Genomic DNA, 63,102 nt, shown 5'->3' with positions numbered 1-63,102 from the left:
AACCCCCTATGAACTTGGCTACTCCAGCTCCAGGCGCTCCACAGGAGAGAACCATGCAGTATTTGTCCTTCTGTGATGGGTTCGTTCGCTATAACGTCCTCAAGGTTCATGCACCTTGTAGCAGGAGTCAGAATTTCCTTGTTTTTGTTTTTTGTGTTTTTTTTTTTTCCAAGTAAGCTCAATCCCCAACATGGGGCTCAAACCCACGACTCCGACTCCAAGATCAAGAGTTGCATGCTCTACTGACAGAGACAGTCGGGTGCCCCAGAATTTCCTTCCTTTTTAAAGGCTGAATAATACCCTATTGTATGTGCACACCACATTTTGCTGTTTCATTCATTCATTCATTCATTCATTCATCCATCCACAGACATCCGAGGCTGTTTTCACTTTTTTGCTACTGTGGATAATGCTGCTATACACGTTAGTTGATGAGTCTCTGTTCTAGCTGTTGTTCTAGCTTCTTTCAGGTGTGTACCCGGGCACGGAAATGCTGGACCACACTAATAGTATGTTTAACCTAGGACTTAATTCTAAGGTTATTATTCAAGTGCATCCTAAATAGGATTATGGCCAGTTTATTTTTAATTCACAGATTCAACACCCACTAAATTTTAAACCCTCATACTTTGCAAGATTATGTCCTGAAGCTCCAGGGACACACCCTATAGCTGCCCCAGTCAAGTGGGGTGAGCTCGAGTGGCTACAGAGCTCTGGAACCCCGCTGGCTGCATTTAGATGGTCTGTGTGCTGAAATACACGTGTATTTCTTTCTTTCTTTCTTTCTTTTCTTTTAAGTTTATTTATTTTGAGAAAGAGAGAGGGAGCATGTGAGCAGGGAAGGGGAGAGAGACGGGGGGAGAGAGAGAGAATCCAAGCAGGCTCTGCACTAACAGTGTGGAGCCCAATGTGGGGCGCAAATCATGAACCAAGATCATCACCTCAGCCAAGATCAAGAGTCGGATGCCTCACCTACTGAGCTACCCAGGCGCCCCAAAAGACACCGGTATTTCAAAGACTAACTATAGAGGAGAGATCTTGTTAGTAACATCTATGTTGATTACATGTTGAAATGATAATGTTTGGGCTCTCCTGGATTCAAGAAACTACAGCATTAAAACGACACTTGTTTTGTTTCACTTTTTAGAATGTGACTCCCTGGAGAATCTAAGGGGGCAGGTGTGGCTCGCATTGTCTTCCTGCTGGATGTTTAACCTAGCAGATTAATCCAGGTGCTTTCCCAGCCTAGAGGAGCCGCCTAGAGGTGGCTCTCTTATTTATTTTTAATTGAGGTGAAGTTCACATAACATACAATTAAGCATTTTATTATTTTTTAATGTTTATTTATTTTTGAGAGAGAGACACAGCGTGAGCGGGGGAGGGGCAGAGAGAGTGGGAGACACAGAATCCGAAGCAGGCTCCAGGCTCCGAGCCGTCAGCACAGAGCCTGATCCCGGGCTCGAACTCACGAACCACGAGATCGTGACCTGAGCCGAAGTTGGACACTCAACTGACTGAGCCACCCGGGCGCCCCAAACCTTTTTAAAGCGTACAGTTCCAAGCGGCACTGAGCGCGGTCACAGTGTTGGGCCACCCCCACCTCTGCCTAGATTTCAATTTCTCATCACCCCAGAAAAACGCGCCCATTAAGTAATCACTCGCCATTCTCCCCTCCCCCAGCCCCGGCAACCACCAGTCTGCTTCCTGTCTCTACGGATTTGCCTACTCTGGACATCTCATTTAATGGAATAATACAATATGTGACCTTTTAGGTCTGCCTTCTCTCACTGAGCAGAATGTCCCCCGGGCTCATCTGCGTCTTAGTGGGTGTCAGGACCCGTTCTCTTTATGGATGAATACCATCCTGTGTGTGGGTGTGCTGCCCGGTGTGTGTGCTATCATCTGCCCACGTCTGCTCGGCTGCTTGAGTAACGCTGCCGTGACATTTGTGTATACTTTCTGCGCGGCTGTATTGTTTTCATTTCCTGGAATTGGAATTGCTGAGTCACATGGTAGCGGCTGGTTCTTCTTTTTATTTATTTTTATTATTATTATTTTTTTTAATGGGAGATCAAGAAGATCCCTTTCCAGTTTTTTTTTTTTAGCATTTATTTACTTATTGTTGAGAGAGCGAAAGAGAGACAGAGCACGAGCAGGGGAGGCGCAGAGAGAGGGGGGAGACGCAGCATCGGAAGCAGGCTCCAGGCTCTGAGCTAGCTGTCAGCACAGAGCCCGATGCGGGGCTCGAACCCAAGAACCACGAGATCATGACCTGAGCCAAAGTCGGATGCTTAACTGACTGAGCCGCCCAGGCGCCCCTGGTTTTTCTTGTCTTAACATTGGCCTCACCGATTTCTCAGAATTCTAGACACACACTGTCAAAGGAGCACCTGGTCCCGCAGGCTGTGTTAGAATAGACACTGATGGGAGTTTGGGGAGCACTTACTGCCCCCCTCATGTCAGTATTTCTAGGAGTTTACTCTTGGGAGGCTCTGACTCTCCAGAGAGGACCCTTCAGCACTCTGCCTGGAGGGTAAAGGCCTGGCTGCCGCCAGGGGTAGGGCAGGGGACAGGGCAGGGGACAGGCACTCGGAAGTCCCCGGCACTTGGCTCCCTGTTTTCAGAATGATGCCCCGTCCCCAGGCCGGGGACACCTGGTTTACTGTCACCAGACAGAGCTCCCGGCCTCTGCTGGGGCTGGGGTGGGTGACCGCCTGGCACTCACCTTCCAGCAGGGGATCTGGGTGTCTGCCTCCTCCTTCTGTCTCCACCCAAGGCCCCCATGCAGGGCTGCACCCCTCCTGGCTGCGCGGGGCTCCTCACTTGCGGCTCAGCCCTCCCTTCGCCACCCCTGCCCCAGCTCACTGGGGGTGTGGCTCTTCTGAGCCCCTCTACGCTCACTTCCCAGCATCAGCCGTGACCGGCTGTGGTCTGTGTCCCGCTTGCTCAGTCCTGTGTCTAGACCTTAGGGGAAAAAAGGAAAAGGGAAGAGAGAGCCCTCTCTGGTCTTCCTCGGGTTTTAGGAGAAGGGACACTGGTGCTCGTGTTCCCTCTGCCATCTTTAGCCAAGCTGGGGACAAAACTAGCCTGGTGGTCCCAAGAAGCCCGCGTCCTTTAGAAATATTCCAGCCCCCGCTTTCAGAAGCTTCCCGGCACCTAGCCTCCAGGAGGGGCCTCCCTCAGCCTGGGTTTCAGGACTCACTCTGGCTGGAGCTGGGGACACCGTGAGCCCCTCCAGGGCAAGAGCCGTGGCATTTCTGATTGCCTGCTCCTCACCTCCTGCACACTTTGCCGCTAGTGAAGAAAGGGAAGGGCCCCCAGGGAAGGAGATGCAGCCTGGGGTGAAGGCCAGGAGGTGAGGAGCAGAGCGCGTGACGGGACACCCTCTGCTTTCATCCCGGGGTCTGCTTTACCCCTCTTGAGCCCCTCTCCCACCTTCTTCCTGCGTCTCAGCCCCCAGGGGTGCCGGGAAGCTCAGGAAGGCTGGGACTGGGACTCAGCTGGACGCCACCCCGCTGAGCCCGGCTGGTCCCACCACACTTTTAGGGGCTCGCGGAAATAGTTTACTTTCTTTTCAATCAGAAAAGAAAAATTAACTTTGGGCTCAAAAAATGTTTTGGGGTTTTTTTGTTTGGTTTGTTTTTCAGTTTATTCTGAAAGAGAGAGAGTGAGCAGGGGAGGGGCAGAGAGCGAGGGACAGGAAGGGACAGAGGATCTGAAGTGGGAGGCTGCTTTGAATCCACTGTCCCCCACTCCCGCCCCTCCCCCGCTTGCACTTTCCTAAAACAAAACAAAACAAACAAACAAAAAGCACCTCTATTTGAAGAAAAGACTGGGGTCAGAGAGTTTACGGTCCTCGTCCAAGGTCACCCAGGGGCACACAGGTGGGACTTCCAGAAGCACCAAATCACGAAAGGTCACATGGAGGCGGCAGGTCAGCAGAAGCCCGTCAGCCCGGCCTCAGGTCAAGAACACCCAGTCTTGGTGGGTCCCAAGCTCACGGGTCTCCCTCAGGAGGTCCTGATTTGGGAGGCGAGGGTGGGGCCGAGGAATCTGTACTTTGAACAAGCAGCACTCTTGCCGCCCGGCCCCGATACGCGGCCAGGCCGGAGTCTGCCGCTCCACCCTCCCCCGGCCCAAGGGGTGCCAGGCCGGTGCAACCTCTCCTCACACGCCCGTGAGGAGGGCACACCCCTCACCTCCTGCAGGCAGCTGATGCGACAACGTCCAACGTGGATGCCATCGGGAAGCTCTTTCTGAACCTGAGCAGACACCTGTCTCCCAGGATCTCTGCCCAAACCCCTTAACCTATCTGTACTTTATTTCCTCATCTGTACAATGGGCGCAAACGACAGGATCCAGTAAACCTTCAGACACAAAGGCGTCTTGGGGTGCGGGGGGCACGCGGGCCCCCCGGGGAATCAAGTCCTTGCAAACTTCCCACCGGGCACTCAGCAATCGGTGAGGTTTAGTAGGGCCACCTGAGCCCCTCAGTCTGGCCGCTGCTGGGGTCCCCAGGCTGTGCCACGGTCCACAAATGCATAGGACTGACGTGGTGCACTTCCTGAAGCATCAATTTACTTGATAAGTAATTATAAATGCTATTTTTGAAAAAAAGTGGGGTTCTTTGATATTACGAATTTGACTGCAGAATTTACCTAGAGATTCAAAATAAATTGAGACATCTAATTTCTTAGAAACCCCAAAACTCCGGGGGTACTGGGGTGGGAGAAGTTTTCTCTAAGATAACAGTGTTTCCTGTAGAAAAGTTCCAGAAGCTCTTCCCTGGGCAATTCATCGATCCTTCCACGTTCACCTGACACTTCTTAGACTCTGCCCGTGAGGTGACTGGAGGTGAGTCTAGGGTGGAGGGGGCCGGGAGGGGGTGTCTCAGGGCTGGGGGAGAGGAAGGAACAAAGCATACACTCCATACATTCCCAGCAGGTGCCGGGAAGCAGAAGGCGGGAGCTATGGAAGGTTCTTGAGCTCAGCCCTGTCTGGACCACAGGATGGCTTTGCTGAGGTGACAGGCACGGGAGCTTGATCACAGAAAGTGTGGAAACAGTCCGGGGCTCTGAGGCCCAGCCCGTCCCTGCCCTGGCCCACGGTGTGACCTAGGAGGAACAAAGGCAAGAAAGTAGCAGACTGAACAACCGTCCCACAGCCTGGTGTCCTCTGATCTGCCCGAGGGTCTCAAGAGCAGGGACGGAATCTGTGAACTGGTGTCACTATTTCTCAAAGCTGGCTGCCAGACTCAGCCTCTGTCCTGGAGGAGGCCGCCCAGGCTCCTGGAAATGTCAAGTGCCTGTCTTTGCTCTGGGCTGACATCACCGCTGCGTGGGAACAGAGCGCGTGCTCATGCCGAGCCCGTCCGGATTGGCAGCGATCTGGGTTCTTGTTTGGTTTCAAAATAGGGGGCCCAGAAGGCAAAGTCGTGAAAGATGCCCTTGTTGGAAGAAATGTCCAGGAGCCCAGCTGATAGCCTCCTTCTGGGCTTTGGCTGAGAAGAGGCAAGAGCCGCACACCCACTCCCCCAACGTCTGGGTTCCGAGGGGAAGCTGGGAGACCCCAGGTGGAGTCCTCATTATACGACTTTATAGTCTGTGTGTGTGTGTGGGGAAGGGGCGGGAATCTCAGCTAATGCTCTTGTAATGCACCNTGGAGCCTGCTTCAGATTCTGTGTCTCCTCTCTCTGCCCATCCCCTGCTCATGCTTTCTGTGTCAAAAATAAACAATAAAAAAAAAAGAAGAAAGAAGTTGGTTGGATCCTCATATTATAGATGAGGAAACACAGGCTCAGCAGAATCAAGCAACTTGTCCAAGGTCACACAGCTCATCCCTCATTCATTTAACATATATGCGAGGGGCTACTCTGTGGCTGGCACTGACCTTGGGGCTCGGACCCCATGGAATAAGGCAGACAAAGCCCCCCTCCCACAGAGCGGGCATGCTGGCGAGAGAGACAACACAGATGAACAAGCAAGAAACATCGGAGTTTCTGCGACGTGATAAAGCAGGGAGACGTGGCAGGATGTGGCTGGCGTGCGACCAGGGCAGGCCTCTCTCAGGAGGTAGCATTTGAGCTGAGGCCTAAACGACAGGAAGAAGCCAGGCGTGTAAAGAGCTCGATCAGGTGCTTATCCCTAGGGCGTTCCGGCAGCTGGAGGGGCCCCTAATGGGTCTCAGTGCCAACGTCAGCAGCGTGGGGATCCCCCCATCCCCCCAACAGGTGCATCATGGCACCGGCCCGAGCAGTTCAGCTGCGGGGACCAGAAGACGGCCGGAAACACAAGGGAACAAATCCTAGTGAAGATGGTCCAAGAGGGCCCACGGAGCTCCCGGTGCTGCCGATGTCCCCACTCCCCGCCCACCTGCCCAGGGCCCCGGGATGAAGAGCAGCTCACGAAGGCCTGGCTCTTCTGGTCCCATCCAGGCCAGAGCCTCAAACAAGCCTCAGTTCTGTCCCACGAGGGGACCAGAGGTCTTCAAGGGACAGGAGGACACAGGGTGGCCTTCTCTGGTTCTACTTGACCTAAGGCCTCAGGGAAACTGAGTGCTCTTCCCAGGGAGGTGGTGGGAGGATGGTCAAGGCTGGAGTTGGGGGGTCTCCTGCTGGCTCGGCCCAGCATGGGCCTTGGCCATCTGCCTGCCTTCTCCTCCTGGAAACGACCCCGGCCATTTCTGAAATCCTAAGACGGATTCCTCGACTACCCCTCTCTGCTTCGTGGCTGCATCCACCAAAGGGAACCAGGAGGCTGCACCAGGGCCCCCTTCGGCCCAGGAGGCAGGCTCAAGTGGCGCTGAATGACCCCAAAGGTGGGGGACAGGGGACACAAAGCCAGCAGGGCACTGCCCGGCCCGCACTCCTGGGACAGAGCAGGTGCTAGAGAGACCCAGGGGCCCGGGGGTTGGACAGGGCCATTTGGGGCAGGGATCATGGCCGCTGGTCTGTGCCTTGGCCACTCCCTCAGAAAAGGTACACCCACCAACTGCCTGTCAGGGTGCTGGCTGACACCGGACTCCAGAAGGACACAGGGGTCAGGGGTACCAAGGGCCCCCCCAGGGACAGCTGGAGACGCTGAGGAGGGGGACAGATCCCGAGAGGCGGTTCTGCAGGTGGAGCTCTGCCCGGAGCCCCTTCCTAGCGGAGGGGCGGGGGCCCCCGGGAGCTCAGATGCCACCATCCAAGCCGCTCTTGTTAGAGGAGGGCGTTCTGAATTCCTATAAAGCAGGAAGAGGCTGGTATTTAGGGAAAGTCCTCCACCCAAACAAAACCAAAACAAAGCAAAGGAACCCCCTGGAGATCCACTAACTGGTGATGGGGAGGGCTCTGTCCCGCTGACCTGAAGCTCGCAGGCCACATCACGCCTCGTCAGGAAGAGGGCTGCCCACGGGGCCTGGAGGAATGGCCCAGAGGAGGGAACTGTCACCCTCTTTGGATGTGCGGGGACAGGCAGGGATGCCAGACAACCGGGTGCTCTCCCCTTGGGCTAGAGGCTGGTGGCCCAGCTCTGCCAGAACCCAGCTGGCTGAGCTGGGCCTCCGGCTGCCGAGCGGGACCGGGGAGGCCCCACCACCCAAGGCTGCGGCGAGTCCCCATGAGATCTGAGTAACCACACTTTTTTTGTTTTTAATTTTTATTTTTAGAAAAAGAGCGAGCGGGAGCAGGGGAGGGGGCAGAGGGAGAGTGAGAAATCTCAAGCAGGCTCCATGCTCACCATGAAGTCTGACACGGGGCTTGATCCCACGACCCTGGGATCGTGACCTGAGCCAAAATCAAGAGTCAGATGCTCTACCGACTGAGCCGCCCAGGCACCCCCAAAGCACTGTTAACACACTTTGGGTAAGACCACCGGTACTTCTTCCTTTATTTCGGTAAAAGAGGGATTCTATTTCTAGAGACCAAACAGCATCACAGAGCCATTCCGAGAAGCCTGACAAGAAAAGAATGCCCTTTGTTCACAAGCCCTCGTGACAGACTTTAAACCCGCCCACCTGCGGGACAGAGACGGCTTCGGTCAGGGTCCCCGCAGAGAGGTGCTGGTCCTCTAGGGCACGGCCCCCACGGAAACTGCCCCCTGCCCCCGAGCGCAGCACACCGGGCCCGCAGGGGAGTGCCCCCCTGCCCCGCAGAGTGAGCAGGGCCTCGGCACTGGCCCCTGACCCCCCGGAGTGCCAGGGCAGGAGTCGTCCAGGGAAAAGGTCTCAGTGGTCACCGGCTGCGGGAGCCGGGGCGTGGCGAGCCTCCTGCCTCCTCTTCCGCCAGCGGGAGTGGCCTTCCAGGCCCAGGAGCTTGGCGGCGGCCTCTGCCCACCAAGAGCAGAGGATACGTGTGAAGTGGTTGCAGGGCCTGGGCCTGTCATTTAGCGTCTGTAAAAGCGGCGCGTGGCTCTGAAGCCCTGGGTCACCCACGGCAGCTGGTATCCAAACCTCTTCCCTTCTGGACGTGCTTCCCCGTTCTTTCAAATGAGCCCTCAGGCCTGACTCCCGAGCTGTTTTTTCCTTACAGCCGCTAGAGACTGGTCAGTGGTAAAGATGGCTAATTTTAGCGGCTCCCCAGCCTGGGGCCTTCCTCGGCGCCGGTAAGGGAAAGACAGAGCAGGGCCAGCTCACCCCGATTCAGGGCCTCCCTGTGCCTGGAGGGGCCTGACAAGAGCGGCCCCTGTCCTCCTCGGTCTGGGTGCATCCTGAAGCCCTGCCCAGCCTGCCCCTCCGGGGCTCCAGAATGTTCCCTTTCGTTCCTTTCCACTTGACCTGCCCTGTGCAGCCACCCCAGGCTCCTGACGCTTCCCATGTCTCCGTGAACATTTGCCCCTGAGAACTGCCCCCCACCCCCCGGGCAGGCCTGGGGATGCAGGCAGACTTGGAAGGTACGGATGCCAACCAGGGCCCTGCGCTGGATGCTGGAGAAGAGAAGGGGGGGAACTACCGCCCAGTGGTGAGGGGACATTCGCAGTGGTTACCGGCTCTCCCAGGGGGAGGTGGTGGCCTTGAGAAAGCCGAGGCTGCTGGGCTCATGGCGTGCACGGTCACGGAGAACTCCCCGCACTTCCCCCGAGTGGCAGGCTCGCCGGCCAGCGTGGCTCCTGCACCGAGCCGTGCTTCTGAGACCGTGAGGGTCCTGGCTGAGCCTGCCCGAGGGAGTGGCCTCCGGGCCCTGTGCGGTGACAAGTCTGCACTGGTGCTCCCTGAGAGAATGTTCTCCGCAGCACCAAGCACTGTGGGCCGAGAGTCCAGTGCGGGCTCAGGACTGGGCACTCATTGGCTCCCGTGGCACAGGCGAGTGGCAGGAAAGGGACCACCCCGCCCCAGAGCCGGACCCCCTCGTCCCCATGCAAGGTCCTGCTCAGGGCCCCATTCCCCAGTCAGGGCTACGGTGCCGTCATCACGCTCTGCTCGCCGTGGTCCACGCTCCAGAGGCGGTAAAACTCAGCAAAGTCCACGTAGGGCTCGACCCGGCCGTCCTCGCCGGGCGGGAGCGAGTGGGCAGGCCGGGAGCGGAAGAGGCCCCCGTCTGAGCTCGAGCTGCTGCTCTGGGTGTGCGTGCTGGTGGACTGCAGGGTCAGGGTCGGGCTCTGGCTGTGGGCAGGACGGGGGAGACTCAGTCAGGGACCCTGGCTTCTACCCTGGGGACCAAGAGGCCCCTGCCCTCAGCCGGCCCCTCTGGCCACAAGAGCCAGACCGACCAGACGTCCCTAGGAGCAGATGAAAACATGTATTTTCCAAGCTCTGGCCGTGGGCGGCTACTGAAGTGGGCTAGAATGTAATAAAATGAATCACTCAGTTCAAGGGCTTGATGACCACGCATCCTAGTGGCTACCGTGTGGGACACGGAACACTTCCGCCCTCAGAGCCACGCTCGGCTACAGGTAGTTCATTCCAGCATCTCTGAATCCCAATGATGCAGCCCGGAAGGGCTCTTCTCCCACAAAACCTTCCTCACTTGCCCCTTCGCTCCCTCACACTGGCTGCGTGGGGACCGGCCCTGTCGTCAGAGCTCCCTGGGCACCCCCCGTCACAGAACACCTGACGGCCAGGCAGGCACCTAGCTTCGCCAACCTCTCCCCACCCCAACACTCCCAGCACCGGCCCGCCCACAGCAGGCCCCGACTAGTGCTAGATGCAGGGGCCCGAGGAGTCAGAGGCGCGGGAGGCCGGCTGGCTCTCCGGCGGGCTGTGACCGCTGTTGTCACACCCTGCCTCTGTGGGCACTGCTCGCGGTTTCCTCTGGGCGGCCCTGCAGGGTGGGGGTGGGGCGCCCCACTGCACTCGGGGTACCTGCGGCAGGCAGGACCCCTGGGCGCCCAGGGGTGGCAGCAGGGGCATTTGGGCGGGGAGAAGGGAAGGCCCCCTGGGAGGCAGCGGCCCACAGTACCACTCCCCCGCAGAGGGCTTTTCTGATTGGCCGCAATCTCCGAGTGGGCTGGGTGTGGCATCCCTATTATCCGGGGCCGGCTGGAATGTGGAAACCAGAGCCGGTCCCCTAGTGAGGAGGGGACGGGGGTGGACATTCCACGGGAGTGAAGGGGGCAGAGGGACACTAGGCCTGTGGGGCAGGTCTGCGGTGAGGAGGGGCCAGCCGGCTCACCCCTGGGCTCCGGGCCTCCCGCTGCCTCCACCTCTCCCCTTGCTTTCAACCAGATGACTCACTTTAGAGCTAAAATGAGACACTTTAGTCAGAGCACCGGCTCCGGCAAGCGGCAAGCTGGGACAGGCCAGACCACGTCCCCCAAGCACGCCGCCACCAGGGAGGCAGACCTGCCTCACACGCTCCAAGACGGGCGAAGACGGGAAAAGAAAAAAGCAGGAGAACCCTCCCGTTCAGCGAAAGTGTATCCGTTGGGCCCGCAGGAAACCACAACCGGCAGGCTGTCCGCATCAGCGGCCCGTCTCCTCCCAGCCCGCCGCCCCTGCTCTGCCCTGGAACCCCCACCCCTCCTGGGGCCCGCCTTCGGGGAGCTGCGGGAACCCGCGGGGCGGCCTGCTCCGGCCTCCACGCCTGGGGGAAGCCCAGGGAAGGAGCCGCGGAATTTGAGGGGTGCGAGGCCCTCGTGCGCCCCACCCAACGGCACTGGCCCGGGACTCAGGGCCGCTCACGGTCAGGTCCGAGGGCCCTCCGGGGAGGCAGGCCTGAGGGCGGCTGGGGCGGGGGAAGGGCTTACTTGGTGAGGGTGGGGGTGGCCTCGTCCAGGGTGGAGGCGCTGTGGGCCCCGTTGACCAGCTGGCCCTGGGAGGGCATGACGAGGGAGAGGGTGACGCTGGTCTTGCTGGTGCTCTGGGCGCTGGAGTACGGCACGGACACGGGGTACACGCGTCCTCCTGCAGCGCGGGGCGGGGCGGGGAGAGAGCGGTGGNCGGGGGGGGGGGGGGGGGAGGGTCCAGAGACGCCCCAGGGCGCAAAGCTGGGAGAGTGAGCGCTGAGCTGCCTCAAGGAAAGGGTCGCGGCCTGGCCTCCCATGACGGGTTTCGGCCAAGGGGTAAGTTGAGGTCGGCCCAACGAAAATATGCTTGCAAGGACAAGTCAGTGACACTCCAGCGACCCCGGCATCCGTGGGAGAACAAATCCACGCATGTGGCCTGTGCGCTAAGGCTGGCGGCTTGTTTGAAAAAAGAAGAGGAAACGCAGCCGCTCGGAGCCGAGGGTCTTGACGCCCAGCAGCGCTGGGAGGGAACAAAGACCCACCACCAGCCCTCAGCCCCAGCGAGCCGCCTGCAGAATTACGAGGGCGGAAAACCAGCGTCTCGCCTCACGCCCGACGTGGCCCAGGGTCAGAGCCCGGCTTTGGGGTCCCTCTGACCACAGGCCTGACCTCGCCTCTGTCTCTTCCTTCCAGAACCTCAGTTCCTCAGTGGAAGGGGTGCCTTCTGTCTGTAGGGTTGTAAGGACCGAAGGAACTACAGGCACACAGCAGGCACCGAGTGGTGGCAGCCAGCACCTCTTACGTGGCCTCGAGGCTTGACAAAGCACTGTCCACACACTCGGGTCTTTGAGGTATTGGGAGGGGGGACCAGAACCGGGCCAGGCCTCGGGCTCCACATCCGCACGCGGCAGCAAGGCCCCCACCGCCCTCCCGGCTTCCTCCCAGGCCTCCCGTCCATGCCACACGCATACCTGTGGCCGGGGACGCCGCAGGCTGGCTCATCTCGCCCAGCGGGTAGCCGAAGTTCCTCACCAGCAAGGTCATGTCCTCGTGCCTGGGGCAGAACTTGGCCCGCTCACCGCCGCTGGCGAAGGTGTCGCTGTGGATGCGTTTCACCCGGTCCACCACGGCCTGGGCCACCGCATCCAGGGAGGTCTGCTTGGCGAACTCGGTGTCGATCATGGCGGCGATCTCCTGGAGGAGGGGGTGTGAACCTGGTGAGGAACAGGGTCGGCGGGGGGGCCCAGGACTGTGGGCCACACTCCAGAGCCCAATCAAGATGCTTATGGGGCATCGGCCAAGCAGGTGAAGGAAGTCCCCACCAGTCAAGCCTGTAATCCAAGCCTTTCAAGGTATTCAGAATAATTCTTCTGGAACTTTCTCACTAGTAGAGGTGTGACCTTGTGAGCTGAGTGTTGGCCTCCACACTAATAAAATGGGGGATAACGTCCATCTCACTAGGTTATCAGGATGATTTAAAAACACAATGGATGGGAGAATCTTCTGGAAACCACTAAAAAGGCCCAGTACAAACCGTCGTTATTCCTAAGCCTCCTTTCCTGGAACAAACTTACTGTGGCCTACAACAGGCCATTTTTATTAGAAAGTGTGGAATGCAGAGTGAAGGTGGACCCTGTCCTCAGAGAAATCTACTATCCAGTATTTTCTAGAACCCAGCAAGAGACACTAGATAAATTCTATGGCAAAGACCAAAAAAAAAAAAAAAAAAAAAAAAAAAAAAAAATCACACTGACAAAATCACGAACACAAACTCCTCTATGTGATGGCTGGCCAGAGGCTCTTAGAAGAAGGGGGGCTGGGACGGGTCACAGGACATGATCTGAACCCCATCCAGCATGGGCTCAGCTCTGCTGCTGACCAGCTGTCACCTCAGGCCAGACCCTGAACTCGGTGAGCCCCAAGTTCTTTACCTTAACGTGCCAGTGAGCCCCTGCCTCCTGTGTCACAGGGCAACTGCAGGAAGGCTAGGATAAAACAGGTGAACAATCTAGAACACAGGTTATCAGGAGACACGCATGTGTTTTCGTCATGATTTTCACTTAGGACAAAGTAGAAAAAGTTACTTTCCTACAGGAATTACAAATGGAAGGAGAAACACAACCTGAATGTATGATCCAAGGTCTGGTAAAGGCAGCTTCCCTTCAAAACCATCCTTGACGTGACTGTCACAAAGCCATGCGTCAGTGACAACTGTCTGACACCAAGCTCAGGAAAAATAAGCAGCTGCCACTGGCTGGGGACCTCACCTATCACGCCTGGCCCGCTACACAGTCCCAAAGAGGTAGATGTTCCAACCACATCTCAGAGATAAGAAGCAAACTGTAATCTGGGCAGAGTGCAGAGGGCAGGCAGGGAAGGAGGTGGCCCAGGGAGGCTAAGGCTCAGGCCACACCCCTCTGGGCCCTTGTCCTTGGCCAGGGCCCCTCCTAGACAGACTGAAGAACAATGTGCTCACGTACATTCATTTCCTTCTCTCCCTCTTCTCTTCCGGCTTCGCTCAGGGCCATGGGGACTGACCCTGCTGCAAGCCCAGAACAAGCACAGCTTTGGGTGGGATGGGTGTTCTCGGAGCTCTGGGTCCTTAAGCACTCTGGAGCCAGGCAGGAGGGCTGGCTGGGCCCCCCAGGGAGCACCCCCCTCCACAGGCCCCGCCCACGTCTGGCTCACCTGGTTGGCCTGCCCAGGCCCGTGGGCCGCCTCCAGGGCCTTGTATAGCCCCTCGGACATCAGCACCAGGAAGCCGGTCACCCCCTCCAGGGGCTGTGCGCCGTGGATCTCGGGCTCCGCGATGATAGGCTTGGACTTGGCAGCGCTGCAGGAAAAGTTGGGGGAGAGCTGTGCTCAGAAGGGCCCTGGAGCCAGGCAGTGTCACAAAGCTCCAAAGTGTGCGTGTGCACAGAGCCAAGCAGAAGAGGTTCCTGGCGACAGCATTCACAAGAGCCAGGTCTGGAAATGTCCTGGGAGCCCAGGTGAAGTGAGGTGAGGTGAGCACTAATGCAGCCACGCTCTGCTGTCAGGGTCAGAGCAGCGCTCTGGAGAGCGGATGCCAGCACTTGTGGGCGCCTTAAAAAGGATGCCTGCGGGGCGGCTGGGTGGCTCAGTTGGTTGAGCGTCCGACTTCGGCCCAGGTCATGATCCCCCGTTGGCGGGTTCGGGCCCTGCGTCGGGCTCTCTGCAGACAGCTTAGAGCCTGGAGCCTGCTTCAGATTCTGTGTCTCCCTCTCTCTCTGACTCTCCCCTGCTCACGCTACCTCTCTCTCTCAGAAATAAAAACATTAAAAAAAAATTTTTTTTAAAAAGGACACTTGCTCCTTCCACACAAACTCACACACACATACACACGCACACGTGCACGTGGACAGGGTACACAAGAAGCCGGCAGCTTCTGGGGAAGAAGTCCAGGCTTGCAGGGGGAGGAACACTTACTCCTTATTGTACGTCCTTGGCGCCATGTGGATTGTTTTACACCACATGTGTGCTACCCTCCAGTTACGCAGATACAACCCCGCAAATTAGAGACAAAAGTTTCCAAACTCAATTGCCTAAATCTTGTGAGCGTAAGTAACTCCTGCCTTCTGGGCCATGATGAGCCTGGCTCTGATGCTGGGCTATTTGCTAGGATTCCCCTATGGCTCTGCTTGTGACATTAAATACTGTCATGGGCAACACACACACAAGCACGCGCACACAGACACACACAGACACGCTCTGCTTGTGACATTAAATACTGTCATGGGCAACACACATGCATGCACGCACGCACACACGCATATTTTTCCAGCCAACGTTATGGATGCTGCTCCGGATTCCAGATGCCTGGGCTCAAGTCCTGCCCCCGCCACCTGCTAGCCCTGGGGCCAGGCAGGCTACCATTCCCTCACAAGAACACAGCTTTGGGACAACAAAGGGCCCGAATCAGGACTGGAGAAGAACGCACACAGAGACCCGGGCACAGGCCTGGTACGATAATGGCCGACAATCGTCAGCATGGCCCATCTGCTGCCACGAGCACTGAGTGGTACTCACAGGGGCAGTGTCCTCCGAGGGCTGTGTCCAATGTGTCTCGCATCTCTGCCCCGGCCCCAGCTACGGACAGCACTGACCGGCAAGCCCCTGGTCCGTCCCTAACCACACCAGGCAGCCTGTGCCGATGCTGGCCTCTCATGTCGGGCCCTATGCCCCTGGTTGGCTGCAACCCTTCGCTTTGACGCAGCTCCCCAACGTGACCCCTAGTCAGCCCAGCTCAACAGAACCCCAACTCCTGGTTCGTTGGGTCTAGGGCCACACACACCGACATCTCTGGGAGGAAGAAAAGTCGGCTTGGGCTCTGAACTACCTCAATAGCACCCTTCGTCCCTAGAGCCTACCGTCTGCTTCTGCCCAGGCCCTCTGGTCTTACAAGCCAACGGGGCAGCTGGCCAGGCCACCTACCTCAGTAGGTCGACGTCAGTGTAGCCATACTTGACCTTGTAATCCCCGATGCGCCTGGTGCTCTCCTGCCCGCAGATGACCCCCACTTGCTTGATCTTTCCTGCATCCAGACCTGCCAGAGGGAGGACAACAGGAACTCAGATCTTGTCCATCAGGAAGAACTGAAAGAAGGGATCCAGACACAGCCACAAAAACGAGGCAACGAGGGCTCGGTGAACAGAAAATGAAGTCACACCAGGACACCCTGGAGAGCAGCTGCCCGGAAGCGCCTCGGGGTCCTCAGAGCCCAGCCCCCTCACTCAGAGGCCTGGGCCGCAAAGCTCCCTGGGAAGTGGGGGGCAGCTATGCCGAGGTGGCTGCAATCCTGGGGCCTCTTTGGTCTTTTAGTCTCCACCAACCATAATACCTATCGCGCGCTCACTGCTCCTGCAAACCTTTTACACATATGGACTCTCGATCCTCACAACGCCCTTCACCCAGCCCATCTTGCTGTGGGCTCTGTAACCCTCTGTGGGAGGTGTTACTATGATCCTCATTACACAGATAGGGAAACTGAGGCACAGAACACTTCGGGAATTCTGAAAATCATCAGCGAGTAATGGGCAGAGCTGGCATCCACCCCCAAGGTCACAGCCCAAGCCCTTCAGGCCTCTCCCTACACGGCCGCTGGAAGAGGATGCAGGAGGGACCACAGCGGGGGCGGGGGTCCAGCCCTACCCTCGCTCACCCAGCTGAGAGAGGCGGAAGAGCTCGTCTTCGTTCTCCGTGGTGTGGTCCACGTTCAGCTGGGTCACCTGCAGCCCATCCACCGTGGATTTGCATAAGAGGGCACGGTTCGTACCTGCGGCAGAATTTGAGCAGCTGAGCCAGGTCTGGGTGCAGGGAGGGACAGGACAGAGAGAGAAAGACAGAGAGAGACAGAGAGAGAGAGAGAGAGAGAGAGAGAAGTCAGGCGTCTCACACAAGGAAATCCTTGAAACGAGCACAGAAAATAGGCTCAGACCACTGGGTGAGTCACCAGTCAGGACATGCTGACGATTAAGGAATTAGGTTAAACTTTTCCAGTGTCATCCTAGGGTGATTAGGATTTTAGTGAGAGACCTTTTCTCGAGGGAGACATACTGAAATATTTACAAAGAGATAACGCGACATGACGTCTGGGGTTTGTGGGGAAAAAGAGCTGCAGAGGAAATGAGACAGGCCCCGAGGGGGTGACTGCTGGCGCTGGGGGCTGGGGGGTTTGCCTCATGCTCATCTTTTCACATTTTTTAATTCTGTCCACATGAAATCTTAAGAAAAGGAGAAAGACGAGAGGGACAGCATCAGGGGCGCCCCCTACGCCGCTCCAACAGTACTGTGCACCCTGGGGTCTCAGTCCCAGATGGCCTCTTCTTTGCCCACCAGTCCAGTGTCCCTGTGGCCCCTCACCCAGCCCATCTCGCCACCCTCTGTGGGAGGCCGAGTGGGGCTTCCTGAAGAGAAAGCCCGAGGTGACCTGGAGAGGGGGCGCACCTCGCCCACAGCCTGTGGGGCAGAGCAGGGACTGAGGCCCGGACGCCTGCCTCCCCAGCTGGTATCTCCAGCTCCCCGGGCCCAGCCCGCGGAGCCACAGGGAACCACCTCCAATCGCCTCAGGAGACGCGGGCTGGGGGGGGTCTGCGTGTCTGGGAAGCTGACAGCACGCAGACCCCGAGGCCACCTCTTGCCCGGCACTCCCCGCCCTAGGACGGCAGGTGGCTCACCGACATTGGCGACGTAGAGCTTGTTGTTGAGAAGGACCGCCACGACGGCCATGGCTCCTCCCGAAATCTCCCGCTCCAGCACCTTGAGTCTTTCGAGGATCTTCTGGTACTGAGGAAGCAGCTGGTGCTGAGGGACACCCTATGGGCCGTCAGCAGGGGGTCAGCAGGCCGGGTCCTCAGAGACCAGCTCACCAGCCGTCCCCTCCCTTCAAAGGCAAGGGTCTGAGGGCCTGGCCAGGACTGAGCCGCGCCGTAGCCCCAGGGCGGGCTCTGTGCAGGAAAGCCAGACGTGACCTAACTTGTGCTGTCGGTTCTGAAAGTGCTGATGGCTGATGTGAGCGGGTGGCTGATGAGGCTATGGGCACATTCCGGTTGGGAATGAACTGGAAGGTCCTGCCTCGTATCCTTCACGGCCTGCCCCATGCTGGGCCAGAGTGGCGCTGCCTGCACGGGCCAGGGAGGGCTCTCGGAAGGGCACCTGCAAACTGCATGGCCACCCAGTCCCTCAGGCAAGAACCCGTCCATCACCCAGTCCCCTAAGTCCTCTGAGGCTCTGGCCCAGTGGTGTCAGTGGCCTGAGAGTGACCTGGAAGGTAGGTCCCTGCTCCCAGGAAGGCCAGGCCTCGACAGGCTTGTCAGGAGGGCAGGCTGGGGCATTACCTCTGGCAGCTGGGACTGGAGGCTCGCCTTCTCAGCCAATGCGTCATCGATGGACTCCAGGAAGCTCCTCTCCACCACATCGAAGGCCTGGAGGCAAAGGACAGGGAGGGGTGTCAGGGCAAAGGCCAGTTCAAAACAGCCTGTCACCAGACACCCAAGTGCCTCCTGTTAATAGTGACAAATTCTGTATTAACTACAGGCAGCGCGTGATGAGGGCTTCACCTGGGCCGCTGCACGGCTGTGGCTCCTCTAGAGCAACGGCCGACAGAGATGTCAGCCCCATGGGGTTGGTGCCTTCCAAGGTGGCACCACAGAGCCCGGGGAGGCAGGAGGCGGCAAGGATGTTACGAGCGAGGTGTGGCACCAGGTCACCAGGGATGAACCCCACCGCCGCCACCTGCCGCCCACCCGGCGGTCTCCACCTCCTCGTCCACGTGGGAGGCCAGTGCTATCGCGAAGGTGACGGAGATACTCCACCCTGGGCCCCCAGCACCCGGCTCAGGGTAGGCCTAGATCACTGCCACCTAGCATCGCTCCCACATCCTGCTGGTCCCTCGACGCCGGGCACACTGCCGCCCCTGAGGGGCAGGCGCAGCTGATGGTCCCTGGCGCGGGGCCCTGAGGCCGCGGAGGCGCTGATGCAGGGAAAGGGCCGGGAACACTGGTTTTCGAGGAACAGGACTCCCTTCTCTTCTTCGCGTAAGTGCTTCTGGACGCGCTTCCTCCAAGAGGGGCCAGAAGACGAGCTCCAGAACAGCCGGCAGGGAGCCGGGCCGGCCTGTGAGCCCCACAAACCCCATGGGAGGAGCAGGCCCAGCAGTGCGGGCAGCCACCCGAGCCCGCGCCCCCACGCCCCACCTGGGGGAACGGGGTCGTCCTCGGTTACCTGGTTTCCACCAGAGCTCAGCCCCGTTCCACTGCACCCCTCCGTGTGAGGCTGCGTCCCTAACGCCCCTCCCCCAGGAGCGGCTCCTCCACAGCCCACCCTGCAGGTCACGGGGAAGGGCTACAGCCCACGCACGGGCTGCCTGGTCTTGCGCTCTGGGGAAGTGGGGCGCCCTTTGTCTTTCTGAGCAGCTGCCTAGGCGTCTGAACGTGTGATAACCCTGCTCGTAACCAGAGTCTGGACACCAAGATGAGGGCCTGAGCTTAGGATGAGCCCCCCCCCCAATAAATTCAGGCTTCGCTGTTCCTGGCAGCACCTTTTAAAATCACTGAAAATGGGGGCGCCTGGGTGGCTTAGTCGGTTGAGCGTCCGACTTTCGCTTAGGTCATGATCTCGCGGTTCGTGGGTTCGAGCCCCGTGTTGGGCTCTGTGCTGACTGCCAGCTCAGAGCCTAGAGCCTATTTCATTCTGTGACTCCCTCTCTCTCTGACCCTCCCCTGCTCACGCTGTCTTTCTCTCTCTCTCTCCTAGAAATAAATAAAAATATAAAAATAAAATAAAATAAAATAAAATCACTGAAAATGAAGGCGACAAGTAGTGACCTCGGCCCCAAGCACCTTGAAAGTAATAGGTGCTTGCTACCATGCTCTTTATCTCCTGCTGGCTCTGGACTCCAGAGGGAGGACTGTCCTCCCCGCCCCCAGTTCAGCGGCGCCCCCTTTGCTTCTGGGATCTGTAAGTAATAATAAGTCTGTGATGCTACTTCCTTTCTGGGGCAGTACTGAGACTGCCTTCGATCAAAATAGCCCCATGGGTGTCATGTCCCCGGAGGGGACATGTGCGTGGATGCTAAGGGAGCTACCTGCTGACCCCGTGTCATCAGGTCGTAATCTATGTAATCTCAATTCAATATCCCAGCTCTGGCTTCTCAACACAATTGGTGATAAGGATAGGATCTCTCTCTCTCTCTCTTTTTTTTTTTTAATATTTTTTTATTTATTTCTAGGAGAGAGAGAGAGAGAGAGACAGCGTGAGCAGGGGAGGGTCAGAGAGAGAGGGAGTCACAGACTGAAACAGGCTCCAGGCTGTGAGCTGGCAGTCAGCACAGAGCCCGACGCGGGGCTCGAACCCACTACCGCGAGATCATGACCTAAGCGAAAGTCGGACGCTTAACCGACTAAGCCAACCAGGTGCCCCATCTCTCTTTTTTAATGAGAGAGAGAGAGAGAGAGAGAGAGAGAGAGAAAGAAAGGGAGAGAATCTTAAGCAGGCTCTATGCTCAGCACAGAGCCCGGTGCTGGGCTCAATCCCACAACCCTGGAATGGTGGCCTGAGCTACAATCAAGAGTGGGCCGCTCACCCGACTGAGCCTCCCGGGTGCCCTGTGGTCTGTACTCCTATGCGATGCCTCGGAGCTGTGAACGGCTCACTAGCTTCCTCTCCCAGGCAGGCCGGGCTCTCTGGGAAGGGACGGCTGCCTCCTGGCGTCTGCGGCGCTGCCCGGCCCTGCCAACAGGTGTTGCCAGAAATCCCCACCCGCCGTTGTTAGTGCTGTGAAAGATCAGACTCCCTGCAGGGGCCGACCAGCAGGTCCCAGTCTGAGGCGGCTGGGTTTCCCGTTAGTCTCTCAACAAGACCCCACTGGGTGTCCAGTCTGAAGGTAACTGGTTGTAATCACATGTGAAAGTTGAGCCACAGTGAGCTAAGTAGGACGGAAGGGCTCTGCTGCTTTCCCACCAGAGGCACAGGCTGTAAGGCCCTGGAAGCCTCAGGACAGTGCTGGAGGGGGAGGCTGGCCGCTGGGGCTGCTGTGCAGGGCGGGGCCGCTGTGTGGGGAGCCGGGGGCAGGGTGGTTGAGCTTGGGCAGGCGACCCTAACCCGTGACGGCACCTCCGGTGTTGCCGTGCTCCCCGCTGCTGCCGCAGATCGTCCCCCCAACCCCACGGGATACCGGAGTCCCACCCCTGGCGCGGTACAGCAACGAGTCCTCACCAACAGCAGGGCCCCCAAGCACATGGTACCAGCTCCTCCCAGGTCCCCAGCGGAGGCTGAAAATCTACTAGACTCTCGCAAGCCCCCTGCTTACATGGCTTGGGCCTCGCCGGGCACAGTGGCCCATGGCGCCAAACTGCCGCTGCTACATTCTCCGGGCTGGGCGGCTTTCTCAAATGCACTGGGGAGCCCTGCACTGGTCAGGGATCTAACTCCCCAGAGATACACTGGGACCCTCAGAGCAGGAGGCGGCCAGCGGCCCACGCGTTCCCTGCTACCATCCGCTGTACCAAACGTCCAATAACGACCAGTATGAACTAGAGATGGAGACAGGGGACTATACCATGCCAGCAGTGCAAGGTTTTCTAGAAAAATTTGCCCTAAGCGGGGAGGAGAATGGCGCTGACTGGCTCTTCCGGGACCTCGGAATAGCTCCCACCTGTTTGCAGCGGCTGAGATGCGCCCGTTTGCTGCGTGGCCAAAGGCTCTAAAGTTCGTACTTTATTAAAAACAAAACAAAAAAACCACCCAAGGTATTGAGGGCCCATTTTATTAGAGACACCCTAGAGGACCCCTGGACGTGTCACCACAGCAAGGGAGCCAAATGTGTCAAGCCACAAGGGCAGGACACAGACCAAATAAAAAAGGGGGCGGGCTCTGGGGAAGGGACACCCCCACCCCCAAGTTCCCAGAGCCCAGGAGATGAGAAGTGAGGTCTGCCTGTCCTGACTCTGGTTTTCACGGCCTGGCACTGGGGCCCCCCCTCCGTGGACAGCAGGGCTCAGGCCCAATGCAAGCCCACAAGCCCTAAGACCCCTCCTCTCAGCCAGGAACTGGGATGGCTCAGTGGGTAGGTCATCTTGCTAAGTGTAACCCTTCCGTACTCCCTGACCATGTCCAACCCAGAGGAGGTACTCAGGGGCCAGAATCTCAAGAGTCCCTCCTAAAGGGTAAGTCCCCCCCGCCCCCAAATATAAGGCCATGGCGTTACAGTTCATAGAAATGTCAGATACAGGACAGCAGGCTTTAGATGGTACCATTGTCATAGCTAGACATGAAAAAGAGAACTTTTCTGAAGCCCAAATCCTGTTTGCTAGTGAGCAGGCCCTACTCGCCCTACAGCCAGGAACCCAACGGAGGGGCCCTAGGGGATACAGGGACCTCTGGGCTCCTTCTGGGTCCCCACTGAGGGGTGGCCTGCACTGCAGCTCCCTGCCTTGTGAGATGACCCACAGGCCTCTCTGTACTGGCAGCTCTGGAGATTAGGGACCCTAACGACTTACTCTTAGGACAGCCGGGACCCAAGTCAGAGGCCGCTGCTCAGGCACTGCAGGCACTGTCACCCCTTGGCTCAGCCCCGCCCCAGCAGCGGGATCTGGTGCGGAACCCTGCTTCCGACTTCTGAGCGAGGCGTTGCTGAGGCCCCAGCCCCAGGGACCCAGTGGTCCCCTGGAGCCTGTTCCTCCTCCAGGGGACGATTACCTGCATACTTGTCTAATTACCCATTGGGACACATACAAGAGAACTTTTACTGCTCTCATGGACGCCTCCTGGGAACCCTGCCAAACATCAGTGTGGGGCACCCTTTACAAGGCATGGGGCGGCTGGGGGGCTCAGTCGGTTAAGCGGCCGACTTCCACTCAGGTCATGATCTCACGGTTCGTGGGTTTGAGCCCCACTTGGGCTCTGTGCTGACTGCCAGCTCAGAGCCTGGAGCCTGTTTCAGATTCTGTATCTCCCTCTCTCTCTGACCCTCCCCTGCTCATGCTGGCTCTCTCTCTCTCTCAGAAATAAATAAAAACCAAAAACAACCATTAAATTACAAGGTGTAACAGGCAGGACACAGGAGGCGTTCCACATCCCCTGGAGGTGACCCACCTGCAGCACAGAGGCGGGCTACTGCCCCACAGAAAATTCAAGGGCTGGCTGCAAGTAGTGAATTTCTGGGCCGTAAGTGGTCCTCTAAAGGCTGGGAAATTCCACTTGAGGTTAAACACTAAGGCTGCCGTGGCTCCAGGGTGGTCACAGCCCAGGGGCACACCACACTTGCCACCACCCCATCTGCAGTCACACACCAGCCCCCACGCCTCAGCACGGAGGAGGGGAGGAGCAAGCTCGGTAGCGGGCAGTCACCTCCTCAAGCCCTCCCCTCGCTGCCCCGGGCTCCTGCTGCCGGGTGGAGGCACTGGCCACCGTGGACTGTGCGTCCCACAGAGCACGGCCTAAGCGTGGCTGCCCCTGGCTGCCCACAGGCTTCTGGATCAGAAGGCTGCACTGCACGGCTGCCTGCTTCATCCCCCAGAACGTCTTATTCTGGCTCCTTCCTGGGCTTTGTTAGAAACAGAGGCCCTCGCGGACTGGAGTGGCCATCCTCACACTCCTGATTAGGTCACAGGGAAGGGCTGGCTCCTGGCGGTGGCTCGGCTCAGCTAGAGCAGACACGGGGCGCCTTTGGCATGGGCTCAGTCTGACAAGGCAGGTCTTCCCAGATGGCAGAAGGACGCAGCTGCCGAGCTCCTCGGCCCCCTGCCCCGTGGGGAACGGGTGACAGAGGCCCCCGAGTCCCCAGCAAGCTGGGCCAGCCGCCGCTAAGAGCTAACGAGTGAGGGGGAGCCTCGGTGCTTCGTGGACCGCAGCGCCGCCACCATACGTGGTGAGGCGAGGTCGGCTCGGCTTGCTGGGCTTGCGGCAGTACGGCTGGCTGTGAGGAGCACTGCTACCCGCAATAGGGCCCTTGTCTGTACCTCTGCTGACTTGTGGGCAGCTGCTAACAGGCTCGCGGTTCGGTCAGGCAGAGGGCAGTGGGGTGATTTTCACACTTCATTCGGGGTGCTCCATCTGGAGGGTGCCGGGGTACCAGGGCAACTAGAGCTGCCCCCACTTCGGCACACCCGGACACTACCTCAAGGTGTTTTCCCGTGCCTGAACCCCGGTCACCGCACACTTGCGGCTGTGAACCAGCTCCCCCCACCCTCCAGCCCCCCAGCCCCCCGCCATCCATCCTCAGTTCTCCACTATGCCGGCCTCTCTTGGTTACCACTTCTTTGCTCTTTATTCCTTGGCCTGAGGACCCCCAAAGGTCTCCCATCTCTTTGGGTCACAGGGCAGCTGCCCCCACAATAGCCCAGGTGCACTGGGTGCAGGGCCGTCCTGCCCCCAGGGGTGCCTCTTGCAAAATGCACTGTTTTGAGCTGCAAATTATGTTCCCAAACCAAACGCTGCTGGAAGCCGCCATTCTCTGGTCCAGGGAGGGGACGATCCTCTTAGCTGCTGGCAGGTTGAAGTCCTAGGGCCGCCCCCTCACTCGTCGGCACTACCCACTTCGCTATCGCGTGCGTGATACTCTCACGGGTTTACCGCCTGCTGCACCCGCCCGCAGCAGCTCTGCAGGCAGGGGTCTTTCTGGTCTTTCTCTTTGAGGACAACCTGCTCCTGTTCAGGCCTCCCGATGCCACAGACTCCGATCCTCACATCAAGGATCTCATTTTCCTGCCCATGTAACACAGCACTGGGCTCCCCAAAACGGCACCCAGTGACCTTTCACCTCGGCCACAGGTCTCTGGCGTTACTGGGGGCCGCAGTGGACTTTTAGGATCCTTGTTCCTTATGTTACGGGGCGGTAAACGGCTCCTAAGGGGACTAGCTCGTCACCAGGGCACTTACCACTTTAAATTCTAGGCCCCGTGGCCACCCCTCTCCTCACACCCTGCTGCTGGGAGGGGCTCCCGCAGCTGCTCTGCAGGAGGGAAGGTGCCGGCAGCACCTTCAGACCAACCCGGGCTAACCCCACGCTTTGCAGTTGCAGGGCTGAGCTCCTCGGGGTCACGGCCAGCCTGACCGCCAGTACCTGCAGCAGCACACGCCGCACGTCCGCCTCGTTGTGCTCCGCGCTGAGCTGGCCCAGCAGGAGCTCTGCAGACAGCCGCTGGGCCACGAAGCTGGTCACCCGGTTGCCGTCATAGCCGTTGAAGACGCCGTACAGGAAGCAGTTGTTCTCACTCCTGGCAGAGAAGGGGGAGCGGCTTGAGACTGGGGGCTCTGAAGGATGAAGCCAGCTCTTGAGTGGAGGGGAGGAGGGAGAGGGCTGGGGGAGACCCCACCTGAGTTCCCCCCCTCTGACCATCATTCCACCTTGGCATGGCCTTCCGGGACACGCCCGACCCCACCACAGCAGACCCTCGGTTGGTCTGAGGTCTGGAAGTGCAAGGGACAGCAGAGATGCCACGCCCCGGGCCACAGCTCACTGGCAAGCCCCACTGAGACAGGCGCAAACCTGGTGCTTCTCCTCGCCGGCCCACCTGCCCCCGATGCCCAGGAAGGCACTGCCGGCGACGCTCACCTGAACTTGAGCCAGCTGTCCTCTGGCGGGTGGCTCTCGGTGCTCTTGCCATCAGCAGAGTAGCTGCGGTTGGAGGCTGACCCGACCCCAGAGAGGTGGCAGAGCGGCAGGTCATCTGTCCAGCTGGGCTGCTGCTCCTGGGGACAGCAGGAAACCAGAAAGTGTCACCTCCTCTGCGAGGACGGACCCCACCTCGCCATCTCTCTTCCCCAACAAAAACGCAGCAGCCCTGGAGCCCCACATGGAGGGTGCCACCTCCCTCTAGAAAGCAGTGCTTGTACGGACAAACCCCTGCATCAGGGCTGGCACGTGTTTATGGGTACTTCACAGTGCCGTTCCCCAGGAAACCTGGAAAAGACTAGCGTCCCCAAACTCAAGGCTCAGCAGTGGTTTCCAAGCATGAGCTGTGTTACGGAACACGAGTGAGACACACAGAAGAAGCAATCTCTTGGTGGAGAGATCTTTGGTGGCTCCCCACCGCGGCTCTGACTCCAACCGCCCGGGCAATGGTTAAAACTGGAGATTTCCAGGCCCAACCACCAGAATGTCTGGTCCTGGGGGTACCTAGGATACCTGCATTGCTGGCCGCTCCTCCCAGGTGACTGATTCAGGAGGCCCGACGGCACTCGTGAAACTGCCTTTACGAGCCGGCTTCAGTCACACGCCATGCCCCTGGCACCTCTCCCCACGGCCCCTGCTCTGGCGCCCTCTCCCATCGGCTCCGTGCCACATCCCTCTCCACCAGTATAAGCGCCTGCAGCTCCCCACTGTTTCCCTCTGCAGGAACACACTCCTCACCCTTGTCCAGCAATTCTCCACATCCTTCAGGACTCTGGCTCAGAAGTCACCACCTCCAGGAAGTCTTCCTTCAGGAAGACCCTCTCCCGCTGCCACTGCCCCAGCTCGGCTGACAGCCCCTCTCGTGCACCCCTCCTCCACCTGGCGCCCTCACTCCTGCCTGCCCGCGTCTGCCTGCCGTTCTACCCCGTGGATCTCAAAGCAGGCTGTCCAGCTTTAAACCTTACACACATGCACGCCCACTTACACGGAGCTGTCCAGGCCCAGCCCAAAGACGGATTCTGAATTTCCTAAATCTCCTAGGAGTCCACTCTGAAGCCCCAAGAACAGCTCTGACGCAAGGCCCAGGGGTGAGCCATTGCTTCTCACTGAAACCCTCCCCACACCCGGCCCCTATCTGAGAGCCATGCCCGGTTCACAAGAGCCTTCCCAGGTCCACCTGGGTAGGAAATGATTGGGAGCGTCAAAGGTCAACTGCAAGGAGGGTACCCCTTGGACCGAACGCTGTACTCAAATACTCAACAGGCATATATACCGCACACAATTGTTCGCAGGATAGCAGTAGGTCTTCAAAAAAGGATGTGAAAACCACTTCAGCAGGCTTTTGCAATCAGATATGTAAATGGCCTGTGGTTAGCTTTTGTGGCAAATTTTATCTTCTATTTACGTACTGACAGTGAGTGCCTTTGTGGCTTTTTTAAATTGCTTTCATGCTGCATTTATTCTAGCGGGTTAGTTCTGTGCCTTGCACTCTGGAGCACACACTTGCAGGGTGTGCGAGTTTATTTTTATTTTTAAATTAACATATAGTAAAATGGACTTTTTTTGGCATGCCGGTCTGTGGGTTCCGACACGTGTTCCTTGTGATTCCACAAGATCTGGGAAGAGCCCCATCATCCTGAAATGTAGTGGCGTGTTGCCCCTTGGTAGCCGCACCCTCCCCTAACCCCCTGACACGCCAACCTGTCCTCAGTCCATACGTTCGTTGTCTTTTCAAGAATCCCCTTAAGTGAAATTATGCAGTACACAGCTTTTGTTCTTTTTGTGATGAAGCACACATAACGAAATTCACTGTCTTAACTGTTTTTAAGCTTACGTTCGGTGGTACCAAATACATTCGGTGCTGTGCGGCCAGCCCCGCCATCCGTCCCCACAGCTCTTCCCATCCTGTAAAACTAAAACTCTGTCCCCATTAAACACTCTGTCCCCTCGCTTCCCCAGCCCCCTGGCGCCCACCACCACCACACTCTAGGTCTCGTAGGGTATACCCTTTTAAGACCAGCTCCCCTCACTCAGCACAATGCCTTGTAGACCCCCTCCCTCCCGGCCAAGTCACTGTGGGCAGCAGCCAAGTTTGTCCCTTCATCGCAGGGAGCCTGTCCACTCACCCACTGAAGGGCACCTGGGCTGTTCCCAGTTTTCAGCAATCACGAAGGGAGCTGGCACAAACATTCACGATGGGTTTTTACGCAAACGTAGCACTCCAGGTCTCTGGAGCAGGGATGAGATTGTGGTTTAATTCTGTAAGAAGCTGCCAATTTGTTTCCCAGAGTGGTGGCCCATTTGCACTCCCACGGGCCACACGCGAGGGTTCCAGACGCTCCACATCCTCGCCAGCCCAGGGTCTTCTTACGGGCAGACATTCTGAAAAGTGTACGCCCGGTCTCAGCGCAGCTTTGACTTGTGTTTCCCTAAGAGCTAATGATGGTGTGGAGCATTTTTTCATGTGCTTATTTGCCATCCACACAATCTTGGAGAAGTGTCCATTTTAAGTCTTGTGCCCTTTTATTGTTTGTTTTTTAGAGAGAGCACACAAGGGCAAGTGGGGGAGGGGCAAGGAGAGAGGGAGAGAGACTCTCGAGCAGGCTACACGCCCAGTGCAGGGACTGACATGGGGCTCAATCTACTGTGAGATCATGACCAACTGAGCCACCCAGGTGCACCTTATGCCCAGTTTTTAATTGGGTTATTGTTGAGGTTTTTTTTTTTTTGATGTCTTTTATTTATTTCTGAGAGAGAGCGAGAGAGAGAGAGAAACAGCATGAGCATGGAGGCTCTGAGCTAGCTGTCAGCAGAGCCCAAAATGGGGCTCGAACCCACGAACCATAAGATCATGACATGAGCTGAAGTCGGCACTTAACCGACTGAGCCACCCAGGCGCCCCAAGGTGTTGTTGAGTCCTGAGAGCCCTTTATGTTTTCTGGATAAAGTCCTTTGTGGGACATGTGATTTACAAATATGTTTTCCCAATCTGTAGTTTGTCATTTCATTCACTTCCTGGTATCTTTTGCAGAGCAAGAGTTTTTAGTTTATATGAAATCCATTTTATCAGCTTTTTATCTCACAGTGCACACTTCTGGTGTCCTAAGAATTCTGCCCAGCCCAGAGCCCTTCTAGGTTTTTCTTCAGATAGTGTCAGGGTTTTACATTTAGACCTGTGATCCATTCGGGGCTAATCTCTACATCAAGCAGGAATTTAGGTCTAGTTTTTTTTAGTTTTTGTTTTGCACATACAGACAGCCAATTGTTGCCAGCACTGTTTGTTGGAAAGACTGCCCTTTCTCCATTAAATGACCTCCACGCTTCTTTCAAAAATTAACTGGCCAGACTTGTGCGGGTCTGTCTCCAGATTCGACTCTGTTCCACGGGTCCATGTGTCTGGGTTACCACACCTTTATAAATCTATAGTTTAAATCTGTATTACAAAATCTACATTTTCTTTATAATCCCTATTATAAAATTTTCTTTATAATCTATATTATAAAAACCAGAAAATGTGACCAATACCTAGCCGTAGACGCACGAAGAAAAACAGCCACAGAAACACAAACTGTTTCTAGCTGCGATCTTGACCCGTCTAATTCAAGACTGATATAAATGTCTCTCTTCATATAAATGTGAACTTAATTAAGTCTTTAGAATCCACATATGACATTATGCAATTACGGTGTATTCAATTAATACCAACACGGATTCAATAAACACCTCCTGGGCTGTGACACAAGGCTGACATCATTCTAGGCACTGGGGCCACAGCGCAGGAAGTAACTGGGGTCCTTGTTTGAAGCCTCCTTTCTAGGGAAAGAGAAACTTCAAACATGTTAATACAATAAATATATTATAATACGATATAATAAATATTGTAAAATATTTCAGACAGGCCTCTCCAGGGGCCCCTGGGTGGCTCAGTCGGTTGGGCATCTGACCTTTGGCTCAGGCTGTGATCTCACAGTTCAGGAGGCTGAGCCCCACATCGGCTCTGCGCTGACAAGGTGGAGCCTGCTTGGGATTCGCTCTCCCCTCTCTCTGTCCTTCCCCTGCTCACTCTCTATCAAAATAAATAAATAAACATTAAAAAAATAAAAGGAAGAAGAAGAGGCCTCCCTGAAGAGGTGACTTTTGAGCCAGACCCAAATGATTAGAGGGCAGTGGCCCTTTCAGAAGATGGGAGAGGAGCCTTCCAGGTAGAGGAAACAGCATGTGCAAAGACCCTGAGGTAGCAAAATAAGTGTGTGAGATTGAAGGAAATGCAAGAAGGCCAGCATAGCCTCTGCGGTGACCAGAGAGGAGAGTGGCTTGGTGCCATGTTCATATGTATGCATGCACATATGTGCCTACATGGGGACAGGGTAAGGCTTCTATGCCTTTGAAAAGAGCTCACTGCCAAGGAATTGCTTAGTTTTCAATGAACTGCTTTGATGCCAATTATCGCTTAGCTCTTAGGTCTGATTAGCAGACCTCCATGGTCAGAGGCCTCACAAAGGTCTCGGGCAACCTGGCAAATAAATTCCCAAAAGAACCTTTTTCTAAGGTCTGTCTCCTGCCTCCAACTCGAATGAAACTAAGCAAAAGGTTAAGCACAAAAGCATCTCCCCAGTGAGGAGTGTCTCATGTCTTCCTCCTAAAAAGATGGGTCAAGAGACCAATAGTCAGCACCCCAAAGGGCCACAGCTGTTTTGAAGCATGCAGGAGAAGATGTTCATTCATGCTTTCTAGAATCCCACCTGTGATAAAGGATGAGCTTAAGACGGAGTGCCTGCGTGGCTCAGTTAGTTGAGCATCTGACTTTTGGTTTAGGCTCAGGTCATGATCTCACGGCTTTCTGGGTTTGAACCCCACACTGGGCTCTGCGCTGGCAGTGCAGGGCCTGCTTGGGATTCTCTTTCTTGCCCTCTGTCTCTGCCCTTCCCCTACCCGTGCTATCTCTGTCACTCTCAAAATAAATAAATGAATAAATGAACTTAAAAAAAAAAAAGATAAGAATAAGAGGCATTGAACTTGACCTCTAACAGGAGAGGAACAATACAAATGTGTCATCCACGATGCAAAACCTGCCATCAATGCTGCAACCATGGGACTCCCTCCGCCATTCCCTAACTCCCATGAGGGTCAGAGACAGGCTTCCAGGGACTCGAATCTTCCCAACAAATTCATACTTTCCAGCAAAAAGTAAGTATTCCCCGAGCAACGTTAAGGGCCCCACTTGACATTGTAAGATACACGCGACAAACACTAATGAAAGAGTCTCTTACAAGGAAGGAAGGAAACGAAATGACTGAGGAACTCACCCCGTGGCTGTTTCATGGCACAAAAGCAACTCGTCTGATGGGCGCCTGGGACCCTGCTCTCAGGGGCAGGCTGGTGCCGCGCGGGCCACTGCAGCCATGCTAAGCCCACGCGGAGTAACAGGCTCTCCCAAATGAGAAAGACCCCAGGCTGGTGGTCCTCCTCCCTGCAAGCACCTCAGTCTTCAGGCAGGATTTATGTACGACTAGTGCCTGGATACCGCTATGAGGTTAAGTGCTCTTTTTATTTTTATTTATTTTTAATTTTTTTTCATGTTTTTAAATTTTATTTTTGAGAGAGAGAGAGAGCGAGCAGGGGAGGGGCAGAGAGAGAGGGAGACATAGAATCTGAAGCAGGTTCCAGGCACTGAATTGTCAGCACAGAGCCCGATGTGGGGATTCAAACTCACAAACCATGAGATCATGACCTGAAGCCTCCAAGGCACCCCTAAGTGCTCTTTTTGAAATCTGATTTTCAAAATGATGAACTAGTAATATTTTGGAAATATAGTCGACTCTTGAACAATGTGGGGGCTGGGGCACCAACTTCCTGCACAGTCAGAAGTCTGTAACTTTGGAGTCCCCCAAAACATGACTATTCATACAGGCTACCATCCACAGGAAGCCTCACCAATAACATAACAATCAACACATGTTTTGTATGTTACGTGTATCATGTACTGAATTCTTACAATCAAGTAAGCTCGAAAAAGGAAAATACTAAGAAAATCATAAAGAGGGGCACCCGGGTGGCTCGGTTGGTTAACTGTCTGACTCTTAGTTTCAGCTCAGGTCATAATCTCACAGTTTGTGAGTTTGAGCCCCACATCAGGCTCTGCACTGAAAGCACACACCCTGCTTGGGATTTCTCTCTCCTTCTCTACCCCTCCCCTGCTTGCGCACTCTCTCTCTCAAAAAAAAAATAAATATTTTAAAAAATCATAAAGAAAAGAACATACATTTATAGTACTGTGTTTACCGAAGAAAAAATCCACACGTAGGTAAATCTCTGCAGCTCAAACCCATGCTGTTCAAGGGCCAAGTGCATACTATTTCATTAACCAGCAATGGGTGTTCAGGTCAATGGCTGTGGAGTCCAGTACTATCGTTTATTTAAGGAGAGGCTTTGTCCATTGATAATAACACTCAAGAAAACAGTAATCAATGGGTACTTTCTTAACATGCCATTATATGTATACTGCAGTTGGTACTAATGCCAGCATTTACTGAGTAGGGGAGACACAAGAGGCAATTTCATTAAGATTAGAAACACGGCAAGGATGCCCACCATCTCCAGTACCTAACACTGAACCTGAGGTGTCTGCTCATGCACTTAAATAAAAGCAGTGGAGCTTAAGAACCGGGGAAGTACAATTACCTCTATTTGCAGCTGATAGTATTTAGAAAACCTAAAGAATTAATGTTAAAACTAACTCAAAAGAAATCAGTAGGATGTGGTAGCATAGAAAAATCAAGACACAAAAACCAAGGGCCTTCCTACACGTAAAGGAAAGATCGGCACCTAGCTTCCACGTGCAAATTCCCACTGGCTGTTAACTAAAATAATAGTCTTTTCCCCCTGCGGCTCTATCCAGCGGTCTCCCCCAACCACACACCCTAGAGCGGATTTTTTTCAACCTCAATGGACTTCAGTGGGATGATATCCCGATGCTTTCATCTCAGCCTTCCGGCTTGCTGACATAATTTCGAATCTCACCCTTTGACAGATTAACAACCTCACTCAGCTGTCTAGCTTGTGCAGATAAGGCCTTCAACACAGCACGACTTCCAAAAACCTGTGGCCAGAACAAAGGGAGTGGGGAGCCAACCTACTTCTGGCAGGAGGTGCCCGCACCACCACAGGCGGGAAGAAACACCTCCACCGAAGGTCTGCTCCACTTGAAAGGCCAAACGTACCCTGGGGACCTCAAATGAGGGGGCTACCGACCCCAGGGGTACAGTCGCAGAAACGAGCGCACACCTTAAAACAAATCAACTATTGATAAACGTGAACTTGCCGAGCAAAGTCCTCCTTATTTCACACGGGCACTCGTTAAACATAAAGCTCCTAGCCAACTGGACTTGGGTTGCTATTAAAAGAAAAGAGAAATAAGAAAACATTACCCAAGAGTTATCTTAAAAAGTATCCACAGGGAGGCAAGGCCTCCCCTTTTCTGTCTTCCCGAGCCCCACCCACCTCCAAAGGCCCTGCTCAAATCCAAGGGGCCCCAGAGGCCCGTATTTCCCAAACTTCCACCATCGGCTCACTATCTTCAAGAGATTATCCACTTCATAGTTTTTCTTTAAACTGCCACATTTTCTTGGGGCGCCTGGGTGGCTCAGTCGGTTACGCGTCTGACTTTGGCTCCGGTCATGATCTCGTGGTTCGTGGGTTCGAGCCCTGCATCAAGCTCTGTGCTGACAGCTCAGGGTCTGGAGCCTGCTTTGGATTCTAACTCCCTCTCTGTGGCCCTCCCTCACTTGTGCACGCGCCTCTCTCTCTCAAAAATAAATAAATAAACTTAAAAACTAAAATGAACTGCCACATTGTCTTTTACTCAAATGACTTTATGTTGAACATAAATTTTACTATTATGAGTAGAAAATGAGTATTACTTGTTATATCTTGAAGATAAAAAAATGAAAACAAAACAAAGTTATCAGATTCTAGCTGAACCTACTGCCTGCTGTAGACTGAGCTGGAGCCCTGTTCTTTCTGTTTAGAAAAAAAAAAAAAAAAAGCTGGGGTAGGAGGCCTGGCTGGTTCAGTTATAGAACATGTGATTCTTGATCTTGGGGTTGGGAGTTTGAGCCCCATGTTGCTGGTAGAGATTACTTTTTTAAAAAGGGGGGGGAGGCAGCACCTGTGTAGCTTAGTTGCTTAAGTGTCCAACTCTTGATTTCAGCTCACGTCATGATCTGATCTCACAGTTCGTGAGTTCGAGCCCTGCATCAGGCTCTGAGCTGGAAGTGCAGAGCCTCACTGGGATTCTCTCTCCCTCTCTCTTCCCCTTCCCTGCTCGAGGTCTCTCTCAAAATATATAAATAAACATTTTTTTAAAGTGGGGGAGAGGACTAGCAAGAATCAGAAAAAGGTTCTGGGGCACCTGGGTGGCTCAGCCAGTTAAGCGTCTGACTTCGGCTCAGGTCATGATCTTGCCATTCTTGAGTTCAAGCCTTGCGTTGGGCTCTGTGCTGACAGCTCAGAGCATGGAGCCCACTTCAGTTTCTGTGTCTCCCTCTCTATCCACCCCTCCCGTGCTCATGCTGTCTGTCTCTCTCTCAAAAATAAACATTAAAAAAAAAAAGAATCAGAAAGGTATTAAGGACATAACAGGACTGAACCAAGTCTTTCCCTTGTTATCATCAGAGTTTCATAGAGAACAGAAAAGCAAATAGCCTGTGTGATATATAACAGTGAGTTCTACGCCAGCACACACCAAACCCCCTCACTGTGTGTGTCCCAGACTCGGGGACAATGCCGCCCAGGGTCCCGGGGTCCCTTCCCTGAGAAATCTATCCTGGTGGCTCACCACACATACTGGTCACAAACCATTTGGCCTTCAGGCAACTTTTGTGCTATAACATGGTACTGTTGCATTTTTTTAAAAGTGTATTCACTTAAGTAACCTCTATACTCAACGTGGGGCTTGAACTCACAACCCTCAGATCAAGAGTCATGTGCTCCACTGACTGAGCCAGGCAGGTGCCCCGTTTTATTGTGGTTTTTATTTGTTTGTTTTTGCAGCCTGGTATTGTTAATTAGCTACTTATTTCACTGATTCCAAGACGTTTATTTTCAATCTTTTCATACCTGAAGTTGATGTGTTTCAAGTTAATTAGCAGTGGGGTTTGTTTCTTAGCAGCATATAAAACAGTGATAGCTCCTTATCACTAATGGTGTCTGGGATCCAGGGACCTATGGACCATTTCTCATGTACATGTGAGCTCTCGCTTGACTGGAAGGACCCGCCTAGAATGCAGTCCCCATGGGACCTCAGACATTCCAGGACAAATGGCCAGACAATCCCAGGAGGCTGTACCCGCGGGGGAGCAGGAGAGGGCCTGGTCCTCCCTGGTTTCAGCAGTGGCCCCAGGGCTACCCTGGCATTGCTGCGGCCAGGTCCCAGCTCTGCCCTGGCCCCGGGGGTGAGGCAGGCCAACCAGCCACCCTGGCTCCGGCCCACTGCCAAGTCTCTTGCTTTCTTCCTCCACGGGCCCGAACAATGTTCAGAAAGGTCGCGTATTTCCTATTCACGGGAAGCACTCCCTTCCCGGCCCCTGCACACACAATGCACACCTTCTCCGTGCCCACCCATGGTGCCAGGCCTGCCATAACAAGGGGCGCCTTGGACCCGGACGGGGAGCCGAGAAGGGGGCACCCCACACTCACACGGCCACGTAAATGCACACCACAGGGCATGTGCACCACTTTAACCCTTTGATGGGTTACAAATTAATTTCTCAGAAGAAACATTAACACAGAATACGGTAAGAAAGAACTCTGTTTCAAAAAGCCTAATTTTGACTTGATCGTGTGAGGGAATTCCCAAGATTCGTATTCTGGCACGAGAAGCTTCTACAGTGACCCAGTGGTACGGACCCGGTTAAGCGTGGTACAAACACCTGGTGTGCATACACTGAGGCAACTTCATGTACGTATGTGGCCGTGTCACGGAACAGTCCAGAACGGTCCCCGTGGAGATTCATCTCACCCTCCTGGGCAGCAGAAGTGGATAAAGCACGGCTCCAAGTTCAGGCCACAGCTTGAATATCAAATTATGGGATGAAAAGGCCAAGTGTTTTTGTGGTGAAAGCACCCAAATTCCTTGGAGGCAAAAAGGAAGCTCAGAATGAGAGAATAACGGCCCCAGGAGGATGGCTTAGGGTGGGGGTGGGGGGCAGCTGCTCTTTCTCTCCCCAGAGCTGATCAGACCCGGCGCCTTCCGCCATCGCGGTCTTTCTGAATGACCCCCTTCTCCTCGCCCACTGCTCTGGGACCAGCTCAGCTCCTGGCCCCTCGCCCCTCCCAGGAGGCTTTTCATCAAAGGCCCTCTATGTTTTCATCACAAATATAGTCCTAATACATTCTTAAAGGGCCGACTAATAATTGTGGGGCGGGTGGTGTGTGCTGGAGCAGCCAGCCACTTGTGACGGCGGAGGAGGCGCCTGTGGGTGATGGCCTAACGGACATTTTTATTGTAATGGGTACATATTTATTATGGGTGTCAGAAAAAAGATTTAGCTAGCACCTGTAACCTCAGGGAAGTGTTTGCTCGAGTTCAGTTTCTAAGTTAAAAAAAAGAAATTGGCTTCAAGTGGATTTTCCTTTTATAATTAAGCACAGAAAAAGCACAGGCAAAGCCAAACCCTGGATTCTCCCAGCCCCACGTGCGCTCCACGGTTCCCCATGTCAGGAAAGGGCACCGCTGCTGTTCCAAGTGAACCCCTGTCGTCCTTCTGAACTCTTCTTCCTCTTGTCACACACCCCACATCTGATCCATCAGCAAATCGCACCAGCTCTTCCTCCCAAGTACAGCCAGAACCCGCTACTTCACGCCAGTCCCCTGCCACCACTCAGGCCGGGACAACCGGGTGTGCCACGCAGCTTCCCACTCTCTCTCCACACAGGGCTCCTTCTCCAACCACAAACCCGATCGCACGCTTCTCCAAACACTGCCAAGTGTCGGGGCGCCCGAGGGGCTCAGTGGGTCAAGCGTCCGACTCTTGACCTCAGCTCACGTCATGATCTCACTGTTCATTAGTTCAAGCCCTGGGTTGGGCTCTGCGCTGACAGCGCGGAGCCTGCTTGGAAGACTCTCTCTGCCCCTCCCCTATTTGCTCTCTCTTTCTCTCTCTCTCAAAATAAAGAAATAAACATTAAGAAAAAACCCTGACACCACCAAGTTTCACAGCACACTTCGAATAGAACCCGAAGTCAATACCAGGGCCCACAAGGTCCCTTGGACCTTGGTTACTACCACTCCCCCAGCACACGCTACTCCTGCCACTGGGCTCCATGGGGCTCCCCAAACACACAAGCCTCCGCGTCCCTCTTCCCTCAAGCGGACTACCCCCTCTCAACCCCTACTGCAGCCCATCAAATGTGGGACGTGTCCTCCTACCACCCTGTCTAAAACGGGCCTCCATCCTATGAAGTACAACCTGATGCTAGAGATGTCATTATATTGTTTATAATCTGCATGTATTCACTCTTACTGTCTCCCTTATTAGAACGCAGGCTTCATGAAGGAAGTGTCCCCCGTACCTACACAGTGCTTGTCATACAGTAAGAGCTCAGTGACACTTGCGTGTTCAGAGCTGCAGGTGACACCTCAGGGGCCGGACTGTGACCATGCTAGGCTAGGACTATAATGTGTCAGTTCGTTTAATTCTAACGACGCTCCTGGGAGTCCCTTCTGCTGGGAACCAAGGTTCGGGGATGTCAAGTGCTTTGTCCAAGTCCACATGAACCTTGTGCTTTCTCGTAGGCTGTGAAGGGCCCATGGTCCTCGGAACACACCAAGCTACCTTCAAAGAGTTCCTCTTTTCTTCAAAAGACCTTTTAAGGGACCACACTGCCTGGGGACCGAAGGAGAAACTCCTCCGCCATCTGGCCCCACCCAGCACACCCTCCCAGCACCATGTCAGCAACCCCCCAGCCCTTCCCACAAGCCTCCATGGATCCAGCCAAATGAGGCCGTCCACGGACCCTCCACATCGACACCAGAGTGCCTGGCGCACTGTGTCGGTGGTACGCGGCTCCCTCTCCCACGCCGCAAATGAAGTGAGGGTGCGCACACGCCTTATTTCTCTCTGGAGCCCCAGGCCCTGCCACCACACACTGGTAGCCCTCGGAGCCATCTGCCCGATGATGATACATGAGGCGCCCTCACCATGGGACAGTGGAGAGGTCAGCGAGCCACACGCACTGCTTGGACACTCAGACACCCTGTGACCAGGGACATCTTGACCGTCACTAGGACGGGAAGGATGTTGTGTGGACACCACTGCCGCCCCCTTGCCTTTCATCACGATGACTCCACTACCACCAGGAACACATTCCGGAGCTGGCAAAGCCTGGCTTCTGTCTAACCTGGGCCCCAGGGAGCTCCATCACAGAGCAGAGCGGGAAGCTGGAAGGCACTCTCTGCAGCAAGCCAAGTCAGTGCTCAGCAGTGACCACTTTCAGCACTCACTGCAGTCCAGCCCAGATTTCCCGAATGTTCACAGTGGGGAAATTTATACAGGGGCGCTGCTCCTCTAGGAGCTTACAGAACAGGGGGCCAGGCCTACTTAACTCTGACAAGGCTGACCTGCAGAGCACCAGTAAAATCCAGGGGCAGCCAAAGGTGTGGAAGGGGAGAGCAATCCGACGGGGGGAGATCTGGGAACTGCTGTCCCGGAAGTTTTTTAAAGACCATCGACGCAAAGACTGTCCTTAGAGTACAGCACTGAAGGTCACCCCTTCCTCCAATTCTGATGCTCTAAGTCCCTCAAGGGCAGGAAGGCCAATGGCTGGTGTTATTTTTATAAGGCCAAGGCCAAGCACTGGACGTGGCTACGAATGCTTTACTCGTTGACAAATATTTATTGAATGCCTGGCACCTAGCGGTGGAAAGTGCTGGAAATCTACTATTCACCGTAGATCAGGACAGGTGGCAGGCAAATCGAGGCAAGTACAACGGCCTGCCACGTCTGGGGCAGACCCAGGGCACCGGCACCCTACAGGGGCAGGTCAGAACGGGCTCGTGGTGCCACGCTGTGTAGGCACCCGTGTGCACGTGTCAGGAGGATGCAGGGGCTGTAAGACACCCGCGACAAGTCCCTGAAGGTCCGGACTGGGGGTAAGGGTGTCAGGGCAATCCTCCCAGTGCCGGCTCTCACGAAACCGAGGCATGGTCACCTAAAGGCAGGACCGGAACCCAGGCTGCCGCTGGGTCATTCCTCTGGTTAACAGAGCTTCTGGAATCGGGCTGTCTGCTGTTAACCCTGACTCTGCTGTGTGCCTTGGACAGATGACCACGTCTCTGTGCCCCAGTGTTCTCATCTGCCAAATGGGAAGGAGAGTACCCACCTCCCAGTGCTGTTACAAAAACTCAGCTTACAACGTAAAGCACTTGGCAGGAAACCTGGAGGGTGATGGGCGGAACACCACCGGCTGCTGCCGCCAGAACTGTTATCACGGCGCGGCAGCTGGGTGCCTGGAGCGGGCTCACCACCGCGACTACCTGCGCCACCGCGCGCCACCTTCCCTTCCGGCTCCAGGACGCTCCCCACCCTCGGCGCGCCCCTGACGCTCGGGGTCGCTGCGACCGCGAATCCCAGCCCCGGGCGGCCCGGCGGCAGCGCGCACGCGCGGGCTACGCGCGGCCGCACGCGCCTCGGGCCTCGGGAATGAGCAGGGGGTCGGCCCGGGAGGGAGGAGGGCGGCAGCTACACCTCGTCAGGGAGGGGAAGGCTGCCCAACGGCGGAGAGGGAGCTGCGCCTGCACCCGACAGGCCTCCCCCTGGGCTCCCGACCCCCCAGCCCGGAGAGCGGGTCGTTCCTCACACTCTGCAGCAGGCTCCTCCTCTGCGCCGCCATCTTGGAGGGACCCCCGCGGGTGTGCCCGCCTCCCAGCAGAGCAGGCGAGAAGGGCGGCTAGAGAGGCCTGTAGCCGGCCTGGAGGAGCACGCTCACAGCGCCACCCCGCGGCCAGAGTGGGATGGGGCCGTAGAGGAGGGTGTGCGTAGGCCCCCTGAGTGATTGCGTCTCGCCTGTTTTATTTGCGCATTTCTTCCAGGATCCTTTCCAGGTGGGACTCCTAAGACACCGGATTTGGGTTCTTCATGGACTCTTTGGACGTGGGGTCCGGTGAATTATTCATTCACTAGATAATTATTCGTTGGGTGGCCATGCCTGGCCCAATAGGGGTGAAGCAGTAAGCAAGACGCCCTCGGAAAACTCACGTTTTAGTTGGGGACATCAAGTACATACATAAATCATTTCGAGATGGGCTAAATGCCAAGAAGGGAAGCTCATGGATGTGACACAGGAGTGTAGGGCAGGGCAGGCCGAGGGGACGGCTAGTGCACGTGAAAAGGGAGCGTGTGCGTGTGGTCCAAGCGGCATGCGTGTCACACAAGATCTCGGGAGCTGGAACCAAGATGGAGGTGGAGTGAGATGAAGGGCCGCGGGGTAGGTTCTGACCTTGCCCAGCCCCGGGCAGGAGTTGGCCTATTCATATGGGAGACAAAGGAAAGTTGTTGACTTCTGGGCAGGCCACAGACACGATCCCAGTGGTAGAAAGATCCCTTTGACAACTGCTACAAAACCCATGTTTAGGGGTATTGGAATGAAGAGCAATTAAGGGAAAGTTGTGCTTGCTCCTGGCAAGAGATGATAGTACTTTGAGTCAGCTGCCACTGCCCAATGGATGGATTTTATTTAGGAGATGAAATTGTCAGGGCTTGATTTGTAGATTGGTTGCGGTTGATGATGGGAAGAGATTTGTCAAAGATTCTCCCAGATTTCTGGAAAGAACAGCAAATCTCCTGGGGGAGGGGGGAGGTGAGGAGGATTGAAGGACCTTGAGTTCAGTTTGGACATGTTGAGTTTCGGCGCTTTTAAGACCTGCAAGAAAAGAAGTCAGATCAGTCCTGAGATCAAGAGGGCTGGAGAAGACTGATGGAGTTTTGGGGTGTTGGTGGGGTTCGGAGCCAACAGCCAAGAAAGAATTCTTGAAGACGTGTCTAGTACAAAAATGTGACTTTATTAAAACGCGAGGACAGGACCCATTGGCAGGAAGAGCTGCCCTGGGGTTGTGCAAAATGACTGCTTCGATATTGTGGAGGTGGGGGAGGTAAAGTCAAAAGGAAGTTTCTTAAAGGGATTTCCATATGAAATTTACAGATTACTGGATGCGTAGCTATTGTCAAGTTAAGGTTGTTTTCCCCTCTAGCAAAGCATCATTAAGATAGTAGGGAGTTCGTGGCTATTAATGGGATATTTGTAAACTGATGGAGACTCTTATCAAACAAATTTAACCATTTGTTTTCTGTCCTTTTCCTTTGTCTTGGGCATCCAGGAATGGCAGAGGAATACCACATATCCCACCTTGGGTGGGGGCTGGCTTCTGGAGTGTAAGTTGCCTTATGTTCCTTCTTCAAAGACAACAGCAAAGGAGCCCCTAGAGAGGTTGGGGAGCAGAGGCGGGCATAGAACCCGGGATGAGGAGTGCATGCGTAACAATGTAACATACTTTTGAGAGATCTAGTTAGAAGGTTACTGAAGAAAGTCCCTTAGGCTTAGGGCTCCCCAGATGCCCAGGCATTTTAGGTAGAACCGTAGCTCAGAAATCCAGATGCAGTGAGTTGAGGAATGGCTGGGAGATGGAGACGTGGAGACCTTGAGAATCAGCAGTTCTTCCCATCTGGTGCGGCTGTGAAGAGGAAGAGAGAGAAACAGGAACATGAGATTGAATGTGTTTTCTTTTAGGTTGGGAGAAACTAGGGCCTATTTAAATGCTGAAGAAAAGGCTTACCCGAGAGGAGCTGGAGAGGAGCTGACAATTCAGAAGAGGAAATGGGAGGCAATCTAGAACTGGGATGGTGACTCACCATCCTCTCCTACCAGCATAGCTCCACGTGGCCCAAGGTGACCGCTTGAGCTCCGGCGATTTTGTCTGATTACAGCCAGTCGGAAGGAAAGAGGAAGGAAGATGGCACTTCTCTTTCTTTCTTTCTTTCTTTCTTTCTTTCTTTCTTTCTTTCTTTCTTTCTTTCTTTCTTTCTTTCTTTTCCTTCCTTCCTTCCTTCCTTCCTTCCTTCCTTCCTTCCTTCCTTCCTCTCTCTCTCTCTTTCTTTCTTTTCTTTTTTTTTTAATGTTTTTTTTTATTTATTTTTAGGAGAGAGAGACAGCGTGAGCAGGGGAGGGTCAGAGAGAGAGGGAGTCACAGACTGAAACAGGCTCCAGGCTCTGAGCTGGCAGTCAGCACAGAGCCCGACGCGGGGCCCGAACCCACGAACCGCGAGATCATGGCCTAAGCGAAAGTCGGACGCTTAACCGACTAAGCCACCCAGGCGCCCCTTTTCTTTTCTTTTTTAAGTAAACATTTACTTACAAGCAGTCTCCCCTTTTAGGAAACTTCCAGAAGTTCCACATGAGGCTTCTTACATCTCATGGGCTATAACCTAGCGTCATGGCCCCACCCAGCTGAAAGGGAGGTAAGGAAATGCAGACTTTGGACTGAGCTACAGCACCCAGCCACAATTCCTGTTACTAAAGAAAGAGTCAGACGTGGGTACCGGGATGCTACAAACAGTCTGTACGGTAAAGTGAAGTGAGAGGGACCAGGAGGTTTGTCTATTGAAGAAGAGTCTCTGGAAACATTCAGGGGTTGGCACTCAGCCCACTGCATTCTAATCCCTACCCATCTTCTGTCACCTGTTGTGACCTTGAACAAGCCCTCGTGAGCCTCTGCGGTATCCTCTGTAAAATGGGAGTGACAGCCTACCGAATGACGGCAAAGGTTAGGTGGGAAGCCATGGAAAGACCTGACCTGTGGGAGGCACTGATGTTTGTTACATTTAAATTACAATTTCTTTGTTGTTGTTGTTGTTGTTGTTGTTTTTAAGATGCTAAGCACACCCTGAGTACCTGCGGTGTGCCAGACACTTGCGGAATGCCTTTTCATCATATTTCTTTCTCACTCCAGCCAGCTATTACAATCATCCTTACTTTAGGAAACGGGAAAGTCCAGTTCAGTGAGTCACCCGGCCAATAGATGTTGGGATTCGAATCCAGGCCCCATGACTCTGTGATATTGTGACACAATGAGACATAGACATTCCGTCTCCATCTCTGGTTCTTGGCTTCCAAATCCGTGAGTAGTAGGGGTTCCAGCAGCCTTGTTTGTCATGATAGTGGTCTCCCTCCTAGCTTCTAAAAGGGCTTTGGAACTTTCTGAGTTATGGAAGTGACAGGAGTATCTTTTGTTATTCACAAAAAGCCCCTTCAGCCATTCTGGAGTTTATGACACGGCTGGTGGCTAGAAGTCCCTAGATAACTTCAATCAGGGACAGGTCGCCAGAGGGTCCAATCATGGGACTAGAGGGTTAATCAGTGGCTCCCGCCCCCATTCTGCCGGGGGTGGGGGTGGGGTGGGGAGGAGGCTGGGGATTGAGTTAATCACCAGCGGCCAATGATTTCATCATTCATGCCTATGTAATAGAACCGCCACAAAACCCTAAACAAGGGGGTTTGGAGAGCTTCTGGGTTGGTGAAGGCATCTGCATGCCGGGAGGTTGGTGCACCCCCCTCCCCACGGGCCCAGAAGCTCCTGCACTCTGTGGACCCTTCCAGATCTCCTCTTGTGTACCTACTCATCTGGCTGCTCATCTGTATCTTTTATAATATGACTTTTTGAAAAAATGTTAATGTTTATTTATTTTTGAGAGAGAGAGAGAGAGAATGGGGGAGGGCCAGAGAGAAACAGAGAGAGAGACAGAGTATCCGAAGCAGGCTCCAGGCTCTGAGCCATCAGCACAGAACCTGACGCAGGGCTCGAACTCACAGACCACAAGATCATGACCCGAGCCAAAGTTAGACGCTTAACCGACTGAGCCACCCAGGCGCCCCTTTTATAATATCCTTTTTAATAAATCAGCAAAGTTAACGAGTACTTTCCTGAATTCTGTGAGCTGTTATAGCAAATCATGGGACCTGAGGAGGGGGTCACGAGGACCCCTGATTTGTAGTCAGATTGGACAGAAGTGTGGGTAGCCTGGGGACCCACCACTTAGGACAGGGTTCTGAAGTAGGGAGCAGTCTCATGGGACTCAGCCCTTAACCTGTGGGGTCTGGTACTACTTCTGGTGGTTATTGCTAGAATGGAGAGAATTCTAGCAGCCGGGTGCCCTGGTGTCCCCAGCTGGTGTCCCCACAGATCGGGAGAGCTGCTTGCCACGCATGTGCACATTTGTCATCAGAAGTATTCCGCTGTTGTAGATAAAAGCACCCCGGGAGTAGACTCCATGGCCTTTGCTGGGAACCCTCCCAACCCTTCACAAGGCAGCTTCGGCCAAGTGCTTGGAGGCCCCCGGAAGACCACGTGGTTCCTGCATCCATCTGGCAGCTGGTGTTGCCACATTTGACTACGCGGTGAATTTCTACTCATCTCCAAGGCTGCTGTCAAATGAAAGCTCTTCCAAGAATCTGTTTTGTTGTTTTTTTAAAAAAATTTTTTTAATGTTTATTTTTAAGAGAGACAGAAAGAGCAGGAGAAGTGCAGAGAGAGGGAGACAGAATCTGAAGCAGGCTCCAGGCTCTGAGCTGTCAGCACAGACCCCGACATGGGGCTCGAACCTGTGGCTTGCCCCTGTTTTTGTTTTTTAAATTCATATCCCAAGAATTACTCTCCCAGTCTATTTGGATCATTTAAAAATCATAGTTCTTATGGGGCGCCTGGGTGGCTCAGTCGGTTAAGTGTCCGACTTCGGCTCAGGTTATGATCTCACGGTTCATGTGTTCGAGCCCCACATCGGGCTCTGTGCTGACAGCTCAGAGCCTGGAGCCTGTTTCAGATTCTGTATCTCCTTCTCTCTCTGACCCTCCCCTGCTCATGCTGTCTCTCTCTCTCTCTCTCTCTCTCAGAAATAAATAAAACATTAAAAAAAAATTTTTAATCATAGTTCTTGTGAACAGAGACCTTCCTAGGGTGGGGGCCAGGGGAGACAGGGGGACAGGGACTCTGAAAGTTCAGCTCTGGGGCTCCTCATGGGCTCCAGAGAAGTTGCTCAGCAACTCTGGGACTATGACTTGGGGCTTCCCTCCCCCCCCCCCGACACCTGACCCCTCAGTAATGCACTATGGTGAGTCCTCCTTCCCAGATTCCTCTGATCTGGTTTTCCAGGCAGCAGGAAGACACTGAGCTCATCAAGGGCATTGGGAGAAACAAGCACTAAGTCAGCACCTCCTGTGTGCAGGACCCTGGGCTCCCAAGGGGACGAGAGACAGACCTGCAGTCAGGCCCCTTGTCCCCTGGGGCCGCCGTGCCTGGGAACCCCATTGCGTGTGGATCCTGTTTGCCCCAGGACAGCCGCACGGTTCACGCTGGGGGTTTGCTGTCCATCGAAGGCATGTCAGAGGAGCACACGTCCCACAACTCAGGCCCTTGATAACCAGTCGAATGGCCAGAGGGAGCTCGCGGCCCTGTCTCGAGGAGACCACATGAAAGTGCTGTCTGCAGGGACCTGGGTCCCAGTGCACGTGAAAGTGCACACGTGGCCCAGAATATCAGATAACCCCGCTGCACCGTGGCCTTCCCAAACCCCAGACAGCAGAGAAAACGGCCATGAAGCACATTGGCCTCTGTCCTGGGAGCCGAGAGGGCTGGGCACGGAAGGTCAGAGAGGTTTGCAGCGAGGCTCTCTGGGCCTCCAGCCATCGCCCGGAGGGGCCTCCGCGTCCATGGGTCCTTCGGGCGGCTTCGCAGATAGCCTCCCCGCCACCCCTGGCTGACAGACGGCAGCTGGGAAAGGTGGCGTCCAGGGCACTGGAGAATGTTTTGAAGGGTGTCACCCCACCTTCATGCTCACCTTCCTCTTTGCCTTCTCCCTTCTGCCTGGGAACCCAGACAGGTGAACTTGGCTGCCAAAGGCGAGCACAGGAGCCACCTTGCACCGAGCTGTTTGCCTTTCTGGAGTTTTCTTGGCACAAGCATTTTGCCACGTGGCGCTGTGGCCTCTGCACGGACCATCTTAATGGAGGCTTCATGGCCCTGGGACCGGACAGGCTCTCATTTTCAAATGGCTGCTGTTAGCTTGTTTCCGGTTGGGGGCTGTTACAAAGAGCTCTGCAGCAAACAGCCATTTAAGAGTTGAAAAGCTGTTTGTTGAATTTCTTGGAGAAGCACAATGACGCATATAAGGGGGGAGGGGAACGATTTGCTTTATTTTAGCAAAGAGAATAAAGAGGAGAGACCAGTGGCACAGAATGTGTGTGACCTGGGCCGGTGGGCATGTGGAGGGTCACAGGGCTGCTCTCCCTCTCCCCCCCCACTTTTGTATATGTTTGAGATATTTCATAATAAAAAATTTAAAATAAAAATGCAGACATGGTCCCTGTCCTCTGCTCAAAGCCCCGTGGGGAAGCAGACAGGAAACGAGGCCCAGGCAGAGCAGTGTGACACATGCCAGGGTGGGGCTGGGGGACCCAGGGGAGGGACGCTTACCTCTGACTTGGGGAATCAGGGAGGGCTTCCCAGAGGAAGGGACAGCAGAGGCCTGAAGGTTGTGGAGGGGGTGGTCACATGACACTGAAGGGAAGGGGGTGCAGGCAGAGGTCCCTTTGGGAGCAAAGAGCAGGTAAAGAAAGGAAGTGCTTCCGATAAAGCCTGGTGCGATGGTCCATCTGGCCTGAGTAGGGGGGAGGGGGGAGGAGGGAGGGGAGACGCCAGCCTAGCGACACTGCGTGAACCTCAGCAGGAGTCCATGTGGCCCTCCAGATGCTGGGGCAGCTGGGGCAGCACATGATCCCGTCTGGATCTGAGGACCATCGCTCTGCTCACATCATCACGACTCCCAAATGCAGGACCAATCGCAGGTGGTGGAAGGGGACTTCACAGCTCTTTGCTTCTCCTGAGTTACTCCTCTGAGATCATTGCCAGAATGCTCACCCCTCACTGTGCCCTCGATTTCTTTGCTATTTTTAGTTTCCCTCTTCCAAGAGGCTGTGACCTCTTGGAAGGCAGGGGCTAGGGGTTTTACTCATCTCTGCAACCCCAGCGTTTAGCCCACGGCAGGGACTGAATGAATGCTTGTGAATGAGTGAACCTCCATTGAGCATTTACTCAGAGCCAGATGCTCCTCTCCATCCTTCACACGCATCGCTTTGTACGCAAGGTCTTCCTAACCAGCCTCATGGAATGTGGTTCTTCTACCCCCTAGGTTGGTTCAGGTCCTCCAAGATAGGATTGGTGGGGGGGTACCTGGAGGGGAAAAGGAGGGGGAGCCAGAGAAGGCAGGACTAACTCCTGGGGGAGGGTTGGGGAAGAGGATTCTCAGACTGCAGGTAGCACAGTCTTCTGGTTGGTCGTCCAGCCAAAGTCACTGGTTAAAAGAGTCCTCGGCCCCGCCCCGTGGGAACTGGCCTGTAGCTCCCCTTTACTTAGAGCCCGGCTCGGGGCAGCCTGTCACTGTGACCTTGGCAGAAACACCAGAATGGATCCAGGAGAACAGCTGTCTAGAGCCAGCTGTCAACGTGCACAGTCCCCATTTTACAGGCGTGAAAACTGAGGCCTGAGAGGTAAGGTCACTGGCCTGCGGTCGCACAGATAGGAAGGAGTCGAGCTCCTTTGCTCCACAGGCCATTTTTGTGACCCCCCCCCACTCCATAATTGTGTTAATATGCATTGGATTGAATTGTGCATTGAATCATGTCCCCCAAATTCATATGTGGAAGGCCTAGCCCCCAGTGCCTCTGAACATGACCTTCTTTGGAAAGAGGGTCGCTGCAGATGTAATTAATTAGGATGAGATTGCACTGGAGTAGGGCGGGCTCCCGATCCAACGTGACAGGTGTCCTCACGGAAAGGGGAGATTTGGACGCACACACACACACACACACAGGGAGAATGCGGTGTGAACAAGGCAGAGGAAAGGATGCTGTGCCTGTAAGCCAAGGGAAGCCATAGATGACTAGCGGCCTGCCAGGCTGAGAGAGAGCCTGGGACAGGTCCCCCCTCATACCTTCGGCAGGAAACAACCGGCTGACACCTTAATCTCCGGCTCCTGGCCCCCAGGACCATGACACAACACAGTTCTATTGTTTAAGCCCCCAGGTTGTGACAGTCCTACTGAATGAACACAGTGTGAACATCCTTGGAGGCGGCTAATGATGCTGAGATGTGCGAGCTGGAGCCTGCGATGTGCCCCGCCCTCCAGCCCCGCACCATGAACCAAGGTGGGATCCTTCCCAGACGCAGGTCCAGCCCCCATCCTTGGTGGGCTGTGCTCCTGGCTGATACGCTGCCTTAGGAAGAGCCATTCTAGTTTATCTCCCGTGGCTCAACCCTCTGGAGGATATACATGCAGGGCACTATTCCGGCCAGCCATCCCCGGGCCGAGCTCGGGCCAGCCTCCATACCATCCCCTTAGCTCCGTCTGGGAAGGTCCTGGCTTTCGAGCCATCCAAAGAAAGCACGCCATCTGCCATGCAGCCTGTTTCTCTGCGTGATAGCTCCTCTTCCCAGGCACCCCGGACCCCACCTTCAACCCCTCTAGGCCCCCACTGCCCACTCTAGGCTTCAGGAGCCCAAAGAAAGGGGAGGTTGCCGGAAGACGGTCCATATCTGACAAAGAGGGCAAGAGGTGTCTCTCCAGCACCCAGAGAGCTATGGAGAAAGAAAGACCAGGGACTGAATCTCTTGCTGGAGGTCTGCGAGGTGTATATCACTGCATTCAGCCATTCATTCCACAAATTCTTACCCAGTACCTACCACACAGCAGACCGTTTCAGAGGTTTGTACACGCAATGTGGTTGAGCACACAAAGTCTGGACACAGAGGGGCCAGGTTCAAGTTCCAGCTCAGCTGCTTACTGTGTGGCCTTAGGTGAGTCGCTTAACCTCTCAGAGCTTCCTTTGCCTCATTGTTTAAATGTTTAATTTTGCCATCACCTTTGCAGGATTGCTAGGAAGATAGAATTGCTATAAGTAAAGGGTTTAGCTTGCACCCAGCACCCAGTGAGTGCACCATGGCCTGATTGCTGCTCTGGACATTTGAGAGGGAAGTAGAGTGGAGTCCCTGCCCCTGAGAAGCAAATGGGAGGAAGACAAATGTGAATCAGTGATTACTGAACACATCATAAGTTCAGTATAGAAGGACAGACACACTGGATGGAGGGGGCGGGAGGGGATAGAGAGGCAGAAATCCAAGAAGGCTTCTAGGAGGAGGCAACCACCTTGGGCAATTTATCTAACTTCTCTAAGCATCTGATCGATTGTTTATTTTCTTTAATAAGTTACTGTAAGGCAAAACTATAGGGACCAAAAGCAGATTGGTGGCTCCCAGAGGTGGGGAGAGAAAGTAAAGGGCCCCAACGGATTTTTTTTTTTTTTCTGAATGTTGGGAAAGTTCTATGACTTGTTGATGATGGTGGTTCCATCCCTGTATATTTTTGTCAAAACTGATCAAATTGTACACTTGAAAGTGGTGAGTTTTATTGTGTGTAAATTATACTTCAAGAAAACTGATTGTGAAAATTTAAAAAATAACTTATTTTATTTGAGAGAGACAGAGACAGTGTGAGTGGGAGAAGGGCAGGGAGAGGGAGAGAGAGAATCCCAGGCAGGCTCCCGTCACCAGCACAGACCCCGACGCGGGGCTCAGACTCACGAAACCACAAGATCGTGACCTGAGCGGAAACCAAGAGTCGTGACCTTAACTGACTGAGACACCCAGGCGCCCCAAATAAAAAAGAACTTTTAATGTGGTTTTATATCTTATGAAAATAATACATGTTTTAAAAATCAATTTATTTTTCTATTTTCTAAAGTTAAATTTAATTTTTTTTAAATTTTTAAATTTACATCCAAGTTAGTTAGCATCTAGTGCAACAATGATTTCAGAAATAGAATCCAGGGATTCATCCCCTACGTATAACACCCAGTGCTCATCCCAACAACTGTCTTCCTTAATGTCTCTTACCCATTTAGCCCGTCCCCTCACTCACAACCTCTCCAGCAACCCTCAGTTTATTCTCTATATTTAAGAGTCTCTTATGCTTTGTCCCCCGCCCTGTTTTTATATTTTTGTTTCCCTTCCCTTATATTCATCTGTTTTGTATCTTAAATTCCTCATACGAGTGAAGTCATATGATATTTGTCTTTCTCTAATTTCGCTTAGCATAATATACTCTAGTCCCATCCACGCAGCTGCAAATGGCAAGTTTTCAGTCTTTTTGATTGCCAAGTAATACCCCATTGTGTATATATACCACATCTTCTTTATCCATTCTTTCGTTGACAGACATTTGGGCTCTTTCCATACTTTGGCTATTGTCGATAGCGCTGCCATTAAATGAAAAAATATTAAATCTCTCATATCCCAAGACCACTTTGGATATAACTTCTATTAACTACTTGGTAAATGTCCTCTGAGACTTTCATGTATATATCAACATGTGTATTTCATGCTTTTCTTTTACAAACATTAGATATCACTGTACATATTACTTTATAACCTGCTTTTTCCACTGAATATTATAATTTGGATGTTTTATTTCATGATTCTTCTCCAATAAAGTTTTTCTTTCCCTCATGGTATCCTGTTTATAGAAACAGCCAAGTTTAATTAGCCCGTTTCCCTTGTGTGATGCCGCTTCTCAGGATTACACTCAAGGTTGCAGTGGGCATCACTGCAGAGCAGAAGTTCTTAAACTTCTCTGTGTAAGAATGCCTCTGGCTGCGTGGAGAAGCCCTCTTTCAAAATAATACTTTAAAATGCGTACAATTATATATACGAGTGTTTCAAAGGAAACCAATGACAGTATATTAAAACATGTTTATCAAAATATATTTAAAAAATTTTTTTTGAGTTTATTTTGAGAGACAGATGGAGTGCATGTGAGTGATGGAGGGGTCGAGAGAGAGAGAGGGAGTGGGAGAATCCCAAGCAGGCCCTGGGCTGTCAGTGCGAAGCCCCAGGTGAGGCTTGATCTCACAAACCGTGAGATCATGACTCGAGCCGAAATCAAGAGTCAAACGCTTAACTGACTGAGCCACCCAAGCGTCCCCAAAGTATAGTTTTTAAGTTGTGCTACAGTGATGCAAAGGTGTGAAGCACGTGGAGCAGAGCTACCCCGGCAGACCCAGACCTCCGGTGAAAAGCAGAGCAGCCCCGGTCCCACCAAGTCACAATCAGCCGAACCCCACGATACCGGCAGATGTGTGGTCGTTGTTTTAACCTACTGAGTCTTGGACTTGTGTATTACGCGGCAAGGCTATCTGATACAATGCGGGGAAGGAGCCTTCCTGCAGGAAGCGTCACCTAAGTCTATAGTTAAACCTGGAGGTGAAATGGCAAATAAACATATGAAAAGATGCTCTGCATCCCGAGTCAGCAGCGAATTGCAAGCGGAACAAGGATGAGGTCACCGCACACCTATTAGAATGGCTAAAATCCAAACCGGTGACAACACCAAACACCGGTAAGGATGCTGAGCACAGGAATGTTCTCTCATTGCTGCTGGGAATGCAAAACGGCACAGACGTTTCGGAAGTTTGGTGGTTTCTTGCAAAGCTAAACATAGTCTGACCGTATGGTCCGGCAGTTGCTCTTCTTAGCATTTAGCCAAAGGAGTTGAAAATGACATCCACACAAAAGGCTGCACCCGGATATTTATGGAAGCTTTATTTGTGATCGCCAAAGCTGAGGCACCCAGGATGTCCTCCGACATCTGGATAAACAGCTGTGGCACATGCGGGCAATGGAATAATATCATAGATAAAAAGAAATGAGCCATCAAGCCACAAAAAGACATGGAGGAAATATAAATGCATATTGCTAAGTAAACGAGTTAATTGAAAAGCTACGTGCTGTAGGATTCCAACTATATGACCTTCTGGAAAAGACAAAACTAGAAACAGTAAAAAAAAAAAAAAAAAAAAAGAGGGGTTGCCTGGATGGCTTAGTTGGTTAAATGTTTGACTCCGGCTCAGGTCACGATCTTACGGTTTGTGAGTTCGAGCCCCAAGTCCGGCTCTGTGCTGACAGCTTGGACTTCACATTCTGCTTCACATTCTGTGTCTCCTTCTCTCTCTGTCCCTTCCCTGCTCCTACTCTCTCTCTCTCTGTCAAAAATAAATAAACATTAAAAAAAATTTAAAAGAAAAGAAACCCAGTGGTTCTAGGGGTTCAGGAAGAGAAAAGGAGGGATGAAAAAGTAAAGCGCAGGGAATGTGCAGGGCAGAGTACCTGCTCTGTATGATACCATAAAGGTGGATGCATGACATTGTACACCGGTCAAAACCCATAGAATATACAACACAGAGAATGGACCCTCATGTGAACTATGGCCTTTACTCAACAATGTCATTATTGGCTTATCAGTGGTAAACAATGTACGGCACGAATGCAGGATGTTACCTAACAGGGTAAATTCTGGCGGCGGGGAGACAGGAAGCGTATGAGAACTCTAGTTCCTGCTCCATTTTTATGTAAACCTTAACCTGGTCTAATCAAGTCTATTAGGAAGTGCAAAAAGGTGGGGGGGGGGGCAGGGCTGTAGTTGATAGATAGGCTTCTCCCCCTTAATGCATTAGATAGCAAGACTTCATCACTTTGAAATGGTAATAGGTGTTCAAGAGCTCCGTGGTACTGTGACTCTGTTCAGAGTACGAGCACTTGTGAGATTTAGGTGACAGTTGGGAAGTGGTCTTCCAACTGGCAAGTGCGGTTTCCAGCTGAAGTGGGAAACAAAGGCAAAAGAAAAAATGAGAGTTTCTTACAACTTACAGCCCATTGACTTACAGGGAGTGACCTTCCTCTAGAGCTAAGCTGCCTGGATGATGACATTTTGCTAAGGGCAAAAGACAATCTTAGCCTAACGGTACCCCAAGATCTTGTTTTACCATATAAAAATTCCTTTGGGAACCTCCTTCATCTCTACCCCCCAAGAGCTATGTTGGCAATCATCTTCCAAACATACGGCCCACTGATTCAAGTCTGAAGGGTCCCATGATTGAGTTTTTATTAAACAGCAATAAATGACCTTTTTCTTTTTTTTTTTTAATGTTTTTATTTATATCTAGGAGAGAGAGAGAGACACAGCGTGAGGAGGGGAGGGTCAGAGAGAGAGGGAGTCACAGACTGAAACAGGCTCCAGGCTCTGAGCTGGCAGTCAGCACAGAGCCCGACGCGGGGCTCGAACCCACGAACCGCGAGATCATGACCTAAGCGAAAGTCGGACGCCTAACCGACTAAGCCATCCAGGCGCCCCATAAATGACCTTTTTCTAACAGCAGCTAGACCCTCAGAGTCCTGGAAACTTTGTTTCCAAAATACCTTGGAGGCTTGTGCTGCCCCTAACCCCCCCACCCAACTTGGAAGTATATAATCGGCTACGCCTCACAATCCCGAGGCAGCTCTTTCTGCCCACGGGTACTGTCCCTGTGCTTTTGGGCCCCCTGAGTGGGTCAGTCAGTTAAGCGTTTGAGTCTTGATTTCAGCTCAGGTCCTGATCATGATCTCACAGATTGCGGGTTCGAGCCCCGTGTTGGGCTCTGCGCTGACAGTGCGGAGGCTACTTGGATCTCTGTCTCTCTCCCTCTCTCTGCTCCTCCCCTGCTTGCACATACTCTCTCTCTCAAAATAAATAAACAAACATTTTTAAAAATAAATAAAAAATAAAATAAAGCTGGCTTTTTGCACCACAGATAGCTCAAGAATTCTTTCTTGGCTGTCGGCTCTGAACCCCACAGTCACCCAGCATTTAAAGGGCCGGCTCTCCTACCTCCTACCTGCAGCCAGGGGTCCTTAAATTCTCTATTCCCGGGCCACTCTCTGCCCTTTAACATTCAAATGGAAACAGCCCAAGCGGCTGTCAGGACACCAGGATGTCACAGGTTTGCCTCCCCAGTGACTGCCAAGCAGTGCGTCCTTTCCCTGACCGACTTGGCTGTTGCTTCTCACCTGGGCCACCTCCCTTCCTCTGGATCACTGCCCTACTCCCCAGAAATGGGTCCCCTCCTGCCATCTGGTGACATCTCCGGGCTTCAGCTCCTGGGATGGCTTCCCTGGGCTCAGCACCCTCCCAGAATTCCCTAAAACACGGCTACCACCAACCAGCCTGGGGACATTTACTGCAGGTTTGGGGAGAACAGAAGGCCGATTTAAACTAGAGGTCGCTGCTGCCAAAGTCTGCAATCTCAGATTCTCCCCTGTGGCCACCCAGTTGTCTCCTGTCTCAGCCCTCAGCGGCCTCAGTACAGGGACTGGCTCACCTCTGCAAGTGGGGATGCTCTCGGCTGGGTCCTTCCTCCCTGGAGCGTAGACCTCCGCATCGCCGCCCCCCTCCCCGGGGAGAGGAGAAAACAGGCCTCCTATCTAAAGCCTGCTTCAGGGGTGCCTGGGTGGCTCAGTCGGTTGAGCATCTGACTTCAGCTCAGATCACGATCTCGCGGTTTGTGGGTTCGAGCCCCGCGTCCAGCTCTGCGCTGACAGCTAGCTCAGAGCCTGCAGCCTGCTTTGGATTCTGTATCTCTCTCTCTCTCTCTGACCCTTGCCTGATCACGCTGTCTCTCTCTCTCTCTCTCTCTCAGAAATAAATAAAACATTAAAAAAATAAATAAATAAAGCCTGCTTCAGCCTCTGCGCCCAAAACGTTGACAGTGGGAATAGTCATTCTCTTCCAGGGCAGTTCCCACCCTCAGCACATTTAGCTGCATACCCCAAGGTCAGGCTGCACTCCCACAGCCCAGAAGAGTGGGGAGTGGTTCAGGAATGGGGAATCGTCAGGTCTGACTTGCTCTCTCTCTCTCTCTCTCTCTCTCTCACACACACAACACACACACACGCACACACACACGATTTTCCTGTGTAGAGTAGAAAATCCAGACTTAAAAAAAAAAAATTTCTTTAACTAGCAGACCCAGTTTACATAACTTAACAATACTTAACACCTTAGTCTAAAGCAGCTGGTGGCTCAGGGCTTCCCCAAGAGCAGCAGCAGCTCTGACTTCACAGCTGCCTGACCATGGAGGATCCACGGAGGTGATCTTTCCAGAACAATCCGGAAAAAAAGAGAAGATCGTCTCTGCAAGCAAATTCTCTCTTCTGCCCTAGGAGCTTGTTTACAAGCTTTTAAATAAAAGCATTTATTTATTTATTTAAGCAATCTCTACACCCAATGTGGGGCTCAAACTCACAACCCCCAAATCAAGAGCTGCATGCTCCATTAAATGACCCAGCCGGGCGCCCCTATTTATAACCTGTAAAGTGGCAGTTTCTAGCATCAGCGGTTTTAAGATGCATGTAATAAAATTATTTCTTTAATAGTTCTTAATTATTTAATAAAATTCAGTTATTTATTGAAGTGAATATTTGATAATTTGGTAGATTAAAAATGGTATCTCAGGGGCACCTGGGTGGCTTAGTCAGTTAAGCATCTGAATTCAGGTCAGGTCATGATCTTGCACTTCGTGAGTTCGAGACCCACATTAGGCTCTGTGCTGACAGCTCAGAGCCTGGAGCCCGCTTTGGATTCTGTGTCTCCTCTCTCTGCTCCTCTCCTGCTTATGCTCTCTCTCTCTGTCTCTCAAAAAATGAATAAATGTTTAAAAAAAATTTTTTTTAATGGTTTATTTATTTCTAGGAGAGAGAGAGACAGCGTGAGCAGGGGAGGGTCAGAGAGAGAGGGAGTCACAGACTGAAACAGGCTCCAGGCTCTGAGCTGGCAGTCAGCACAGAGCCCGACGCGGGGCTCGAACCCACGAACCACGAGATCATGACCTACGTGAAAGTCGGACGCTTAACCGACTAAGCCACCCAGGCGCCCCTAAAAAAATTTTAATGGAACCTCAAATCTTATTTGCATTTCTATGATTACTTGAAAAACTGAACTTTTCTGGATGTGTATATTGGCACGCTTGTGTTTCTTATTCTGTATATTGTCTGTTTAGATCATGAACCCATATTTCTGTCTGTTAACATGTTGGAAATACTTCCCCCAGTTTTCCATTTCCATTTTATTTTTTGAGATACTAAACATTTACGTTCTGACTAGCCAAATCTCTCAATGTTTTCCTTTATGGTCTCTGCCTTCTGTGTTATGCGGAGAAAAACCTACCTGACCCCGAACTGATGTAAATAGTCACTTAATTAGTTGTGTTGATTCCATTTGGAGTTTAATGCAGTGTAAAGGATCCAATCTGATTATTTCCATGAACATCGCCAATTTGCTGTGAAAGCCTTCCATCGAATAATCTCTCCTTGCCCCTCACTGGTTTGAAATGCTGCCTTTATTCGTTTTGTAAACCTTCTGTACCCGTTTCTTTGCTTTTGAAATCCCTGCCTCCCAGGGATGTTACTAGGATTAAATGAAATAACAGCTTCAGAGTCTGTCGCATGGGAAGGCAAAATCCTCTCCAAACAACTTGGTTCTCTTCCTTCCTCTTCTCCAGACCATTATGCCCTCCTCATGGCATTTGCTTCTACCGTTGACCTTGGGATTCTGGGAACAGTTCCAGCCACACAGAAGGTGCTTACTCAGGCTTCACCATTTGGCCCCCAAACTTCTTTTTGGCCTGTTAGCACCTCAGCCAAGGTGCCCTTGCTCTGGACGGCTGGATGGGTGGGCTGCCAGGGGAAGATGGTCATTACACAGGGCTGAGGCTGTGCTGGGGGTGGGGGGCGTCAGGGGTGACGTCACAGGGAAGGCGACCTTGGAGCTGGGTCCAGGAGGGGAGAGGAATTGGGCAGGCAGAGAAGGGAGAAAGGGCATCCGTGGCCAAGGGAACAGCGTGATCAAAGCAGGGGAGTGTGGGGAGGGCCATGGCAGAAGTCAAGAGTGGCAGGAGGCTGGGGATGACAGGTCAGGGAGGGGTGTCTGTGCCCGGGAAAGGGTAGGGATTCGTTTAAGTGGGAGAGTCCCGGGATCACACTTGTTTTAGGAAGATCAGCCCGGGCCGGATGGCAGAGGGGGAGACCAGTCCTAGGAGGCTGTAGAGACAGCCCAGATGAAGTGGGGAGCCCAGATGAAACTGACGATGAAAGGAAATGAGCAGTTTTCAAAAACAGCCAATTCAATAAAAAAGAGAAAGACTGGCAGTGGATTTGAAGTGGAAGCGCCAGGAGAGGCAGAGGACCCCCAGGTTCCTGGCTGGGGGAGGATTTACTGAGACAGGAGCACTAATGGGGGAGCACATTTGGGCTCGGGTCGGGAGGATCAGTGGAAAGGGATGGGGGTGGGGAGAGGCCACAGAAGAATTCAAAATGTGCAAAACTCGATGTATCCTTGTATGCGTTCCAGGCATCTGTTACGGAAGGGCAGAACCGAGAAAGTGGCAGAAGAGATGGTGGGAAGTGGATGGTCTGGAAAATATTTAGGAATTAAATCAACAAGATCTAGGAGATGCCTTGATTTTTTTTTTTAAAGAGGGGGACAAACCTCGGATGGTACCCCCCGGGGGTAACCACGGCTGAAGGTGCCTGTTTCTGAGATGGTGAACACAGGAAACGGAGGTTTGGTGGGAAGCTTAATTCATTAACTCAACAATTCTCAATTAAGCACCTACTTACTAGATGCCAGGGACTTTGTATTTAGGATAGAGCAGTGACAAAATCTCTGCTCTTATGAGACTTAAATTCAGTGAGCAGAGCTAGACAATAAAGAAACCAACAAGTAAGCATACGTCAAGTGGTGAAAATTGTTATGGAGGAAAATAAAGTAGGGGTGAGGTCCAAAATGTTTTAGGGGCGCCTGGGTAGCTCAGTCTGTTGGGTTCAGTCAGTTCAGGTCATGATCTCACAGTCCATGTGTTCGAGCCGCTTTGGGCTCCGTGCTGACAGCTCCGAGCCTGGAACCTGCTTTGGAATCTGTGTCTCCCTCTCTCTCTGCCCCTCCCCCTCTCACATTCTGTCTCTCAAAAAATAAAACGTTAAAAAAATTTGTTTCCACAATGTTTTAAAAATAGTTTTGTTTCATTTTTTTAATGTTTTATTTATTTATTTATTTTTTTAATTTCTAGGGGAGAGAGAGAGAGAGACAGCATGAGCAGGGGAGGGTCAGAGAGAGAGGGAGTCACAGACTGAAACAGGCTCCAGGCTCTGAGCTGGCAGTCAGCAGAGAGCCCGACGCGGGGCTCGAACCCATGAACCGCGAGATCATGACCTAAGCGAAAGTCAGACGCTTAACCGACTAAGCCACCCAGGCGCCCCAGTTTTGTTTCATTTTTAAGTAAGCTGTACACACCACGTGGGGCTGGAACTCACGACCCCAAGATCAAGAGTCACGTGCTCTACCAACTGAGCCAGGCGGGAACCCCTGGTTCACAATTTTTTATTTTTTTATTTCTTTATTTTCTCTGCAAAATTTTATTTATTTGTTTATTTTTAGTGTTTTATTTAGTTCTGAGAGAGAGAGGCAGTCTGAGCAGGGGAGGGTCAGAGAGAGGGGGAGACACAGAATCCGAAACAGTCTCCAGGCTCTGAGCTGGCTGTCAGCACAGAGCCTGATGCGGGGCGCAAACCCACAAACCGTGAGATCATGATCTGAGCCGAAGTCGGACGCTCAACCAACTGAGCCACCCAGGAGCCCCATTTCTTTGCAAAATTTCAAAGGCATGACCAGCGATGGTCCCACTAAGAAGGCATCACGTGGGCAGGGACTTGGAGAGAGGGGGAAGAGCATCCCAGGAAGAGGAAACAGCAAGTGCAAAGGCCCTGAGGCAGGAGCATGCTAGATATGTTATAGGAACAGTGAAGAGACCAGTGTGGTGGAACAAGGTGGAACAGTGTAGTAGGGGAGGAATGGCAGAAGATGCGATCAGAGGGGAAGCAAAGGCAGATTCTGTTGGTCAAGGACCTTATAAAGACAGTGGCTTTTATGCTAAGAAAGCCATGAGAGCTTTCTTGAGAGTTTTGGGCAGAAGAGGACTCTGAATGCATTGTATTTTTAAAAGCTTAGTGAGTAAGAATTCCTTGGCCTTTAAATTTTTAACATGTTTATTGAGAGAGAGAGAGAGAGAAAGAGGGGGAGGAGCAGAGAGAGAGGGAGAAAGAAAACCCCAAGCAGCCCGATGAAGGGCTTGATCCCATGAACCGGGAGATCATGACCTGAGCTGAAATCAAGAGCCGGATACTCAACAGACTGAGCCACTCAGGCACCTCAAGAATTCCTTGGTCTTGGGGCGCCTGGGTGGCTTAGTCGGTTAAGGGTCCGGCTTTCGCTTAGGTCATGATCTCGCGGTTCGTGGGTTCGAGCCCCGCGTCGGGCTCTGTGCTGACTGCCAGCTCGGAGCCTGGAGCCTATTTCAGAGTCTGTGTCTCCCTCTCTCTGACCCTCTCCTGCTCATGCTGTCCCTCTCTCCCTCTCTCTCCTAGAAATAAATAAAAATATTAAAAAAAAAAAAAGAATTCCTTGGTCTTTAGATCTCAATCCCACCACTTTCTAGCTGGGTGACCTTGGACAATTTATTTAATTTCTCCGTGCCTCAGTTTCACAATCTGTAAAACAATAATAGCAGTCACTTAGTATGGTTATCGTGAAGGTTAAATATAGTTAAAAGAAAGAAAGCACTAAGAACAGTATCTGGCCCATTCTAAGCTCTGTAGACTGGGAGCATCAATTATGATCATTATCATCCAGGCTGCTGGTGTTGAGAGCAGACGGGAGGGCACCAGTGTGGAAGGAGGGACACCATCTGGGCAGCCCCTGCAGTGGGCCAGCGGGCCAAGAGAAGCACGAGAGTGACCCGGGCCCGAGTGGAGAGAAATGGTCAGAATGAGGGAGGGCTGATCGCATCCACCGGTGGGTCCCTTGTGATATGTGAGAGAAAAAGGAGTTAGGATGGCTCCAAGGATTTTGCCCTGAGCACAAGGAGGTTGAAGTTGCCATTTGCTGAGACGGGGAGGAAGATCAGGGGTCTGCCTTTGAGTGTGATAAATGAGAGACGTCTGCTGGAAGCCTCAGCGTAAAGGCAGGCAGTTGGATATACAGGTGGCCCGGGCTGGGGGTGTACGCTTGCGAGTGGTCAATATGCAGTGGATTTTGAAAGCCGTGGGGCCAGATGGCCTTACCAAGTGTGAGCCTGGGAGCCTGCCATGTTGACAGCGAGGGCTCGGCGGCTGCCACCACCCAGCTGACATCATGTTTGAAAAAGCCTGCTGACTTTTGAAAAAGCTTGAGGAAAAGGTTTTCGGTTTTGTCAGAGATCTCTCAAATGTTTGAAGCAGCATTTCTAGGGCACATAAATGGGACAGGCTTGGAAAGACACCAGAGATGGGTAAGCACACAGGAGAAAGGATGGGTGATCAAAGTGGTAAGTCTTTGCTGATCCAGAAAGCAATTTTCACACAAAAACTGGCTTTAAGGGGATGTGAATTACCGATACGACCATATACTGGTACAAAAATAATTTAACAAAAGGCAATGGTTAAGAGCACGGATTTTTTTTTTTTAAGTAGTCTCCATGCCCAGTGTGGGGATCGAGCTCACAACCCTGAGATCAAGAATCACATGCTCTACTGACTGAGCCAGTCGGGCACCCCCAAGAGCATGGATTTTGAAGGTGAATGCACTATGGTTCTTCAGGCTCTGCCCAGTGTGACTCTGGCTGGGCACTTCTCTGCCTCAGCTCCTCATCTGTAGAATGGGCTCAGCTAAGTGTCTCCATCACAGGCCTTGAAAGAGTGAAACAGAAATGCTGACAAAGTGCTTAGCATACCTCTGGCCCTAAACACACACACATACACACACACGCACACACGGGCTTTTTTCGTCTCTACCAGTTGCACCCACACTTCTGACACCAAACGTGTTTTTTTTTTTTCCTCACGTTGACCATTCTCTGACACCAGCTGGGTGTCCTACAGTTCCGTTCAGTTATGACATTATCGACCTACAGTCAGTGTCAGATCCCACCAGTTAAGGGCTCAGTCCCAGCCTCCTCTATGTCTGATCTTCCTGGTATAAATCCGGGGTTCCCATGATTTATTTGGTAGAGAGGCTCACAGAACTCAGGGAAGTGCTTTGCTTCTATTACCTATTTATTTAAAAAGGTAAAACTCAGGAACAGCAGGATGCAAGAGACGAATAGGACAAAGCACGTGGAGGCTGAACACAGAGCTTCCACATCCCCTCTGGGAGCACCACCCTCCCAGCACCTTGATGGGCTCGCCGATCTAGAAGCTCTCCGAATCCCTTTGGTTAGGATTTTTATGGGGGGCTCATAATGGAGGTGTGTTTGATGAAATCATTGACCATTGGTGATTGAACTCAGTCTCCAGCCCCTCTCCTCTACCCAAAGATCAGGGGTTGGGGGAAGGGTGGGGAGGCTGAAATTTCCAACCCTCCAATCATGTGGCTGGGTTCTCTGGCACCCCCCACCCATCATTAGGGGTTTTCTAAGAGTTACCTCAGTAATATGACTGAAAGGGGTTTGTTATGACAAAAAAAGGGGCACCTCTTAACCCTATCATTCAGAAATTCCAAGGAATTTCCTAGGCCAGGAACTAGAATTGGATGAAAATCGAATTTATTATATTATAATTATAGCCAATATGACAGGCTCACAATCAAGTGTTGATATATAACTGGAAAGGGTACTAAAAAAAAAAATTTAGGATAGAATGAAGGGGCAGTGGAGAGGGGGCTGGAATCAGTCCTCTGGGCAGGTATGAATTAATTCAGAGGCGCGTGACCTGTGCCATTACCGAGGCTTCTCCACTCTCAGAAGGGACTCACTTCTTGGTTTCACACTCTGCTCTCCCTGTCTTGAAATTCGTAATAATTTTCTCCTTGAAATTGTGTCTTGGAAGGAAGTCCGATGGGACAGTGAGGCACGTGTGTGAACAGAGAAGATACACCAGGTGGCAGCAGGTGGGCCCCGGCCAGCAAGTATGGGGGGCGGCGGACAGCGTGGGCGCCCACTCAGTGTGCACCCACACGGCTGGGCAGGCTGGGATCTGTGCTCAGCCTGGCAGCAGCAGAATATGGCTGCAGTCCACCAAAGGCATGGTGAGAGAAGGGGCCCCACATGGAAGGGCCCATCCAGTAGATCTATGCACACGTGAGCTCTGCAGCCTAAGTCTGGGACACAAACTGCCAGCACTTGGGCAGGAAACAGTCAGTAACTTATTACAAAACCAAAGCATAGATATGGATGTTGCAATAAAGCCTGCCAGGGAGTTGCCGATTCTTCCGGATGTAGAATCCCTGGTTCTGAAAACCGCTGTAATATTGCAAAGCAAATATTCAGAGGGTTAGCACTAGAACTCGAATGCCAAGGTCACATTTTACAGAAAATCGTTCTATTTTCATATGAAGTCTCATTGTTAATGAGAAAGGCAATTTTAAGTTAATTTTTTTCTTGTAATCAAAGATATGCCAGTCAGGTGCCTAAACAGGTCATTAAAATTATAGACAAATTATGAAGTCACTTTCTTTTCTTTTCTCCCAGAGGAGAGCGTGAATGCTCTCCCCTGCTATTAGAAATTGCACAGTTAACAGGCACCTGGGCAGCTCCGTCGGTTAAGCGTCCGACTTCAGCCCAGGTCATGATCTCGTGGTTCGTGAGTTCAAGCCCCGAGTCCAGCTCTGTGAGGACAGCTCAGAGCCTGGAGCCTGCTTGTGGTTCTGTGTCCCCTTTCCTCTCTGCCCCTGCCCCGCTTGCGCTGTCTCTCTCTCTCTCAAAAATAAAAATAAGTGTTAAAAATTTTTTTTGCACAGTTCAGTTCATTTTCACACATCTGGGGAAATCACAAAGGTCAGTGTGGCCTAGGTGCAGTGTATGCGCCTCACCCTGGGAGAACACCTTGGTGGTCGCCGTGTACCCGCTGCTATGTAAGTATCACCTTCAGCATGTTGTAAAACGTCACAAGTTACAGATAATGTTAAAGGAAATATTAAAACGTCACTGTATAAACTTACATATTAAATTCAGGCATATGTGGAATTGATTTTCCATAGACTTCAATCTTTTGACAAACTGTTTCACGAGACTCATCAGCTCTAAATGTACTAATTATAACAAATAAAATCTTTTGAAAGGGAAAAAATGTATGTTAGTACCTTAAACTGCATTTTAAAATATTTTTTTTAATGTTTATTTATTTCTGAGAGAGAGAGAGAGAGTGCAAGTAGGGGAGGGGCAGAGACAGAGGGAGACACAGAATTCCAATCAGGCTCCAACCTCTGAGCTGTCAGCATGGAGCCTGACGTGGGGTTCGCACTCAGGAACCGTGAGAGCGTGACCTGGGCTGAAGCCGGACACTTAACCGACTGAGCCACCCAGGTGCCCCGTTTAACTGCATTTTTAATGTTTTTAAAAAATGTTTATTTTACTTGAGAGAGAGAGAGAGAATGAGAAGGGGAGGGGCAGAGAGAGAGGGAGACACAGAATCCAAAGCAGGCTCCAGGTTCTGAGCCAGCAGCACAGAGCCCGATGTGGGGCTTGAACCCACAAGCTGTGAGATCATGACCTGAGCCCTAGTTGGATGCCCAACCGACCGAGCCACCCAGGCGCCCCTAAACTGCATTTTTTAAAACTGCTTTTTGAATAAGAGACCCTGAAATTTTTGTAGGGGCCCTGATTCTGAAAACAAGTATTTCTTCAAGAGGATTTTCATATTTCCCCAAATTATTCTGACTCTGTTAAAACCCTTTGGGGCTTTTATTGATTTGTCAAGTCCAATGAATGGTCATCATGTTATCACTTGTTTGACAGCTGGTCATCTTTGCGGCGGCCACTCTCCACTGCAACGTCCTTCTCATCCCAATCTGGGAGCCATCTTCTCCAGCTAAGGCTCATTCTTCTGAGTAGTAGTAC

General features: G+C 53.0%; 1 protein-coding gene and 3 long non-coding RNA genes across 5 annotated transcripts in view; 2 read left to right on the top strand and 2 right to left on the bottom strand.

The window, feature by feature from the left end:
• Positions 1-5,652, top strand: part of LOC144226441 (uncharacterized) — a 7,020-nt gene extending 1,368 nt beyond the window's left edge. Inside the window, exons 3-4 of one of the 2 annotated variants that reach the window (XR_013333640.1) lie at positions 4,765-4,854; positions 4,945-5,652. This is a non-coding gene — a long non-coding RNA (uncharacterized LOC144226441). Of the gene's footprint in view, positions 1-4,764; positions 4,855-4,941 lie in introns of both variants that reach the window. The other variant, XR_013333639.1, reaches the window with a different exon arrangement.
• Positions 5,653-7,844: 2,192 nt separating this feature from the next.
• Positions 7,845-39,201, bottom strand: TAB1 (TGF-beta activated kinase 1 (MAP3K7) binding protein 1). Its single transcript, XM_077757907.1, has 11 exons — positions 39,130-39,201; positions 25,213-25,349; positions 24,721-24,874; positions 17,996-18,082; positions 17,336-17,474; positions 16,321-16,434; positions 15,594-15,705; positions 13,830-13,974; positions 12,113-12,335; positions 11,163-11,319; positions 7,845-9,579 (listed from the first exon to the last, which is right to left on the bottom strand). Exons 1-11 carry the CDS (start codon positions 39,160-39,162, stop codon positions 9,372-9,374), a joined length of 1,509 nt encoding a protein of 502 aa, XP_077614033.1. The 5' UTR covers positions 39,163-39,201; the 3' UTR covers positions 7,845-9,371.
• LOC144226511 (uncharacterized) lies at positions 38,965-41,114 on the top strand. The gene is made up of 3 exons (XR_013333665.1): positions 38,965-39,373; positions 40,646-40,700; positions 41,056-41,114. It is a non-coding gene; the product is annotated as an uncharacterized LOC144226511 (long non-coding RNA).
• Positions 39,985-41,176, bottom strand: LOC144226510 (uncharacterized). The gene is made up of 3 exons (XR_013333664.1): positions 41,102-41,176; positions 40,820-40,999; positions 39,985-40,191 (listed from the first exon to the last, which is right to left on the bottom strand). It is a non-coding gene; the product is annotated as an uncharacterized LOC144226510 (long non-coding RNA).
• Positions 41,177-63,102: the final 21,926 nt, after the last annotated feature.

This window comes from Crocuta crocuta, unplaced genomic scaffold (assembly GCF_008692635.1).
Source record: "Crocuta crocuta isolate KB4526 unplaced genomic scaffold, BGI_CrCroc_1.0 scaffold143, whole genome shotgun sequence".
Lineage (NCBI taxonomy): Eukaryota > Metazoa > Chordata > Mammalia > Carnivora > Hyaenidae > Crocuta > Crocuta crocuta.
This window is presented reverse-complemented; position numbering and strand designations above follow the sequence as displayed.

Coding starts and splice junctions, on each gene's coding strand:
- TAB1 (XM_077757907.1), bottom strand. CDS start 39,162: ATGGCGGCGCAGAGGAGGAGCCTGCTGCAGAGT. Junction 16,435..17,335: donor GCTCTACGTCGCCAATGTCG/GTGAGCCACCTG, acceptor ATTCTGCCGCAG/GTACGAACCGTGCCCTCTTA. Junction 12,336..13,829: donor GGCCTGGGCAGGCCAACCAG/GTGAGCCAGACG, acceptor CCCCTCCTCCAG/GAGATCGCCGCCATGATCGA.